This window comes from Mustelus asterias, chromosome 14 (genome assembly GCF_964213995.1).
Source record: "Mustelus asterias chromosome 14, sMusAst1.hap1.1, whole genome shotgun sequence".
NCBI classification, from domain to species: Eukaryota; Metazoa; Chordata; class Chondrichthyes; order Carcharhiniformes; family Triakidae; genus Mustelus; species Mustelus asterias.
The window spans coordinates 103,206,003-103,272,071 of NC_135814.1; the positions used below are offsets into that span (position 1 = coordinate 103,206,003).

The 66,069-nt window shown below is 51.1% G+C and overlaps 1 protein-coding gene across 1 annotated transcript; it reads left to right on the top strand.

Moving 5' to 3' along the window:
- The first annotated feature begins 5,917 nt into the window (after nucleotides 1–5,917).
- Nucleotides 5,918–60,248, top strand: LOC144503431 (uncharacterized). Its single transcript, XM_078227739.1, has 18 exons — nucleotides 5,918–6,004; nucleotides 8,614–8,880; nucleotides 9,794–9,953; nucleotides 14,648–14,833; nucleotides 19,211–19,434; nucleotides 20,728–20,896; nucleotides 22,374–22,522; nucleotides 24,963–25,146; nucleotides 28,121–28,351; nucleotides 29,418–29,636; nucleotides 34,576–34,797; nucleotides 36,015–36,188; nucleotides 39,014–39,142; nucleotides 41,340–41,408; nucleotides 44,507–44,575; nucleotides 53,013–53,240; nucleotides 58,197–58,344; nucleotides 60,137–60,248. Exons 1-18 carry the CDS (start codon nucleotides 5,918–5,920, stop codon nucleotides 60,246–60,248), a joined length of 3,027 nt encoding a protein of 1,008 aa, XP_078083865.1.
- Nucleotides 60,249–66,069: the final 5,821 nt, after the last annotated feature.

Here is a 66,069-nt window from a genome sequence, read left to right on the forward strand (position 1 = left end):
GTAGACAGAGTCAATGGATGGGAGGCTGGTTTGCGTGATGGATTGGGCTACATTCACGATCTTGCGGTCTTGGGCAGAGCAGGAGCCGTACCAAGCTGTGATACACCCAGAAAGAATGCTTTCTATGGTGCATCTGTAAATGTTGGTGAGAGTCGTAGCTGACATGCCAAATTTCCTTAGTCTTCTGAGAAAGTAGAGGCGTTGGTGGGCTTTCTTAACTATAGTGTCGGCATGGGGGGACCAGAACAGGTTGTTGGTGATCTGGACACCTAAAAACCTGAAGCTGTCGACCCTTTCTACTTTGTCCCCATTGATGTAGACAGGGGCATGTTCTCCTTTACGCTTCCTGAAATCAATGACAATCTCCTTCGTTTTGTTGACATTGATTATTGTTGCCGCACCAGTGTAATGTCTTGGAACTGAGCACCGTAAAGTATTGTAAATGAGTTTTTTTGCACTGTTTGTAATGATTGGAAATGGTGTTTCTGCAATGGTTTATTTCAGAGTATTTATGAATAAAGTATATTTTTGAAATAAAAAAATATTACAGCTAATGCGCTAAACATGGTCAGTTAGTAACGGTGGATCAAACAGTCCAGAATTCCAAGTATCCTGGACACCAATACCAGGATTCATCAGTAGAGAGGTAAGGAAAGAATTTCAATACAGAGAGGTTAGGTTATTTAAACACCTATCTATAACCTAGGGAAACCAGCTCCTAGTTTAATTTTAAAACAGCCAACACCAAAACCACAAGAAATATATTGTGCTAGAAACTTGGAAGGCCAAGGGGAAAATTAGGCATGAGTGAATGTGACCACATGGTAGATCGAACCACCCGGCTGTGCCTGAGTCCACCCAGTAATGACCAATCTTGCAATATTTCTTATTGCTTCAGAGGAGACAACACTTATCCAACTCTCAATGGAACATACTGGATTTGTGGGGATAGGGCATATCCTTGGCTCTCTGTCAGATGGAAGGGATCGTGTTACCTTGGCTATGTAATCCCATACATACATCACAATCCTCAACTCCCTCCCCTGCCAAGACATTGACAAGCTATTACAGAAACAGAACGGTTCTTTGGTATATCACTTCCCCAATATGGAGTATCTAAAGCGATGCATGAAATTCTGGTTCTACGCTCCATTTTGGAACAAGTCGCCAATGATACAGCAACTGTCCTTGCTAAGGTTAATGATGAGATGGTAGCCATGCTCACTATGGTACTTCCACACAGACTGGCATTGGATTATGCCTTGGCGGCAAGGGGTGGGACCTGTTTAGTGATTGGATCAGGGTGTTGCACGGACATACCAGATAGTTCAGAAAACATAACTAATCTGGTTAATCATAGCAGGAAAGAGGTGGAGAAACTCAAAGACCCTGAACCATTTACCTTAAGTGGTTGGCTCTCAGGCTGGTTGGGCTCCTTGGGAACATCAATCCTCCAAGGGATTGCAATATTCTTCAAGGTGATCTTGGCATTAATGGTGCTTGTCAATGTAGTTAAGTGTGTCTGTGCAAGGTTGTCCAAGTCCAACCAGTGATGGCAGTGAAGTTGAGCAAGCAAGAATACGAAGGGACCAGTCACTCTTCAGGACACAGGAATAAGTATTGGGACGCTTCTATTTAGTGGCCTTATCTTGGGCTATAGCCAAGGGCCAAAAGCAGGGACTGATGGGGGATAGTATAGAATTCTAATATGAGGCCCTACATTTTAGTTTTACCATAATAAGTAGACTAGGTTAAGGTAATTATAAAGTGCCATTTATATATAGTGAGAATTCACAATGTGCCTGGAACAATATATGCAAAGGTATTATAAATTGCAAAGATATTATAAACTGTATATCCACAAATTAACCAAGTATTATCAGCTTACATTGTATTTTCAATGTCTATGCATTGTGCGCCTTGGCCAACTTCGCTCTGAATGCAGCATGATGGGAAACAGTGGGAGACAGACCAAATTCTGTTAACACATTGGGGTGCAGAAAGGCAGCTTCTCTTCTCTGTTTTTGGATATGTGAAAGGCGAAGGTTTAATCACAGGCCTGGTGTGTAAGGGAGTGGGTTCGTTGATGGGTAGCGAGGCTGGAGCAGTCTCTCAAGCTGATAAAGGAGGCCCAGGTTCCAGCGAAAGAGTGACTCCTTTCACCAATTAAAAATCACAGATGTTAATAATGGCCTTGGTTATTGGTAATGACGTGGGTTCGGTTTCCTAGGTAAAGGGGAAGGAACCTACATGGGCAAGAAGCTAATAATCTCCGATTCCTGTTGACAGGTGGAATGTTATTGGCTAAGGTGTGATGTTGTGATTGGGCCCTCCAGTCTGATTGACGAGACTAGGCGGGACATTGAAATGTTCAGAATAATATAATTTTACCTGGCAATATCAGCGCAGAGGACAGTCAACCCCCATTGGCTGCGTCTCTCTCCTGATGCATGTATTAGTAAATAAATTCCTTTTCATTCTTTAACTATATACTATATATGTATTGGTTGAGTGAGGTCAACAAATGCAGGGCACCCCAGGGGATACCTCAGAAAATTCCTCTTACAGAGCTGAACATTATGCAATCATCGGCAAACAGCCCCACTTCTGACATTATGATGGAGGGAAGTTCATTGATGAAGATTGTTGGGCCTTGGACACTGACCCTGAGGAATTCCTGTCCTGGATCTGAGATCATTGATCTCCAACCACAACAGCCATTTTCCTTTGTGGGAGGTATGACTCCAACCAACGTAGAATTTCCCCTGATTCCCATTGACTCCAGTTTTTGCTACGGCTCCCTGACGCCACACTTGGTCAAATGCTGCCTTGATGTCACTCTGACCTCACTTCTGGCCTTCGTGTTTGACCGAATCAGAGGTCAGGGCTGAGTGACGTCACTCAGATTTACTCGAGTTTACTCACCAAGATACCAAAATATTTCAGTCTGGATTCCACAAGGGTCTCCCTGGGCACTCCGAGTGCATTCAGAAGTCTAGAGAGAGAGAAAGAGAAAATTAATCAAAGTTTCCTCCACAGACTCTACTCAACTTATAGAGAGCAGTGTGATTATGGAGTGATGTGAGGCCCATTGGTTGGACAATAAATGGGTAGAATCTCAGCATCACCCACCGGAGACTGGCCAACCCAACACATCCTTTGCAAGAGCAACAATTAATCCCACCATCCTGCTCTCACCTCAAAACCTCAAATTAATCCCCCTTATCCAATTGCTTTCGGGAAGTTATCACTGTAGTGTTAGGGTCTGGCACAGGATTGGGACTGGTACGGTATCGTCCACAGTGCGATGTAAAAGATCACACCCACATCCTGGGGGTTACCATTGACCAGAAACTGAACTGGACCCAGCCATATAAACACTGCGGCTATCAGAGCAGGTCAGAGGCTCCTGACTCCCCAGAGTCTGTCCACCACCGACAAGGCACAAGTCAGGAGTGTGCCTGGATGGGTGGAGCTCCAACAACACTCAAGAAGCTTCACACCATCCAGGACAAAGCAGCCCCGCTTGATTGGCACAGTGGGGTGGCACAGTGGGGTGGCACAGTGGCACAGGGGTGGCACGGTGGCACAGTGGGGTGGCACGGTGGCACAGGGGTGGCACGGTGGCACAGTGGGGTGGCACAGTGGGGTGGCACAGTGGGGCGGCACGGTGGCACAGTGGGGTGGCACAGGGGCGGCACGGTGGCACAGTGGGGTGGCACAGTGGGGCGGTGCGGTGGCACAATGGTTAGCACTGCTGCTTCACAGCGCTAGGGATCCGGGTTCGATTCCGGCCTCTGGTCACTGTCTGTGTGGCGTTTGCACGTTCTCCCCGTGTCTGCGTGGGTTTCCTCCGGATGCTCCAGTTTCCTCCCACAGTCCGAAAGACGTGCTGGTTAGGGTGCATTGACCTGAAGGGGTGCCGGACTGTGGCAACTAGGGGAATTTCACAGTAACTTCATTGCAGTGTTAATGTAAGCCTTACTTGTGACACTAATAAATAAACTTTTAGACACCTCAGACATTTGAACATACCTGTACCTTTCAAACACCTGTACACACTGGACTGGGACTTTGGCTGAATGGAATTAGGGCAGCACGGTGGCACAGCGGGTTCGCACTTTGCTTCACAGCGCCAGGGACCCGGGTTCAATTCTGCGCTCGGGTCACTGTCTGTGCGGAGTCTGCACGCTCGCCCCGTGTCTGCGTGGGTTTCCTCCGGGTGCTCCGATTTCCTCCCACACTCCAAAGATGTGCGGGTTAGGAGGATTGGCCACGCTAAATTGCCCCTTAGTGGCAGGGGGATTGGCAGGGTAAATATGTGGGGTTATGAGGATAGGACCTGGGCGCAGACTCGCTGGCCCAAAAGGCCTCCTTCTGCACTCTAGGGATTTGATTTGATTTATTGTCACATGTATTAGTATACAGTGAAAAGCATTGTTTCTTGTGCACTATACAGACAAAGCATACCGTTCATAGAGAAGGAAAGGAGAGAGTGCAGAATGTAGTGTTACAGTGAATTTTTTCCAATGTGTTTACAGCTTTCTGTAGATAAGGAGACCAATGCTGTGCACAATACTCCAGAGTGCCCCGTCCAGTAAACACGTCATCCGATTCACGGATGTAGCAGGTCCAGACACAGCGGACTGTATCCAGTTACAGTAACTCTCGCTCTGAAAGGTGAGTAATGAAGGGGTTTGGGAATCAGTTGTTGTTCTGTGTGGTTGGCAGGGAGGGTGTGTAAAGGCAGCTCGTTACTGTGTCTCTGAGAGCTTTGTTCTCTACACAGTTACGTCTTGTTGCTCCTATGGCAACCGTGCTAACACTGCACCCAGACAGAGCGAGATCTCTGTCAGCAGAGCTCGCTCAGACCTCCGGACTCTCAGCTCCCTCCTTCCACAGGAATCCCACTGGCACCCAGCTTCCAGAACCCTCCGCGATTTGGGATCTACAGGGATTCGGGATCCACTGGACTTCTGTTGCCCCCCGACTTTGAGCCACCCAGGATTGTGTTCCACTGGGACCAGGAATCCACTACCGTGCTGTTCCATTAGGATCTTGGATCCACTCAGAGGCAGTTGTACCTGGATCAGGGATCAATCGCGATTCAGTTCCACTAGGGTCGGGGATCCATTGGAATGTCGATCCATGTGTAATAGGGATCTGTTGGGATTCTGTACCACTAGGATTTGGGATCCGTTCGAATGTCGATCCACTCAGAATAGGGATCAGTTGGGATTCTGTTCCACTGGGATTTGGGATCCATTGGAATCCTGGATCAGGGATCTGCTGGGATTCTGTTCCTCCAAGGGTTGGGGATCCATTGAGATGCTGTTCTGTCTGAATTGAAAATCCACTGGATTCATGTTCCATTAGGATCAGGAACCCACTGCAATGGTGGTCCATAGGAATTAGGGATCTGCTGGGGCCATGTTCTGCCAGGAGTGGGGATCCATGTGTGCCGGATAAGTGGATCCATTAAGATCCTGTTCCACTGGTGTTAGGGATCCACTGGGATGCTGTCCCACCTGGATTAGGGATCCACTAGGTTACTGATCCATCCTGATTAGGGATCCACTGGGTTTGTGTTCCACTGGGATTCGTGATCAACTGATATAGTGTTCCGTAGGAATTGCGGATCAATCCAGATCCTATTTTCTATCAGGATTAGGGATCCACAGGTGTCTTAATGTTGGAATTCAGAATCCACTGGGATTCAGTTCCACCAGGGTTGGGAATCCACTGAGACGCTGCTCTGATTGAAGTAGGGATCCATTGGGATTTTGTTCCACTGGAACTTGGGGTCCATTGAGATGCGGATCCATTGGGATTTTACACACACAGCTCTTTCCACCGGAAGGGATTTCTGGAGGGTTATGTAGAGGGACGTGGAGTGGAGGGTCTGGGAGCTGGCCAGATGTGGAACTTGTCCTGGCTGAGTCGCGGCAGTGGGCAGCTGGTGAACGGGGAACGCAAACGATTGGATGTTTACCTTGAGGCACAGGTGAGGCCGCGATTGGGATCCTCCAACCAATCAGCGGGGGAATCCGGGGAAAGCCAGCGATCCACAGGCCTATCCCACAGGCCTGCTGTCAACCGGGAGGGGAGGCCGGGAGTCGGTCGGAACCCAGCCTTCTCCTCAGGCCAGGGGAGGAGTCGGCCTAGCAGGGATGACATGGTGGCACAGTGGTTAGCGCTGCTGCCTCACAGTGCCAGGGACCCGGGTTCAATTCCCGGCTTGGGTCACTGTCTGTGTGGAGTTTGCACATTCTCCCCGTATCTGCGTGGGTTTCCTCCGGGTGCTCCGGTTTCCTCCCGCAGTCCAAAGATGTGCTGGTTAGATTGATTGGCCATGATAAATTGCCCCTTAGTTTCAGGCGAATTGGCAGGGTAAATATGTGGGGTTATGGGAATAGGGCCTGGGTGGGATTGTGATCGGTGCAGACTCGATGGGCCGAATGCTAAATTCTCCATCAGTGTACCCGAGCGCCGGAGTGTGGCGACCAGGGGATTTTCACAGTAACTTCATTGCAGTGTTAATGTAAGCCTTACTTGTGCCAATAATAAATAAAAATGTCTGACCAAAGTTGGCAACTGGAGTGCTCTCACCCTGGGTGGGATTGTTGTCAGTACAGACTCGATGGGCTGAATGGCCTCCTTCTGCACTGCAGGGATTCTATGAATCTATGAGAGGCAGAGGGACCAAGGCCTGGGCGGCAATCCGGAATGCCCAAACCTACAGAGGGCCCCAACTTGCACCCTCACCCGCAACCCGGCTACTGAAGGCATACGGCATGCTTGTATTCATTGGCCGGGGCATTGAGTTTAAAAATTGGCAAGTCATGTTGCAACTTTATAGAACCTTAGTTAGGCCACACTCGGAATACAGTGTTCAATTCTGGTCGCCACACTACCAGAAGGATGTGGAGGCTTTGGAGAGGGTACAGAAAAGATTTACCAGGGTGTTGCCTGGTATGGACGGCATTGGCTATGAGGAGAGGTTGGAGAAACTTGGTTTGTTCTCACTGGAACGACGGAGGTTGAGGGGCGACCTGATAGAAGTCTACAAATTATGAGAGGCATGGACAGAGTGGATAGTCAGAAGCTTTATCCCAGGATGGAAGAGTTAATTACTAGGGGGCACAGGTTTAAGGTGCGAGGGGCAAGGTTTAAAGGAGATGTACGAGGCAAGATTTTTACACAGAGGGTGGTGGGTGCCTGGAACTCGTTGCCGGGGGAGGTATTGGAAGCAGATACGATAGTGACTTTTAAGGGGCGTCTTGACAAATACATGAATAGGATGGGAATAGAGGGATATGGTCCCTGGAAGGGTAGGGGGTTTTAGTTCAGACGGGCAGCATGGTCGGTGCAGGCTTGGAGGGCCGAAGGGCCTGTTCCTGTGCTGTAATTTTCTTTGTTCTTTGTTCACTGAGCCTGGGAGTTGTGGCCTCCTATTTCAGGTCATTAACATAATTGGAAGGCAGGTGACTCAATGGCAACTTCCAAAAGGGGATTGAATACAGGAGTTGGGACAGCTTGTTGAAGTTGTACAAGACATTGGTGAGGCCACACTTGGAATACTGTGTGCAATTCTGGTCACCCTATTATAGAAAGGATATTATTAAACTAGAAAGAGTGCAGAAAAGATTTACCAGGATGCTACCGGACTTGTTGAAGTTGCACAAGACATTGGTAAAGCCACACTTGGAATACTGTGTACAGTTCTGGTCACCCTATTATAGAAAGGATATTATTCAACTAGAAAGAGTGCAGAAAAGGATGCTCCCGGGACTTGATCGTTTGAGTTATAAGGAGAGGCTGGATAGACTAGTACTTTTTTCCTGGAGTGTAGGAGGCTTAGGGGTGAATTTATAGAGGTCTATAAAATAATGAGGGGCACAGATCAGCTAGATAGTCAATATCTTTTCCCAAAGGTAGGGGAGTCTAAAACTAGAGGGCATAGGTTTAAAGTGAGAAGGGGGAGATACAAAAGGGTCCAGAGGGGACAATTGTTTCACACGGAGTGTGATGAGTGTCTGGAACGAGCTGTCAGAAGTAGACTGTCCACTCTGTCCATGCCCCTCATAATCTTCTATCAGTCTATCGCTCCTCAACCTCTGTCATTCCAATAAGAGCAAACCAAGTCTCTCCTCATAACTAATGCCCTCCATACCAGGCACATCCTGGTAAATCTTTTCTGTACCTTCTCCAAAGCCTCCACATCCTTCTGGTAGTCTTTTAAAAAGTATTTGGACAGTTATATGGGTAAGATGGGTAGAGAGGGATATGGGCCAAACACGGGCAATTGGGATTAACTTAGTGGTTTAAAAAAGGGGCGGCATGGACAAGTTGGGCCGAAGGGCCTGTTTCCATGCTGTAAACCTCTATGACTCTATGAAGGGACAATTAGCAGGGCTGTGGGGGTGGGGCTGATTTGATAGCTCACTAAACAGACCTTGGGCTGAATGGCCTCTGTCTGTGCTGGTTTCCAAAGTGATTGGGTCAATCGGCTGGGTTAAAGTACCCTCCCGGGTGAATCCTTCCCCCTTCTCCGGACTGACCCTCTGTTATCCCGGGATTATAGCCCTCTGCTCTCTCTCCTGCCTTCCACAGGATTATTTTAACTGGAGATCGTCGAGGAATTCCGTCAGTGTCTCCCTGGAGCTGAGCAATCCCGAGGGATTCCTACACCATCGCTGCAACCCAGCGCCCCCCAAAACCTTCACTACCCGCCGCGGTGCCCTGGTACTCTACTCCGAGGACCTGGCCCTGCAACCATGGCAGCGCCAACGCATCATCAAGTGGCGACACAGGGCAAGACTCCAGCTCTGCACCCTGCAGGACCTGGTCAGGGCAGTCCTTGCCTATGGGCAGAGAGAGGTGAGTGACAGAGTCAACAGAGTTAAGGATCATCCTCTTCTGCACTGGGTTGGCACAGATTTCACCCTGACTATAGAGTTTGGACAGTCAATCAGCCTTGTCTAGACAATTTGACCAGTCAACTAGCCTTGTCTAGATGGTTTGGGAAGAGAATCAGCCCTGTCTTGACAGTTTGACCAGTCAATCAGCCTTGTCTAGGCAGTTTGACCAGTAAATTAGCCGTGTCTAGACAGTTTGGACAGTGAACCAGCCTTGTCTAGACAGTCTGACCAGTAAATCAGCCTTGTCTAGACAGTTTGACCAGTGTATCAGCCTTGTCTAGACAGTTTGGTCAGTCAATCAGCCTTGTGCAGGCAGTTTGGGCAGAGAATCAGCCTTGCCTAGACAGTTTGATCAGTCAATCAGCCTTGTCCAGACAGTTTGGACAGAGAATCAACCTTGTCTAGACAGTTTGGTCAGTCAATCAGCCTTGTCTAGACATTTTGGACAGAGAATCAGCCTTGTCTAGACAGTTTGGTCAGTCAATCAGCCTTGTCTAGGCAGTTTGGTCAGTCAATCGGCCACGTCTAGACAATTAGGCAGCCTCTCCATGTGAGGAACTTGCCCCGGGTGGATCTGATGGTGGACCAGACACTAGACGGACATTTCTGTAATCTGTCTCCTTGACCAATGCTATTCCGCCACCCCTTAACCTTCAACCTTTCACCCTTCACCCAGAGTGCACTGTGGGGGGTACGGTGAGAATGTGGGTGCGTGGGATTGGTCTATCAGGAAAGGCCGGCTCAGTTTGTGTTTACTGAGCTTTCCATCTTGTTAAAAATGCGAAGTGTTTGTCTGTGTGTTGACTGTAGCTTGGTCAGCTCTCTCTCTGTGGAACAGTTTCCTGAAAGGAAGATTGTTGCTTTGTTTCCAGGGTGGATCCGGCCTCAAGCGAGTGGAGCCCAACCTGCATTTCCTCATCGGACACAGCGACCAGCCGGGGGACCGTAAAATCCGCCCTGGCTATTCGGCCAAGCGATACCTCGCCTGCCTAGCCGAGACCTGCGACGCCCCACATCGGCTGCGAGGCTCGGGTGAGTCTGATCATTCCGTTTCTATCCAGGGGAGGCAGGCAACACACCAACAACAACAACTTATAATTATATAGCACCTTTAATGGAATGAAACTTCCCCCCCCCGTGCTACACCGGAGCATTATCAAACAAAGGGGCGGCACGGTAGCACAGTGGTTAGCACTGCTGCCTCACAGCACCAGGGACCTGGATTCAATTCCTGTCTCGGGTCACTGTCTGTGTGGAGTCTGCACATTCTCCCCGTGTCTGCGTGGGTTTCCTCCGGGTGCTCCGGTTTCTTCCCACAGTCCGAAAAATGTGCGGGTTAGGTGGATTGGCCGTGCTAAATTAACCCTTAGTGTACCGGGATGCAATAGGTTAGAGGGATTAGCGGGGTAACTAAGTGGGGATAGGGCCTGGGTGGGATTGTGGTCGGTGCAGGCTCGATGGGCTGAATGGCCTCCTCCTGCACTGTACGGATTCTATGTAAGAAGTACACACAGATACATAAGGTCAACAGAACAAAGGTTCGGTCAAAGAACTCGATTTTAAGGAGCGTCTTAAAGTGAGGGAGAGATGTGGAGATGTTTAGAGAGGGAATTCCAGAGCTTGCGCCCCAGACAAGTGAAGGCACGGCTGCCAATCATGGAGCAATAATAACTGGCGAAGGGTCAGAGGGCAGGATAACAGAGGGCAGGATAACAGAGGGCAGGATAACAGAGGGCAGGATAACAGAGGGCAGGATAACAGAGGGCAGGATAACAGAGGGCAGGATAACAGAGGGCAGGATAACAGAGGGCAGGATAACAGAGGCCAGGATAACAGAGGGCAGGATAACAGAGGGCAGGATAACAGAGGCCAGGATAACAGAGGGCAGGATAACAGAGGGCAGGATAACAGAGGGCAGGATAACAGAGGGCAGAGAGTCAGAGGGTTGTGGGGCTGGAGGAGATTACAGAGATAGAGAGTGGAAAGGAAATGGGGATCATTTCAAAGGAAGGATTTTGATGAGGGTGGGGAGTTGGATGGGGTACAGTGTGTGTGTGAGGGTGGGGAGTTGGATGGGGTACAGTGTGTGTGTGAGGGTGGGGTGTTGGATGGGGTACAGTGTGTGTGTGAGGGTGGGGTGTTGGATGGGGTACAGTGTGTGTGTGAGGGTGGGGAGTTGGTTGGGGTACAGTGTGTGTGTGTGTGAGGGTGGGGAGTTGGATGGGGTACAGTGTGTGTGTGAGGGTGGGGAGTTGGATGGGGTACAGTGTGTGTGTGTGTGAGGGTGGGGAGTTGGATGGGGTACAGTGTGTGTGTGAGGGTGGGGTGTTGGATGGGGTACAGTGTGTGTGTGAGGGTGGGGTGTTGGATGGGGTACAGTGTGTGTGTGAGGGTGGGGAGTTGGATGGGGTACAGTGTGTGTGTGAGGGTGGGGAGTTGGATGGGGTACAGTGTGTGTGTGAGGGTGGGGAGTTGGATGGGGTACAGTGTGTGTGTGAGGGTGGGGTGTTGGATGGGGTACAGTGTGTGTGTGAGGGTGGGGTGTTGGATGGGGTACAGTGTGTGTGTGAGGGTGGGGAGTTGGATGGGGTACAGTGTGTGTGTGAGGGTGGGGAGTTGGATGGGGTACAGTGTGTGTGTGTGAGGGTGGGGTGTTGGATGGGGTACAGTGTGTGTGTGAGGGTGGGGGGTTGGATGGGGTACAGTGTGTGTGAGAGGGTGGGGAGTTGGATGGGGTACAGTGTATGTGTGTGAGGGTGGGGAGTTGGATGGGGTACAGTGTGTGTGTGAGGGTGGGGAGTTGGTTGGGGTACAGTGTGTGTGTGTGAGGGTGGGGAGTTTGATGGGGTACAGTGTGTGTGTGAGGGTGGGGAGTTGGATGGGGTACAGTGTGTGTGTGTGAGAGTGGGGAGTTGGATGGGGTACAGTGTGTGTGTGAGGGTGGGGAGTTGGATGGGGTACAGTGTGTGTGTGTGAGGGTGGGGGGTTGGATGGGATACAGTGTATGTGAGAGGGTGGGGAGTTGGATGGGATACAGTGTGTGTGTGAGGGTGGGGAGTTGGATGGGGTACAGTGTGTGTGTGTGAGGGTGGGGGGTTGGATGGGGTACAGTGTATGTGAGAGGGTGGGGAGTTGGATGGGATACAGTGTGTGTGTGAGGGTGGGGAGTTGGATGGGGTACAATGTGTGTGTGAGGGTGGGGAGTTGGATGGGGTACAGTGTGTGTGTGAGGGTGGGGTGTTGGATGGGGTACAGTGTGTGTGAGAGGGTGGGGAGTTGGATGGGATACAGTGTGTGTGAGGGTGGGGAGTTGGATGGGATACAGTGTGTGTGTGAGGGTGGGGAGTTGGATGGGATACAGTGTGTGTGTGAGGGTGGGGAGTTGGATGGGGTACAGTGTGTGTGTGTGAGGGTGGGGTGTTGGATGGGGTATAGTGTGTGTGTGTGATGGTGTGTGTGTGAGGGTGGGGGGTTGGATGGGGTACAGTGTGTGTGTGAGGGTGGGGGGTTGGATGGGGTACAGTGTGTGTGTGAGGGTGGGGAGTTGGATGAGGTACAGTGTGTGTGTGTGAGGGTGGGGAGTTGGATGGGGTACAGTGTGTGTGTGAGGGTGGGGAGTTGGTTGGGGTACAGTGTGTGTGTGTGAGGGTGGGGAGTTTGATGGGGTACAGTGTGTGTGTGTGAGGGTGGGGAGTTGGATGGGGTACAGTGTGTGTGTGAGGGTGGGGAGTTGGTTGGGGTACAGTGTGTGTGTGTGAGGGTGGGGAGTTTGATGGGGTACAGTGTGTGTGTGTGAGGGTGGGGAGTTGGATGGGGTACAGTGTGTGTGTGTGAGAGTGGGGAGTTGGATGGGGTACAGTGTGTGTGTGAGGGTGGGGAGTTGGATGGGGTACAGTGTGTGTGTGTGAGGGTGGGGGGTTGGATGGGATACAGTGTATGTGAGAGGGTGGGGAGTTGGATGGGGTACAGTGTGTGTGTGTGAGGGTGGGGAGTTTGATGGGGTACAGTGTGTGTGTGAGGGTGGGGAGTTGGATGGGGTACAGTGTGTGTGTGAGGGTGGGGAGTTGGATGGGGTACAGTGTGTGTGTGTGAGGGTGGGGGGTTGGATGGGATACAGTGTATGTGAGAGGGTGGGGAGTTGGATGGGGTACAGTGTGTGTGTGTGAGGGTGGGGAGTTGGATGGGGTACAGTGTGTGTGTGAGGGTGGGGAATTGGATGGGGTACAGTGTGTGTGTGAGGGTGGGGAGTTGGATGGGGTACAGTGTGTGTGTGAAGGTGGGGAGTTGGATGGGGTACAGTGTGTGTGAGGGTGGTGAGTTGGATGGGGTACAGTGTGTGTGTGTGAGGGTGGGAAGTTGGATGGGGTGCAGTGTGTGTGTGAGGGTGGGGAATTGGATGGGGTACAGTGTGTGTGTGAGGGTGGGGAGTTGGATGGGGTACAGTGTGTGTGTGAGGGTGGGGAGTTGGATGGGATACAGTGTGTGTGAGGGTGGGGAGTTTGATGGGATACAGTGTGTGTGAGGGTGGTGAGTTGGATGGGGTACAGTGTGTGTGTGTGAGGGTGGGAAGTTGGATGGGGTACAGTGTGTGTGTGAGGGTGGGGAATTGGATGGGGTACAGTGTGTGTGTGAGGGTGGGGAGTTGGATGGGATACAGTGTGTGTGTGAGGGTGGGGAGTTGGATGGGGTACAGTGTGTGTGTGAGGGTGGGGAGTTGGATGGGATACAGTGTGTGTGTGAAGGTGGGGGGTTGGATGGGATACAGTGTGTGTGTGAGGGTGGGGAGTTGGATGGGATACAGTGTGTGTGTGAGGTTGGGGGGTTGGATGGGGTACAGTGTGTGTGAGAGGGTGGGGAGTTGGATGAGGTACAGTGTGTGTGAGAGGGTGGGGAGTTGGATGGGGTACAGTGTGTGTGTGTGAGGGTGGGGAGTTGGATGGGGTACAGTGTGTGTGTGTGAGGGTGGGGAGTTTGATGGGGTACAGTGTGTGTGTGAGGGTGGGGAGTTGGATGGGGTACAGTGTGTGTGTGTGAGAGTGGGGAGTTGGATGGGGTACAGTGTGTGTGTGAGGGTGGGGAGTTGGATGGGGTACAGTGTGTGTGTGTGAGGGTGGGGGGTTGGATGGGATACAGTGTATGTGAGAGGGTGGGGAGTTGGATGGGATACAGTGTGTGTGTGAGGGTGGGGGGTTGGATGGGGTACAGTGTGTGTGTGAGGGTGGGGAGTTGGATGGGGTACAGTGTGTGTGTGAGGGTGGGGAGTTGGATGGGATACAGTGTGTGTGTGTGAGGGTGGGGAGTTGGATGGGATACAGTGTGTGTGTGAGGGTGGGGGGTTGGATGGGGTACAGTGTGTGTGAGAGGGTGGGGAGTTGGATGGGATACAGTGTGTGTGTGAGGGTGGGGAGTTGGATGGGATACAGTGTGTGTGTGAGGGTGGGGAGTTGGATGGGATACAGTGTATGTGAGAGGGTGGGGGGTTGGATAGGATACAGTGTGTGTGTGAGGGTGGGGGGTTGGATGGGATACAGTGTATGTGAGAGGGTGGGGAGTTGGATGGGGTACAGTGTGTGTGTGAGGGTGGGGAGTTGGATGGGATACAGTGTGTGTGTGAGGGTGGGGAGTTGGATGGGATACAGGGCCAATCTTTACTGTACGATCTCCAAGCCTCTTGCCTGTCTGCTGTTTTGAACTCGATATTAATGGAAGTTCCTTTGTCCCCGCAGAGAGCGGCAGTGACCTGAACCAACCCGCACCCACCTCCCTGATCACATTCTTGAAGCAGCAGACTAAATGCGATCTCTCCAAGGTGCCCAGTCCCTATCGCACCCTCCCCTACCTCCCTGCTGCCCACTGGTACCCGAGCACGCCCTGTCTGGAGGAGGGTGAAGATGAGGCTATCCCTGACGCAGGTACTGAACACCCCGCGAATTAGAGTCAGTCTGGACCTCCGAGCCATTGGCACAATGGGCAAACTCTGGATGTATCACGTCATAGCTCTGGAGCATGGCACTGCCCCTCACCCCCTGCAGTAAGTTACTGTAACAGCAGGAGATGGTGGGAGTGGGCGGTGGCTCCCTGTTGGAGCCTGGAGGCACTCCCAAGAGTGCCGCGAAAAAAAAGATTCAAGATCCATGCAATTAAACTAAAACTAACCTTCATCTTCTGCTCTGTGATCAACATCACGAAGTTCTGACGAATCTCGGGCCTCCCGCGTGCGCTGGTTGGAAACGGGTTGCGCACTTTCAATTTTTAAATCAGTCAGGTCCGTCTGAATGGCCAATGGGATTTGCAGCTGAAGACAAAGGTCCCCATTCGCCTGCACACAAAACAAAAACTCAGAGGGTGCAGAAAACCCGGGAGAAGCGAGAGAGACAGAGAGAGGTTAACAAAAAGGCACATTGTGAAAATCATTATATTGAAACCACACCAGTAACTTGTATCTTGGGTAGCACAGTGCTTAGCACTAAGAGGCAATTTAGCATGGCCAATCCCCCTAACCTGCACATCTTTGGACGCTAAGGGGCAATTTATCATGGCCAATGCACCTAACCTACACATGGAAAGTCTCGGTGGCACAGTGGTTAACACTGCTGACCCAGGTTCGATTCTCGGCTTGGGTCACTGTCTGTGTGGAGTCTGCACATTCTCCCCGTGTCTGCGTGGGTTTTCTCCGGGTGCTCTGGTTTCCTCCCATAGTCTGAAAGATGTGCTGGTTAGCTGCATTTGCCATGCTAAATTTTCCCGAACAGGTGCCAAAGTGTGGCGACTAGGGGATTTTCACAGTAACTTCATTGCAGTGTTAATGTAAGCCGACTTGTGACTAATAAATAAACTTATTATGTGGAAATCAGATTTTTGGCATCCAAATACGCACATTAAAACATGGATAACACAAAGAACATAAGAACTAGGAGCAGGAGTAGGCCATCTGGCCCCTCGAGCCTGCTCCGCCATTCAATAAGATCATGGCTGATCTTTTCGTGGACTCAGCTCCACTTACCCGCCCGCTCCCCATAACCCTTAATTCCTTTACTGTTCAAACATTGATCTATCCTTGCCTTAAAAACATTCAATGAGGTAGCCTCAACTGCTTCACTGGGCAGGGAATTCCACAGATTCACAACTCCTTGGGTGAAGAAGTTCCTCCTCAACTCAGTCCTAAATCTGCTCCCCCTTATTTTGAGGCCTCCTAGTTCTGGTTTCACCTGCCAGTGGGAACAACTTCCCTGCTTCTATCTTATCTATTCCCTTCATAATCTTATATATTTCTAAAAGATCCCCCCCATTCTTCTGAGTTCCAATGAGTATAGCCGCAGTCTACTCAGTCTCTCCTCATAAGCCAACCCTCTCAACTCCGGAATCAACCTGGTGAATCTCCTCTGCACCCCCTCCAGTGCCAGTATATCCTTTCTCAAGTAAGGAGACCAAAACTGTACTCACAGGACACCCACGTTTCCCGATTCTCTCTGGATTTTCCACCTGTCTCGCCGTTCTCTCTAACCCAGGCTGAAAATTGCCCCCAAAAAGTCTTCTGCTGGAGGCCAGTTCGGAGAAAATAGGAGGTGTCTTAACATTTCTTTTTAGTATATCGTGTATCGTGACATATAAAAGGTTGGGAACCACTGGTATAGTGGTTGGTGTAGTGGTAATTTCACTGGTCAGTAATCCAGAGGCCCAATGTTGTGGGGCCCTGAGATCGAATCCCATCAGGGGTATCTGGTGGAATTTAAATTCAACCAAGAAAAATCTGGAATATAAAAGCTAGTCAGTAATGGTAACCATGAATGTATCATCAATTGTTGTTTAAAGACCCATCTGGTTCACTAATGTCCTTTAGGGAAGGAAATCTGCCGTCCTTACCTGGTCTGGCCTACATGTGACTCCAGAGCCACAGCAATGTGGTTGACTCTCAACTGCCCTCGGGAATGTCCGAGTGAGACACTCAGTTCAAGGGGCAATTAGGAATGGGTAATAAACGTGGGCCTTGCCAACGACAACATCCCCATGAAAGAATATTAAAAAATACACTCTGCATTTCAAGGATGGATTACTGATTCCATCGCCATTTATTAAAGACTTGCTGTAGGATCATAGAATCCCTACAGTGCAGAAGGAGGCCATTCAGCCCATCGTGTCTGCACCAACCACAATCCCATCCAGGCCCTATCCCCATAACCCCATGTATTTACCCTGCTAGTCCCCCTGACACTAAGGGACAATTCAGCATGGCCAATCCAGCTAACCTGCACATCTTTGGACTGTGGGAGGAAACTGGAGCACCTGGAGGAAACCCATGCAGACACGGGGAGAATGTGCAGACTCCGCACAGACAGTGACCCAAGCCGGGAATCGAAGCCAGGTCCCTGGCGCTGTGAGGCAGCAGCGCTAACCACTGTGCCACCGTGCATTGCAATTGTAAGTGATGTTTTACTGGTGACAACACTCAAGAAGCTCGACACCATCCAGGATAAAGTAGCCCCGCTTGATTGGCACCCCATCCACAAGCATTCAATCCCTCCACCACCGACACTCAGTAGCAGCAGTGTGTACTATTCACATGATGCACTGCGGCAATTCACCAAAGATCCTTAGACAGCACCTTCCAAACCCACGACCACTTCAGTCTAGAAGGACAAGGACAGCAGATACATGGGAACACCCCCACCTGCAAGTTCCCCTCCAAGCCACTCACCATCCTGACTTGGAAATATATCACCGTTCCTTCACAGTCGCTGGATCAAAATCCTGGAATTCCCTCCCTAACGGCATTGTGGGTCAACCCACAGCACGTGGAGTACAGCGATTCAAGAAGGCAGCTCACCACCACCTTCTCAAGGGGTAATTAGGGATGGGCAATAAATGCTGGCCTAGCCAGCGACGCCCATATCCCACGAATGAAGTTTTAAAAAATCAGCTCAACCTCCAGATCTCATCCTGGACTCACATGGTGCTGGTTAGGTGGATTGGCCAGGCTAAATTCCCCCTCAGTGTACCCGGACAGGCACCAGAGTGTGGCGACTAGGGGATTTTCACAGTAACTTCATTGCAGTGTTAATGTAAGCCTACTTGTGACAATAATAAATAGACATGTAGGCCAGACCAGGTAAGGACAGCATATTTCCTTCTCTTATGGGACATTCATGAACCTGATGGGTTTTTCCAACAATCCATAGAACCATAGAATCCTACAGTGCAGAAAGAGGCCATTCGGCCCATCGAGTCTGCACCGACCACAATCCCACCCAGGTCCTATCCCCATATCCTTACATATTTTACCCGCTAATCCCTCTAACTACTCAGGATACTAAGGGGCAATTTTAGCATGGCCAATCGACCTAACCCGCACATCTTTGGACAATGGTTTTACAGCCTGCGAGGCCTGGATAGAGTGGACGTGGAGAGGATGTTTCCACTAGTAGGAAAAACTAGAACCAGAGGCCACAACCTCAGGCTAAAGGGACGATCCTTTAAAACAGAGATGAGGAGGAATTTCTTCAGCCAGAGAGTGGTGAATCTGTGGAACTCTTTGCCGCAGAAGGCTGTGGAGGCCGGGTCATTGAGTGTCTTTAAGACAGAGAAAGGCAGGAGAATAGGGATGAGAAAAACGTCAGCCATGATTGAATGGCGGAGGAGACTCGATGGGCCGAGTGGCCTAATTCTGCTCCTATGTCTTATGGTCTTATCAGTAGATTCTTAATTCCAGATTTTTTTTAATTGAATTCAAATTCCACCATCTGCCGTGGTGGGATTCGAACCCGGGTCCCCAGAACATTAGCTGAGTTTCTGGATTAATAGTCTAGCGATAATACCACTGGGCCATCGCTGCCCCAAATTCCCCACACGTGCTTCAGGAGTCTGCCGGAAACCGGGAAGAGGATCCGAACCCAGTGTTTAGAGTCATAGAGTCACCTGGGTTTGCACCATGGAAACAGGCCCTTCGGCCCAACTTGTCCATGCCGCCCTTTTTTTTTTAAACCCCTAAACTAATCCCAATTGCCCGCATTTGGTCCATATCCCTCTATACCCATCGTACCCATGTAACTGTCTAAACACTTTTTAAAAGACAAAATTGTACCCGCCTCTACTACTGCCTCTGGCAGCTTCTTCCAGACACTCACCACCCTCTGTGTGAAACAATTGCCCCTCTGGACCCTTTTGTATCTCTCCCCTCCCAGATTAAACCTGTGCCCTCTAGTTTTAGACACCCCTACCTAAATAAAGGGGGAGGGGGGGGGTGAGGGAGAGTGCTGTTTAAATAAAATGAGGTGTTTTCTTTCCTTGCGAAGGCGGCTTGTGCTCTGTGACTGACGATGCGGAGACGGGAATGCAGCCTGACTACAGCTACAGGCCTGGGACCAGGGAGAGTCGGGTGGATACGGAGAGCGGGCCCGATTGTGAAGATCCCCGGGAGTCTGCCCTCTATGTCCTGATCGCTCTCGAACCCGGCGAGTTGGAGCAGGTCACGGCGGAGGCTCAAGAGGTGCAGGGCACCCAGCACGTGTTAGACAGGGTGAGCGATGCCTGCCAGCGCTGTACTCAACTGTCCCCCCACTCTCCCCCCCCCCCCCACCCCCCTCAGTTACCCCCTCACACAAACATATAGCTATAGGAACGGACACATTTGGAGCAGGAGCTGGCCATTCAGCCCCTCGAGCCTGCCACCCCATTCAATAAGGTCAAGACTGATCTGATGTAATCTGAGCCCCACATTGACCTCTCGATAGAGTCATGGTGGTTTACAGCATGGGAATAGGCCCTTTGGCCCAACTTGCCCATGCCGCCATAACCTTGGACTCCCTTGTTAGTCAGGAATCTATCCACCCTCTCCTCACAATATTCATCGTCCCGTCTCTCTGGAGTAGAACGTTCCCCAGACTCACAACCTCCCGAGAGAAAACATTCTTCATCTGCCTCCATCTTGAATTGGAGATGTGAAGACGGGAGCTCTAACCGTTCTCTCTGCTCATTCCCCGCTGCTAAACCCTCACACCCCAGGGCCCCCTCTTACTCAGTTCGCACACTCCCCCCTTCGCCCACATCTCCCACGAGGCCCACATTCTCCCCGCTACTCCCCTCATTCACCTCCTCCTCCTTCACAGCCTCCGATTCCCCCTCTGTTGCTCTCCCATTCCTGGTCTTCTTCCCCCCCCCCCCCCCCCCCCCCCCGCACCAAGTGACTGACTCGCTTTGACACAGTAACCATTCCCAGAGGAAGTCTGATTCAGTTGGAGAACTTGGGAAAATCCCGTTCATTCCCATCACAGCCAGGTCTGAGCTCACCGCGGACTCGATCCGGACACTCCCTGAAATCCCGGCCCCCCCCCCCCCCACCAGCCCACCGACCACCCCCCCACACATCCTCACCCCCCTACTCCACCCTCCCCCCCCCCCCCCCGCATTCCCTGCTCCCTCCCCGCTCCCCTCCGCCTCCCCCCGCTCCTCCCCCCCCCCGGTCCTCCCCCTCCCTCGCCCCCACCTGCTCCCCCCTCACTATCCCCTACTCTCCCCTCACTACCTCCTCACTTTCCCCCCTCACCCTCATTCTCCCCTCGCTCCCCCTCAGTTTCCCCTCACTTCCCCCTCACCCACCCCCTGCTCCCCCCACTCCCTCCCCGGTCCCCTCCGCTCCCCCCCTCACCTCGTTCTTCCCTCACTACCCCCTCACTCTCTCCTACTCTCCCCTCACTCTCCCCTCGCTCTCCCCTCACTCCCCAAATTTCCACCCCACTTCTAGAAGCTTCCATTTGACTATTTCTGCTCCAGCAATGCCTTGGCCACATTTTAAACGTTCTCTTTCCCACAGCCGCCCTCCAGCTCCCTAACCGGAGCCTGGCCACTCGGAGAGAATGTTCCGGATCAAAGGTCCAACACCCTGGGACAGCCGACAATCGATTCCTCTCAGCTGTGCAGTCGGAGGTCCCTCGTGACCTACTATGGGGGGCCCCTGGTGGGGACCAGGAGAGGCACAACTGGTGAGTGCGATATGGGACGTCCCAGTGAGCGTCAGAATACAACAGCCCCGAGGAAGAGTACACAGGGGAGAGCAAGACCCAAAGAGACTGAGGCACACGGGGAGAGAGACTGAGGTACACGGGGAGAGAGAGACTGAGGTACACGGGGAGAGAGAGACTGAGGTACATGAGGAGAGAGACTGAGGTACACGGGGAGAGAGAGACTGAGGTACATGAGGAGAGAGACTGAGGTACACGGGGAGAGAGACTGAGGTACACGGGGAGAGAGACTGAGGTACACGGGGAGAGAGACTGAGGTACACAGAGAGAGTGAGGTACACGGAGAGAGAGACTGAGGTACATGAGGAGAGAGACTGAGGTACACAGAGAGAGTGAGGTACACGGAGAGAGAGACTGAGGTACATGAGGAGAGAGACTGAGGTACACGGGGAGAGAGACTGAGGTACACAGAGAGAGTGAGGTACACAGGGAGAGAGACTGAGGTACACGGGGAGAGAGACTGAGGTACACAGAGAGACTGAGGTACACAGGGAGAGAGACTGGGGTACACGGGGAGAGAGACTGAGGTACACGAGGAGAGAGACTGAGGTACACGGGGAGAGAGAGTGAGGTACACGGGGAGAGAGACTGAGGTACACAGGGAGAGAGACTGAGGTACACGGGGAGAGAGAGTGAGGTACACGGGGAGAGAGACTGAGGTACACAGGGAGAGAGACTGAGGTACACGGGGAGAGAGACTGAGGTACACGGGGAGAGAGACTGAGGTACATGAGGAGAGAGACTGAGGCACACGGGGAGAGAGAGGTACAGGGGGAGAGAGAGAGAGTGAGGTACACGGGGAGAGAGAGTGAGGTACACAGGGAGAGAGAGTGAGGTACACGGGGAGAGAGACTGAGGTACACAGGGAGAGAGACTGAGGTACATGAGGAGAGAGACTGAGGCACACAGAGAGACTGAGGTACACAGAGAGAGTGAGGTACAGGGGGAGAGAGAGCGAGCGAGGTACACGGGGAGAGAGAGTGAGGTACACGGGGAGAGAGACTGAGGCACACAGGGAGAGAGAGCAAGGTATACGGGGAGAGCGAGCGAGGTACACGGGGAGAGAGAGCGAGGTATACGGGGAGAGAGAGCGAGGTACACGGGGAGAGAGAGTGAGGTACACGGGGAGAGAGAGCGAGGTACATGGGGAGAGCGAGCGAGGTACACGGGAGGGGGAGTGAGGGGTTGAAGTGGGCTGTCCAATGTAATGTAACTTGACACCCTGTCTGGCAGTGCCGTGGGGGACAGGAGTACCCCCTCCAGGTATTAATGGCAGGGTGATGTGAGAGTGAGGCTGATATATCCATCAAACCCTCTCCCAATCAGGCCTGTGGGTCAGATGGTCATCCCCAGAGTTCAGTCTGAGTTCCTGATGCCTTTTGTGGCTTTGTCTCCATCTGTTGCTGCCTTGTCACCTCTTTACTGTCCTGTTCCCCAGTCTCAGTGAAAACCAGCCCCAGTGACCAGAGCGGTTGCAGACAGCACACCGAGCCACCCGCCTCTCTCAACGGACATCAGCGGCTTCCACCCATTGGTTCAGAGATTGGAACAGGGCTGCAGCCAATGGAGGGTCAGGGCAGTGGTGAGGTAAGGCTTAGGGCCAATGGTGACTCTCTATCTGTATATCCAACCCAAACGTCCCAGACATTTACTAACCCCTGGCCCCACAGAGCAAAGAAAAATACAGCACAGGAACAGGCCCATGGACCCTCCAAGCCTGCACTGATCATGATGCCCAAACTGAACTAAAAAAAACCATCCTGCCCTTACTCAACCCCTATAAATGTGAGGTGATACATTTTGGTAGATCGAATCGGGGCAGGACTTACTCAGTTAATGGTAGGGCGTTGGGGAGAGTTACAGAACAAAGAGATCTAGGAGTACATGTTCATAGCTCCTTGGAAGTGGAGTCACAGGTGGACAGAGTGGTGAAGAAGGCATTCGGCATGCTTGGTTTCATCGGTCAGAACATTGAATACAGGAGTTGGGACGTCTTGTTGGAGTTGTACAAGACATTGGTAAGGCCACACTTGGAATACTGTGTACAGTTCTGGTCACCCTATTATAGAAAGGATATTATTAAACTAGAAAGAGTGCAGAAAAGATTTACTAGGATACTACCGGGACTTGATGGATTGAGTTATAAGGAGAGGCTGAATAGACTGGGACTTTTTCCCTGGAGCGTAGAAGGCTGAGGAGTGATCTTATAGAGGTCTATAAAATAATGAGGGGCATAGATCAGCTAGATAGTCAACATCTTTTCCTAAAGGTAGGGGAGTCTAAAACTAGAGGGCATAGGTTTAAGGTGAGAGGGGAGAGGTACAAAAGGGTCCAGGGGGGCAATTTTTTCACACAGAGGGTGGTGAGTGTCTGGAATGAGCTGCCTGAGGTAGTAGTAGAGGCGGGTTCAATTTTGTCTTTTAAAAAGCATTTAGACAGTTACATGGGTAAGATGGGTACAGAGGGATATGGGCCAAATGCAGGCAATTGGGACTAGCTTAGTGGCAAAAACTGGACGGCATGGACAAGTTGGGCCGAAGGGCCTGTTTCCATGCTGTAAACTTCTATGACTCTATGTATCCCTCTATTCTCTTCCTATTCATGTACCCATCCAAGTGCCTCCTAAATGTTGCTACTGTGCCTGCTTCCACCACCTCCTCTGGCAGTGCGTTCCAGGCACCCACCACTCCCTGTGTGAAAAACTTCCCCCACACATCTCCCTTAAACTTTCCCCCTCTCACCTTGAGCCTGTGCCCCCTTGTAATTGAGACACATAGAGACACAGCACCGCAGAACTTCCAATCCAGACCTGTCCCAAAACAGGCGGCCTTCTCTTAAAAAAAAGGCATCTTCGACTGAGTGGTGGCTTTGCTCAGGGACACCCTGGACTCCTGTAATTGAGGGTTCAAGCCCCACTAGGGCGAGCGAGGATTGTGGCAATACTGCAGGAGTGCCTCAGTACCAGGATGTTACGACACAGAGGTTAATCCCCTTTACCCCACGTGGTAATCTGTGACAATTATTTGGGAAGGTGTTAACTTCTTAATTAACAGTTAGAGGGTCATTAAAATAAAGGCCGGACACTCATTTAAGTGAATAATTAACAGGTATTTTATTTAAATAACCAGGAACTTTAACTAAACAAGTAGCATATTAATTAAGGTACAATTTGACTGAAATGCTGTTCAAATAAATACAAGGAACATTCATTACCAAAACAGTAATAACGGAATTTTAGTCACCCTCAAAGAAATGATACAACCAGGCTTGATAGAATTCGGAAGCTTTTGGAATTCTCCTGTAGTTGTCCGCTGTCTGCAAGGTCTTTCTGACTGGGAATCCTTCTCTTAGATAGCTGGATATTTAAACTGGCAGAGGTGGAGAGCTACTCTAGAGATGAATGCTGTTTTTTTGACTGGCTGCCCTGAACTCTGGAGATGTTCTCTCAAAAAAAGACTGTTGCTTTGTCCTTTTATACCTGTGATGACCTCGCAATTTCCTTGCATCAGGATTGGTTTGATGCTATCGACACAATCAAATTCAAATCTAATAGCTCTTAATAGTCGATCGTCCTTTTAAACTCATAGGCTGGCAGAATGTAAAAGCCTGCTACCAAATCAAGCCTGTTGCTTGATCCTTCCGAAACAAACCTGGAGTGTGTAATCTGCATTTTAGCTCCGAACTCAAACACAGCTTTTAAAGGGGCCACGCACTGTTTTCTTTCCCGCTCGCACTTTTTTTACAATTCTTTTATATCTTTATAAACATTCTTTATATCTTTACCCACTCAACTCCACAATGAAGACACAGCAACTTGACAATGTCCATTTGAAAATTGGTATTCTTGCATTTGTCCTGAGAGAGAGGTGAAAATACTTGTCTCTCTTTCCCGCCGTGTGGGGTACGGTGAGAGTGAGTGAGACTGGTTCCTGGGAGTTATTCTGATGGAGGGGGTTCCGTGTGTCTGTCTCAGCTTCCTTTCTCTTTCTGCTACTTTCACCCATCATGTGTTTCCATTGCGGAACAGCTGGGCGAGTGGAAATTACCCTCCATTCGCAGAACGTCAATGGCAGCAGCGCGGCATGCTGGGAGGCAAAGAGGAGGAGCCAAGCCTGACGCCACACAACTCAAACAGGGATTGGTCCTTCCCCCATTGGCCGACATCAAACGTCGAAAGCAGGGGTGGGAAGATGTCCGTGAGGAGGGAGCAGGTAGGGAACGATAGATCAACTCCAGCCGTGAGGAATAACACATCAACACAACAGGACAACCACTACATCACAGACTGGACAACTGCAGTCCCATTCACCAACCCCCAACCCCCTACTCAAAACCACATCCCAGTCCCAAATCACACCATTGCCCCAAATCCTTTACTCTGTATCTAACCCCGTGCTGTACCTGTCCTGGGAGTGTTTGGTGGGGACAGTGTAGAGGGAGCTTTACTCTGTATCTAACCCCGTGCTGTACCTGTCCTGGGAGTGTTTGACGGGTACAGTGCAGAGGGAGCTTTACTCTGAATCTAACCCCGTGCTGTACCTGTCCTGGGAGTGTTTGATAGGGACGGTGTAGAGGGAGCTTTACTCTGTATCTAACCCCGTGCTGTACCTGCCCTGAGAATGTTTGATAGGGACAGTGTAGAGGGAACTTTACTCTATATCTAACCCCGTGCTGTACCTGTCCTGGGAGTGTTTGATGGGGACAGTGTAGAGGGAGCTTTACTCTGTATCTAACCCCGTGCTGTACCTGTCCTGAGAGTGTTTGATGGGGGACAGTGTAGAGGGAGCTTTACTCTGTATCTAACCCCGTGCTGTACCTGTCCTGAGAGTGTTTGATAGGGACAGTGTAGAGGGAGCTTTACTCTGAATCTAACCCCGTGCTATACCTGTCCTGAGAGTGTTTGATAGGGACAGTGTAGAGGGAGCTTTACTCTGTATCTAACCCTGTGCTGTACCTCCTGGAGTGTTTGATGGGGACAGTGTAGAGGGAGCTTTACTCTGTATCTAACCCCGTGCTGTACCTGTCCTGAGAGTGTTTGATGGGGACAGTGTAGAGAGAGCTTTACCCTGTATCTAACCCCGTGCTGTACCTGTCCTGGGAGTGTTTGATAGGGACAGTGTAAAGGGAGCTTTACTCTGTACCTAACCCCGTTGTGTACCTGTCCTGGGAGTGTTTGATGGGGGACAGTGTAGAGGGAGCTTTACTCTGTATCTAACCCCGTGCTGTACCTGTCCTGGGAGTGTTTGATAGGGACAGTGTAGAGGGAGCTTTACTCTGTATCTAACCCCGTGCTGTACCTGTCCTGGGAGTGTTTGATGGGGGACAGTGTAGAGGGAGCTTTACTCTGTATCTAACCCCGTGCTGTACCTGTCCTGGGAGTGTTTGATGGGGGACAGTGTAGAGGGAGCTTTACTCTGTATCTAACCCCGTGCTGTACCTGTCCTGGGAGTGTTTGATGGGGGACAGTGTAGAGGGAGCTTTACTCTGTATCTAACCCTGTGCTGTACCTCCTGGAGTGTTTGATGGGGACAGTGTAGAGGGAGCTTTACTCTGTATCTAACCCCGTGCTGTACCTGTCCTGAGAGTGTTTGATGGGGACAGTGTAGAGAGAGCTTTACCCTGTATCTAACCCCGTGCTGTACCTGTCCTGGGAGTGTTTGATAGGGACAGTGTAAAGGGAGCTTTACTCTGTACCTAACCCCGTGCTGTACCTGTCCTGGGAGTGTTTGATGGGGACAGTGTAGAGGGAGCTTTACTCTGTATCTAACCCCGTGCTGTACCTGTCCTGGGAGTGTTTGATGGGGACAGTGTAGAGGGAGCTTTACTCTGTATCTAACCCCGTGCTGTACCTGTCCTGGGAGTGTTTGATGGGGGACAGTGTAGAGGGAGCTTTACTCTGTATCTAACCCCGTACTGTACCTGTCCTGGGAGTGTTTGATGGGGACAGTGTAGAGGGAGCTTTACTCTGTATCTAACCCCGTGCTGTACCTGTCCTGGGAGTGTTTGATGGGGACAGTGTAGAGGGAGCTTTACTCTGTATCTAACCCCGTGCTGTACCTGTCCTGGGAGTGTTTGATGGGGACAGTGTAGAGGGAGCTTTACTCTGTATCTAACCCCGTGCTGTACCTGTCCTGGGAGTGTTTGATGGGGGACAGTGTAGAGGGAGCTTTACTCTGTTTCTAACTTCGCAAAGCAGATTTTTCAAATTTTTTGTGGGCAACTATTTCTCATGAGTTCGTGGAGGGTTTGATTGTTACGCTGCCCTTAGAAAAATGGAAAGAAACTCTTGAAAATGGGAGTGAGAATAATCTAATCTCGGTGTCTGCTCCATAACACAGGTAAAATTAGTGAACAGTTTTGTCCTGGACCATTCTGATTCTGTCGGTGAGGGTTTGAGATGTTTAAATCACTGGTGAATATTTCTGAATATTAGATCAAGTCACTGATGTGTTTGTTTGCTTAAGTTTGCTGATGTCAAATTAGGTACCATGTAGGAAAGGGAGAAGACCAACAACGAGGAACTAGGCCCAGGCACAGGCCGAGATCAGGGCCTCACCCCAGTGACAGGCCCAGGAACTAGGCCCAGGCACAGGCCGAGATCAGGGCCTCGCCCCAGTGACAGGCCCAGGAACTGGCCGAGATCAGGGCCTCACCCCAGTGACAGGCCCAGGAACTAGGCCCAGGCACAGGCCGAGATCAGGGCCTCACCCCAGTGACAGGCCCAGGATCTAGGCTCAGGCACAGGCCGAGATCAGGGCCTCACTCAGTGACAGGCCCAGGAACTAGGCCCAGGCACAGGCCAAGATCAGGACCTTGCCGTAGGCACAGGCCCAGGAACTAGGCCCAGGCCCAGGCACAGGGCAAGATCAGGGCCTCGGCACAGGCACAGGATCTAGGCCCAGCCTGAGGTTGAGATCAGGATCTTGCCCTAGTCACAGGCACAGGAGCTAAGCCCAGGCACAAGTCGATATCCAGGCTCCACCCTGGGTCCAGTTAGGCCTACCCCAGCCTTTCAGCTGTCAATAGAGTTTGTGGTTCTTGCTGTTTTCCCAAACGGTCCCTTCACAGAATGGGCCAAGGCCCGAACAGAAACCTGCCTTGGTGTCTAAGTGGAAAACAGCAATGCCTTTGTGGCAAATTCTACTGGAATTCCTCTGATTCTCCCTTTGTTGCTCTGTCCCTTAGAAAACAAAGGAAAGTCAGAAGCTCCGGGTCCTATGGAAACTTCCAGAATGGAAGGACTGGATCAGGCCGCCCAGAAGAATGGGGATCATCCAATCAGCGCAGAGCCGAGGTTGGGACAGATTGAAAGGAATGTTGGAATTTTACCAGCGATATCCAGCCAGACAGAGTCCGAGGGAAGGACGGTCAGATTCATCACCGTAGAGATAGACAGAGATCGGGATCTACTGGAAGGTGAGGATGAATTATATTGTCCATGATTGTTATTTTCCGTCTCCCTGCCCCAGTGCGGAGTTCCATGAGGGGCCTCTCTCACTACCCCAGTGCAGAGCTCCATGAGGGGCCTCCCCCTGCCCTAGTGTAGAGCTCCATGATGGGCCTCTCTCTGCTCCAGTGTGGAGCTCTGTAATAGGTCTCTTCCTTCCCCAGGTGAAGCTCCATGAGGGGCCCTTCTCCCTGCCCTGGTCTGGAACTCTATGAGGGGCCTCTCTCTGCCCTGGTGTGGAGCTCCATGAGGGGCCTCTCTCTGCCCTGGTGTGGAGCTCCGTGATGGCCCTCTCTCTGCCCCAGTGTGGAGCTCCGTGATGGGCCTCTCCCTGCCCTGGTGTGGAGCTCCGTGATGGGCCTCTCTCTGCCCTGGTGTGGAGCTCTGTGAGGGGCCTCTCTCTGCCCTGGTGTGGAGCTCCGTGATGGGCCGCTCTCTGCCCTGGTGTGGAGCTCTGTGAGGGGCCTCTCTCTGCCCTGGTGTGGAGCTCTGTGAGGGGCCTCTCTCTGCCCTGGTGTGGAGCTCCGTGAGGGGCCTCTCTCTGCCCTGGTGTGGAGCTCTGTGAGGGGCCTCTCTCTGCCCTGGTGTGGAGCTCTGTGAGGGGCCTCTCTCTGCCCTGGTGTGGAGCTCCGTGAGGGGCCTCTCTCTGCCTTGGTGTGGAGCTCCGTGATGGGCCGCTCTCTGCCCTGGTGTGGAGCTCTGTGATGGGCCTCTCTCTGCCCTGGTGCGGAGCCCAGTTTGTGCCTGACGGCACTCGATAATATAAAAGAAAATCTGCGTACAAAACCCTCGGAAAATGATTTGCGGGAATGTAGCATTCCCATTCCCAGTGCTCGGTTCAGGTGCAGACACAGAGGGAGTTTGGGAAAATTGATTAGACTTTGGATTGATTAGATCTGGGGACGTGGGGAAGGGATGGGGGAGGGGAGTTGAGTGACTGGGTTCAGATTGGGCTAGGATGGGAGCGATGGGCCAAATGGCCTCTTTCCTGGCTGGAATTCCGCTGATTCCACTGTCTTCACTCTGCCTCTTAAGGAATCAAAGGAGAGTCGGAAATTCTGGAGCCGACGGAATCTTCCAGAATGGACGGGCTGGACCAGGCCGCCCGGATCAATGGGGATCATCCAATCAGCACAGAGCAGGGTGCGAACCGGGATGGAGGGAATGTTGGAATTTTTCCGGAGACGGAGATGGAGCGAAGAGCAATCAGATTCATCACCATCCGGATAGAGGAAAATGGGAATCTGACAGAAGGTGAGGTTGGATTATATTGACTGTAAATATTATTACCCCTCTCTCTGCCCCAGTGTGGAGCTCCATGTGGGGCCTCTCTATTCCTCAGTGTGGAGCTCCATGAGGATCCTCTCTGCCCCTCATTGAGCTCTGCACTGGGGCAAAGAGAGGCCCCTCATGGAGCTCCACAGTGGGGCAGAGATGGCTCACAGGGCTCCACACTGGGGCTCCGTGAGGGGCCTGTCTGCCCCAATGTGGAGCTCCATGAGAGGCCTCTGTGATCCAATGTGGAGCTCTGCGAGGGGCCTCTGTCTGCCCCAGTATGGATTTCCGTGAGGGGCCTCTGTGACCCAGTGTGGAGCTCCGTGAGGGGCTTGTCTGCCCCAAGGTGGAGCTCCATGAGAGGCCTCTGTGACCTAGTGTGGAGCTCTGTGAGAGGCCTCTGTGACCCAGTGTGGAGCTCTGTGAGGGGCCTCGCTCTGCCCCAGTGTGGAGCTCCATGAGGGGCCTCTCTTTTCTCCAGTGTGGCGCTCAGTTTGGACCTTGTCTCTTTCACCTTTTTTGGTCTCTTCTTCCCTCTATTTTCTGGCCGCTTTTGCTCAGGTCCATTTGCTGAATCTAATTCGGGCTGTAATAATGTGTTTGAAGTGGAATGGGGAAAATAATGTGAGAATAGATGCTGCAGGTTCCTCTGCCTGGAACTGGAAGGAGTCGGTGTAGGAATGGAATTACTCACTGCACAGCAAGGAGAGTTGCTCAGGCTCAGGCCCTCAGGCCCAGGCTCAGACCCAGGTTCAGGCCCTCAGGCATTCAGGCTCAGGCTCAGGCTCAGGCCCAGGCTCAGGCCCAGGCCCAGGCCCAGGCTCAGGCCCTCAGGCCCAGTCCCAGGCCCAGTCCCAGGCCCAGGCCCAGTCCCAGGCTCAGGCTCAGGCTCAGGCCTAGGCTCAGGCTCAGGTCCTCAGGTCCTCAGGCCCAGACTCAGACTCAGGCTCAGGCTCAGACTCAGACTCAAACTCAGGCCCAGTCCCAGTCCCAGTCCCAGTCCCAGTCCCAGTCCCAGGCCCAGACCCTCAGTTTCAGACTTAGGCCCAGGCCCAGGCTCAGGCCCTCAGGCCAAGGCTCAGGCTCAGACTCAGGCCTAGTCCCAGTCCCAGGGCCAGGTCCTCAGGCTCAGTCTCAGTCGCAGTCCCAGTCCAGGCCCTCAGGCTGAGGCCTAGGCATACAGGCCAAAGCTTTCAGCTGTCATTGTGACGTGTGGTTTCTGCTCTGTCTTCACCATTAGCCTCCTTCTTGAAAGGGGGCACAGAGTCGAACCTGAAACCTGCCTCTGTGACCAGGTGTACAGATTGTGACACAGGGAATTTCCATTCAGATTCCCACACCCCAGGCACTGAGCGAGTTTGGGGTTGGTTTTGTCCAGAATTGGAGGACTTACGCCAATTTTTCTCCTGAGTAGCATCCATCTCTCAGGTTTAAGAACATGGGAACAAGAGGAGGCCATTCAGCCCCTCAAGCCTGTTCCCACCAGTCAGTGAGATTAGGGCTGAGCACTTACTTAACTCCATAAAGCCATATTCTCCCATCACCCTCAGCATCTTTGGCTAACAAAACTCTATCACTCTCAATATTAAAATTAATAATTGATCTATGTTATAATACAGAGGTTAATCCCCTTTACCTCACTTCGTAATCTGTTACAAGTGTTTGGGAAGGTGTGAACTGTCCTTCAGTAACTTTTAGAGGCTCATTAACAGAAATCCCTGACACTCACTTTAAGTGAATAATTAACAAGTTATTTATTTAACCAACCGGGAACTTTAACTAAACAAGTAACATATCGATTAAAGTAAGGTACTCCTGGAATGCTGTTCAAATAAATACAAGGATCATTCATTACCAAAAAATAATAATATTAACTTAGTCACTCTCAAAAAAATATACAAACAGGTTTGGTGGCTTTGGAAAGAAACCTCTGGAGTCCTTTTGTCGATGTCGCTGGCACGGTGGCACAGTGGTTAGCGCTGCTGCCTCACAGGGACCCGGGTTCGATTCCTGGCTTGAATCACTGTCTGTGTGGAGTCTGCACATTCTCCCCGTGTCTGTGTGGGGTTTCCTCCGGGTGCTCCGGTTTCCTCCCACAGTATGAAAGATGTGCTGGTTAGGGTGCATTGACCTGAACAGGTGCCAGAGTGTGGCGGCTAGGGGAATTTCATAGTAACTTCATTGCAGTGTTAATGTAAGCCTTACTTGTGAGAAATAAATAAACTTTACTTCACTTTAAAGTCTTTCTGATTTGCAACCCTTCTGGTAGATAGATGGAGATTTCTCTTAAGAGACATTTTTAGCTGGCAGGAGCCACTCTTGCCCCCTCTATTGTTGAGAGGTGGCAGCTTTTCAGTTCAACTCAAATGAACTGAACTGAACTGACTGAACTCAACTAACTCACTAACTAACTAACTAACTAACTAACTAACTAACTAACTAACTAACTGAACTGAACTCACTCATTGAACTGAACTGACTCAACTGCCGACAGACAGTTAAGTTCGTATTTTTATATCCCTGATGACCTATCAATTTCCTACACCAGGATTGGTCTAGTGATGTCAACAACAGTAAATTCAAATTTGATAGGGTCCTGATCGCTGAGTGTCTTCTTTAAACTGATAGGCTGTCCAAATTCAAAAACCTGGAAAGCCTGTTACCAAGGCAACCCTGATGCTTGGGCCACGTTACAAATGTTGCAATCTGTGTACTCTGTGTACCTGCATTTTAAACATCCGAGCATGAACACAAAACCAGCTTTTAAAGGGATCTCACTTCACAAACTCAGCTCCACAACGTCGAGCGTGAATTGCATTCATGGAAAAGTGGTCCTAACTTCACTCTGTGGGTGTGAACAACGAGCAAAGAACAGCACAGCACAGGAGCAGGCCCTTCGGCCCTCCAAGCCTGCACCAAACATGATGCCCGACTGAACTAAAACCGTACGCACTTACGGAGTCCGTATCCTTCCATTCCCATCGTGTACATGGATTCATCTAGACGATCCTTGAATGCTGCTATTGTATCTGCTCCCACCACCTCCATGGCAGCGGGTTCCAGGCACCCACCACCCTCTGTGTAAAAAACTTGCCTCGTACATCTCCTTTAAACCTTGCCCCTCGCACCTTAAACCTATGCCCCCTAGTAATTGACTCTTCCACCCTGGGAAAAAGCTTCTGACTATCCACTCTGTCCATGCTCCTCATAATCTTGTAGACTTCTATCAGGTCGCCCCTCAACCTCCGTCGTTCCAGTGAGAACAAACCGAGTTTCTCCAACCTCTTCTCATTGCTAATGCCCTCTATACCAGGCAACATCCTGGTAAATCTTTTCCGTACCCTCTCCAAAACCTCCACATCCTTCTGGGAGTGGAGATGTTTCCTTAATCCCATTCCCGAAAGGTCTGGCTCTCAATCTTAGACTCCCCAAGCAATGGAAATAGTTCCTGTTTCCCTTAATGACACGATGGCACAGTGGTTGGCACTGCTTCCTCACGGCGCCAGGGACCTGGGTTCGGCTTTCAGCTTGGGCCACTGTGTGGGGAGTTTGCACATTCGCCCCGTGTCTGCTTGGGTTTCCTCCCGGTGCTCCGGTTTCCTCCCACAGTCCAAAGATAAGTTTAAGTTTATTTATTAGTGTCACAAGTAGACTTACATTAATGCTGCAATGACGTTACTGTGAAAGTCCCCTGGTCACCACACTCCGGCGCCTGTTCAGATACACTGAGGGAGAATTTAGCACAGTCAATACACCTAACCAGTGCGTCTTTCAGACTGTGGGAGGAAACCGGAGCACCCGGAGGAAACCCACGCAGACACAGAGAGAACATGCAAACTCCACACAGACAGTGACCCGAGCCGGGAATCGAACCCGAGTCCATGGCGCTGTGAGGCAGCAGTGTAAACTACTGTGCCACTGTGCCACCCTATGTAAAGATTACGTGGATTGGCCGTGCTAAATTGCTCCTTAGTGTCCAAAGATGTACAGGTTAGGTGGATTGGCCATGCTAAATTGCCTTTACTGTCCAAAGATGTGTAGGTTAGGGGGATTGGCCATGATAAATTGCCTTTAGTGTCCAAAGATGTACCGGTTAGGGGGATTAGCCATGCTAAATTGCCTTTAGTGTCCAAAGATGTGTAGGTTAGGTGGATTGGCCATGCTAAATTGTCCTTAGTGTCCAAAGATGTGTAGGTTAGGGGGATTGGCCATGCTAAATTGCCCCTCAGTGTCCAAAGATGTGTAGGTTAGGTGGATTGGCCATGCTAAATTGCCTTTAGTGTCCAAAGATGTGTAGGTTAGGGGGATTGGCCATACTAAATTGCCCCTTAGTGTTAGGGAGATTAGCAGGTTAAATGCATGGGGTTATGGGGATAGGGCCTGGGTGGGATTGTTGTCAGTGCAGACTCGATGGGCCAAATGGCCTCCTTTTGCACTGTAGGGATTTAAAATCTTGAAATTGTTATCTAACCATAACTCAACTGTCTCAATTCCCGGGAATAAATCCTAGTTTGTGTAACCACTTCAAATATTTTCACCCAAGGAGGCCCAGGAACATTCTGGTAAGCCCTGGCTGCACTCCCTGTAGGTGTGGTACCCAGCAATGAAGACAGTAACTCCAGGTCCGGTCTAACCAGGGCCTGGTAGCGATGTACATCTCCTGCAATGTCTTGTATTCCAGTCCCATCTATAGGCCAGCATTCGATAGAGCATTGTCCATCGGAATACTGCCTCTTCCGTCTCTGCCTAACAGAACTCCGGGGACATTTGCAAAGATTAGATCGGGATGTGGGGGAGGTTGGGGGCGGGAATTTGAGTGAACGGGTTCACATTGGGCTAGGTTGGGAGCAATGGGCCGAATGGCCTCTTTCCCAGCTGGAATACCTCTGATTCCACTGTCATCGCTCTGCCTCTTAAGGAAAGTCGGCCATTCCGGATACCACAGAAACTTCCAGAATGGAAGGACTGGATCAAGGCGCCCGGATCAGTGAGGACGGTCCAATCAGTGCAGAACATGGTGTGAGCAAGGATGGAGGGAATGTCGGAGTTTTCCCGGAGATATCCGGCCAGCCGGAGCTGGAGGGAAGAACGGTCGGATTCATCGGGATCAGGATAGAGGAAGACGGGGATCTGGTGAAAGGTGAGGATGGATTACTTTGTCTGCGATTCGTATTGTCCCTCCCCCTGTCCCAGTGCGGAGCTCCATGAGGAACATTGCTGCTCCATTGTGGAGCTCCACAAGGGGTCTCTCCCTGCCCCAGTGCGGAGCTCCATGAGGGGCCTCACTGCCCCAGTGCAGAGCTCCATGAGGGGCCTCACTGCCCCAGTGCAGAGCTCCATGAGAGGCCTCTCCCTGCCCCAGTGTGGAGCTCCGCAAGGGGCCTCTCACTGCCCTAGTGCGGAGCTCCGCGAGGGGCCTCCCCCTGCCCCAGTGCGGAGCTCCACTAGGGGCCTCCCCCTGCCCCAGTGCCAGTGAGGTGGGGACGGGGTTCGTGAGGTAGGGGCAGGGGCAGCGAGTTGGGGGCGGGGTCAGTGAGTTGGGGGCGGGGGCAGCGAGTTGGGGCGGAGTCAATGAGAGGGCGGGGTCAGTGAGAGGGTGTGGTCAGAGAGAGGGCGTGGTCAGAGAGGGGGCGGGGTCAGCGAGAGGGCAGGGTCAGCTGGGGGGTTCTAATCGTCCTATTGCATTTGTCAACAAACAAAGAACAAAGAACAAAGAACAATACAGCACAGGAACAGGCCCTTCGGCCCTCCAAGCCCGCGCCGCTCCCCGGTCCAGGATTGAATCCTGAATCCAGGATCCCCGCCCAATTTTCCAGCCTATCTACATACCAATATCCTATCCACCGAGCTGTCCCTCACAGCTACGATGCTTTGTTCATTACAACCTATTAACTTACCCCCACCCCCCCATTCCAGACCATGTGATCTCCAGGGAGAGGCGAAAACCCAGAGTGAAAACCCCAGGGCCAATATGGGGAAAGAAAATCTGGGAAATTCCTCTCCGACCCCCTGAGGCGATCGAAACGAGTCCAGGAGATCACAATGGCCCTGATCGGAAATTGTCGTGCAGTCCCTCGGGCTGCAAGGTGGGGATTCTGGTTGACTTGAGGTGGAGACGTTGGACTGGGGTGGACACAGTGAGAAGCCTCACAACACCAGGTTAAAGTCCAACAGGTTTATTTGGTAGCACGAGCTTTTGGAGCAACTGACCTGATGAAGGGGCAGCGCTCCGAAAGCTCGTGATTCCAAATAAAGCTGTTGGACTTTAATCCCTGGAGTTGTGAGACTTCTCACAGATGTCTGACTGTGAACTCGGGTGTATTTTGGATTAATCCTTCTTGCCTCCCATCAATCCAGGGGATGCGGGTCAGAGGCGAAAGCCCAGGCCTGTGCTCCAGGTGCTGCCTCCAATCCACGGCACGACAGGCCCGGTCAAGCAGAGGAACCAGGCAGGCCTCAGACACAAGATCAGGAGGAACAAGAATTCATCACCAGGCGCTGTGCGAGGCACTGTACCCAAGGAACTGAAGGGTGAGTGTGGACTGCCCGGGGGTGCAGGGGCAGTGGGTGGTTGCAGGAGGGACAGGAACTGGCAGGGGCACAGATAAACAGTGGAACAGAAACAGGAGGAGGCCATTCAGCCCCTCGAACCTGTTCCACCACTCCGTTACCTCATGACCGATTCCTATCTCAACTCCATCCAACCAACTTGGTTCAATAACTCTCACACTCTTGTCAAGCAGAAATCTATTGTCACCTATGTGCTGACGGAGTGACATCCTCGTGACCTCAGGCAGAGCACAAGTGTTTCCTCCAGTGAGCTGGGCTGCTTAAATAAACCATTACCGCAGACCTGGCTACAGTCAGTGTTACTAAACCACTGAAAACTACATCGATCAAATCCCAGTTTGAAATGTGGGTGGCACAGTGGTTAGCACTGCTGCCTCACAGTGCCAGGGACCCGGGTTCAATTCCGGCCTCAGGTGACTGTGCTGAGTTTGCACGTTCTCCCCGTGTCTACATGGGTTTCCACCCACACTCCAAAGATGTACAGGTTAGGTGGATTGGCCATGGGAAATGTGTGGGGTTACGGGGATAGTGCAGAGGAGAGATCCTGGGTGGGATACTCTCTCCCAGCCCGAGGCTGGAATTGAACCCGGGTCCCTGACGCTGTGATGTGGCAGTGCTAACCACTGTGCCGCCGTGCCCACTACGTTTCGGTGATAGTCGTGCTCAGATTGCGAAGTCTCTCTCTGTTTGATCGCGTTCCTGGCTTCTCGCCATTTAGAAAAGCGCGCTGAAGCAACCTTTCTTGGGTCCAAACCCGAGGAGGTGAGTTTTCCCCTTGGCTGTCCTCCATCTGCCACAGTTAACATAGAACATAGAACATAGAACAGTACAGCACAGAACAGGCCCTTCGGCCCACGATGTTGCGCTGAGCTTTATCTGAAACTAAGATCAAGCTATCCCACTCCCTATCATCCTGGTGTGCTCCATGTGCCTATCCAATAACCGCTTAAATGTTCCTAAAGTGTCTGACTCCACTATCACTGCAGGCAGTCCATTCCACACCCCAACCACTCTCTGCGTAAAGAACCTACCTCTGATATCCTTCCTATATCTCCCACTATGAACCCTATAGTTATGCCCCCTTGTAATAGCTCCATCCACCCGAGGAAATAGTCTTTGAACGTTCACTCTATCTATCCCCTTCATCATTTTATAAACCTCTATTAAGTCTCCCCTCAGCCTCCTCCGCTCCAGAGAGAACAGCCCTAGCTCCCTCAACCTTTCCTCATAAGACCTACCCTCCAAACCAGGCAGCATCCTAGTAAATCTCCTCTGCACTCTCTCCAGCGCTTCCACATCCTTCTTATAGTGAGGTGACCAGAACTGCACACAATATTCCAAATGTGGTCTCACCAAGGTCCTGTACAGTTGCAGCATAACCCCACGGCTCTTAATCTCCAACCCCCTGTTAATAAAAGCTAACACACTATAGGCCTTCTTCACAGCTCTATCCACTTGAGTGGCAACCTTTAGAGATCTGTGGATATGGACCCCAAGATCTCTCTGTTCCTCCACATTCTTCAGAACCCTACCTTTGACCCTGTAATCCACATTTAAATTAGTCCTACCAAAATGAATCACCTCACATTTATCAGGGTTAAACTCCATTTGCCATTTTTCAGCCCAGCTTTGCATCCTATCTATGTCTCTTTGCAGCCTACAACAACCCTCCACCTCATCCACTACTCCACCAATCTTGGTGTCATCAGCAAATTTACTGATCCACCCTGCAGCCCCCTCCTCTAAGTCATTAATAAAAATCACAAAGAGCAGAGGACCAAGCCCTGATCCCTGTGGCACTCCGCTAGCAACCTGCCTGCAGTCCGAAAATTTTCCATCCACCACCACCCTCTGTCTTCTATCAGACAGTAAGAAGTCTCACAACACCAGGTTATTTGGTAGCGAATACCATAAGCTTTCGGAGCACAGCTCCTTCGTCAGATGGAGTGGTCTCTGTTCTCAAACAGGGCACAGACACAGAAATCAAATTACAGAATACTGATTAGAATGCAAATCTCTACAGCCAGCCAGGTCTTAAATGTACAGACAATATGGGTGGAGGGAGCATTCAACACAGGTTCAAGAGATGTGTATTGTCTCCAGACAGTACAGCTTGTGAAATTGTGCAAGTCCAGGAGGCAAGCTGTACTGTCTGGAGACAATACACATCTCTTTAACCTGTGTTGAATGCTCCCTCCACCCACATTGTCTGTACATTTAAGACCTGGTTGGCTGTAGAGATTTGCATTCTAATCAGTATTCTGTAATTTGATTTCTGTGTCTGTGCCCTGTTTGAGAACAGAGACCACTCCATCTGACGAAGGAGCTGTGCTCCGAAAGCTTATGATATTTGCTACCAAATAAACCTGTTGGACTTTAACCTGGTGTTGTGAGACTTCTTACTGTGCCCACCCCAGTCCAACGCCGGCATCTCCACATCATTTCTATCAGACAGCCAGTTACCTCTCACTCAATCTGTCAATGCCCCTTTGCGTCTTCCTGCTCCCAGCTGTACTAAATGCTGTACCACATCGTTTAGTGTGAGTCAGCAGGCTCGGAGGAAGGGATGCAAGAAAAGGCACGGTGTGTGAGATTGGCACTGCCCTCCTGTCGGGCACACACTCGTTCAGGATTACTGTTGTGGGCGGGACAATAATGTAGCCGGAGTCTTGCTGTGCCCCTGGTTCCAGGTGTGGCGATGCCCTGAGGGCAGGAGACGGGGTGTATTGGGTCATTCGATGGTGTCTCTCGGATTGTGGACTGTGTTTTATTCTCTCTGCCTCCAGAGCTCCATAAGGACACCGCGGCGGGAAGTCTGCTCATGGCTCCAGACGGACAGGTTGTGCAACTTTCCTGGTTGGGATCTGTCCAAATTCCCAGTGGCAGCTTTCCAACCAACGCCCCTCGTCAACAAGGTGAGCTATTCTTTTTAGATTTGATTTAATTTATTATTGTCACATGTATTAATACACAGTGAAAAGTATTGTTTCTTGTACGCTATACAGAAAAGCATACCGTTCATAGAGAAGGAAAGGAGAGAGTGCAGAACATAGTGTTACAGTCATAGCTAGGGTGTAGAGAAAGATCAACTTAATGCAAGGTCCATTCAAAAGTCTGACAGCAGCAGAGAAGAAGCTGTTCTTGAGTCGGTTGATATGTGACCTTAGACTTTTGTAAGACGCGCACAAGCACGCACGCACGCACGCACTACAGTGCAGAAGGAGGCCATTTGGCCCATTGAGTCTGCACCGACAACAATCCCACCCAGGCCCTATCCCCATAACCCCAAGTATTTATCCTGTTAATCCCCCTGACACTCAGGGGCAATTTCGCATGGCCAATGCACCTTAACCAGCATATCTTTTGGACTGTGGGAGGAAACCGGAGTTCCCGGAGGAAACCCATGCAGACACGGGGAGAACGTGCAAACTCCACACAGACAGTGACCCAAGCCGGGAATCGAACCCAGATCCCTGGCGCTGTGAGGCAGCAGTGCTAACCACTGTGCCACTGTCCCCCTATAGCCCACCTATCCTCTCCCCTATCAGGGACACTGCCCACCCATTTTAAGTTGATAAAGCAAGCATTGGGTATTAGTACTCTCCACTTCCCAACTGATTCAAACATCTCCAAAGATCAGGCACCCAGCCAGAGAGAGAGAGCGAAGGTTAATGTTTCAGGTGCATGAGTTTCTCTGGATCTGCTGAAATGTCATCAGCCTGAAACATTGACCCTATCTGCTCTCCAACTCTACAAACCTTCCTGACCGACTAACAGTTTTCCAACATTTTCTGAGTTTTTTTTTCATTCTTCCATGAGATGTGGGCATAGCTGGAAAGCTCATCCCTATTTGCCCCTTGAGAAGGTGGTGGTGAGCTGCCTTCTTGAATCGTTGCAGTCCCTCAGGTGTAGGTACACCCACAGTGCTGTTAGAGAGGGAGTTCCAGGATCTTGACCCAGCAACAGTGAAGGAACGGACGATATATTTCCAAGTCAGGATGGTGAGTGGTTTGGAGGGGAACTTGCAGGTGGTGGTGTTCCCATGTATCTGCTGTCCTTGTCCTTCTAGATGGAAGTGGGCATGGGTTTGGAAGGTGCTGTCTAAGGATCTTTGGTGAATTGCTGCAGTGCATCTTGTAGATGGTACACACTGCTGCTACTGAGCGTCGGTGGTGGACGGAGTGGATGTTGGTGGAAGGGGTGGCAATCGAGCGGGGCTGCTTTGTCCTGGATGGTGTTGAGCTTCTTGAGTGTTGTTGGAGCCGCACCCATCCAGGCAAGTGGGGAGTATTCCATCACACTCCTGACTTGTGCCTTGTAGATGGTGGACAGGCTTTGGGGAGTCAGGAGGTGAGTTACTCACTGCAGGATTCCCAGCCTCTGACCTGTTTTGGCAGTCACAGTATTTATATGGTTAGTCCATTCAGTTTCTGGTCAATGGTAATGCCCAGGATGTTGATAGTGGGGGATTCAGCAATGGTAATGCCATTGGATGTCAAGGTCTGATGGTTAGATGCTCTCTTGTTGGAGATGGTTATTGCTGGCATTTGTGTGGCATGAATGTTACTTGTCACTTGTCAGCCCAAGCCTGGATATTGTCCAGATCTTGTTGCATTTGAACATGGACTGTTTCAGCATCTGAGGAGTTGTGAATGGTGCTGAACATTGTGCAATCATCGGCGAACTTCTGACCTTATGATGGAGGGAAGGTCATTGATGAGCAGGTGAAGATGGTTGGGCCTGGGACACTCCCCTGAGGGACTCCTGCAGAGATGTCCTGGATCTGAGATGACTGACCCTCCACAATCACAACCATCTCCCTATGTACCAGGAATGACTCCAACCAGCAGAGAGTTTTCCCCCTGATTCCCATTGACTCCAGTTTAGCTCACCTGGAGGTAAACGTAGGCAGGCGGACTAGAGGTTCTTTCACTCGATACCACTGGTCGTGGAGCAGTCAATCCTGGTTCCAGGGATGGAAACCTCCACAGGATCAAACCACCAGAAATGATCTAATGGGGGAGCGAGCGGGGGCTATGCCTGTGGGATGCTGTGGCAATTGGTTTCTCCTAACCGAGGTCTCCATGGTAACTGGGTTCCCTTATTTTACAGAGCACATTCCACCTGAGCGCAATGTCGATCGCAAGAAGGCCGGACGGGCTGTTAAGCAGGGACTGGAAGGTGAGTTAGTGAAACGGGACAGGACTCAGAATCCAAACACCTCAGAGGGATCTTGAGCACTGAAATGTACATCGAGGGACCGAATTCGCCAAGATGCTGGGAGTTCTCCCCTGCTGCTGTTAGTGGGATCTTTCACTTTGACTTGGGCAGGTTTGCAGCTGAAGCTTTGGATTAATGCCTCATTCTAAAGCCAGCACCTCAGACAGTGCCGCATTCTCATGGTACTGTACTGGAGAGTCACACCCTGGTATGTGTGCTCAGCTCACGAGCGTGGAACCTGAACCTCCACACTTCCGAGTCCTGATCACTGTCCAGTGACACCTCATAGAATCCCTACAGTGCAGAAGGAGCCATTCGGCCCATCGAGTCTGCACTGACTCTCTGATAGAGTTTCTTAACAGGCCCTCTCCACCCTCCCTACCTCCATAACCCGACTTATTTACCACGGCCAATCCACCTAACCTACACATCTTGAGACACTAAGGGACAATTTAGCATAGCCAATCCACCTAACCCACACATCTTGAGACACTAAGGGACAATTTAGCATGGCCAATCCCCCTAACCTACACATCTTGAGACACTAAGGGACAATTTAGCATGGCCAATCCACCTAACCCACACATCTTGAGACACTAAGGGACAATTTAGCATGGCCAATCCACCTAATCTACACATCTTTGGACAGTAAGGGGCAATTTAACATGGCCAATCCACCTAACCTACACATCTTGGGACACTAAGGGACAATTTAGCATGGCCAATCCACCCAACCCACACACCTTTGGACTGTGAAAGGAAACCGGAGGAAACCCACGCAGTGACGGGGAGAACGTACAGACTCCACACAGACAGTGACCCGAGGCTGGAATTGAACCCGGGTCCCTGGTGCTGTGAGGCAGCAGTGCTAACCACTGTGCCACCGTGCTGTCCTCCTGGCCGACACCTGAGATTGACTTGAAGTCCATCTGCTTATCTCGAACCCAGGAATGACGGGAATAAAGGGGCACACTCGAATCTCCGAGTCAGGCAGTAAGGATCAGCTTGAAACAAAATGGGAGATTTGGATATGTTATCAAATCTTACTTGGGTCCCTTTACAATCACCCATTCAGTAAACCCTTCAATATCCAGACTTGGAGTTTGTTTTGACACAGGAATTAAATGAGAATAAATCAATGACTCATCCGAGGGTTCATATGTTTCCTGAGGTCCATTTATTTGAACACAAGATTCAAACTGTAACATAATCCCCTGACTCATCTGACGATGGGTCAGCCAGACTCAACACGTTGGCTCTATTCTCTCTCCACAGATGCTGTCAGACCCACTGAGATTTTCCAGCATTTTTCGGTTCTGTTTCAGATTCCAGCATCCGCAGTATTTTTGCTTTTATTTTTTTCCTTACTGCACGATTTAAATACTCGAACATTACAACGTTCAAATATCTTGTAAGTAACTGAGTCATTAATCACTCAGAAGTAGCCAGCTCTGTTTAATGCAGATCTCACGCCAACAATTGGCCAGAAACTGAAATTTAGAACTCGCTGCTTTGTATACAGTTACAGTATACAACTGAGTCACAACACCAGGTTAAAGTCCAACAGGTTTATTTGGTATCACGAGCTTTCGGAGCGCTGCTCCTTCATCGGGTGAGTGGAGAGGTAGGTTTCACAAACACGGGCATATATAGACAAAGACACAATTGCAAGATAATGGTTGGAACCCAGTTCTCCACTCGCCCGATGAAGGAGCAGCGCTCCGAAAGCTTGTGTTTCCAAATAAACCTGTTGGACTTTAACCTGATGTTGAGAGACTTCTTACTGTGCCCACCCCAGTCCAACGCCGGCATCTCCACATCGTTGTATACTGTTAAAAATCCTTCCAGTAATTTTCCATTCTGTCCAAATCAGTAAGCACTCGATCTTTGACTCAGATGGGTTGTGTTGGACATCCTCTAGATAGGGGCCTCTAACGTGTTATTTGGACTTATTTAGAAACATAGAAACATAGAAAAACTACAGCACAAAACAGGCCCTTCGGCCTCACAAGTTGTGCCGAACATATCCCTACCTTCTAGGCCTACCTATAACCCTCCATCCTATTAAGTCCCATGTAGTCTTATCAGAGGAGCTTCAAAAGCCTCCTACACACTCTCCGTACCATCCGATAAAGCTACCCGAAAACATCTCACAGTGCAGCAACTTTATAAAAGAGCACCAACTCATGTTGCTCACAGCTCTGCCTTTTTCTCAAAGCATGCTGGTCAAATGTCAGGCTAAAAATTATGTCAACTTTCTTCTCTTCCTCACAGTTGATAGCAGTGCACATCGAATAATTCTTCGAGAAATCCTTCACAGCCCCTCCGAGCTGTGGTTGCCCCCTGTTCCCCAGTGTTTTATCCTGAATGCTCTCAGAGCCCATGTGCTTTGCCCCTTGACCCCCATGTATTAACCCATAAACTCCTCCAAATTTTGTTTTTAGGTCATGCGTGGTGTGTGGGCGTCACTGGCCAGGCCAGTCTTTATTGCCCATTGCTAATTGCCCCTTGAGAAGGTGGTGGTGAGCTGCCTTCTTGAGCCGCTGCAGTCTGTGTGGGGTAGGTACACCCACAGTGCTGTTAGGGAGGGAGTGCCCGGATTTTGACCCAGCGACAGTGAAGGAACGGCCGATATATTTCCAAGTCAGGATGGTGAGTGGCTTGGAGGAGAACTTGCAGGTGGTGGTGTTCCCATGTATCTGCTGCCCTTGTCCTTCTAGATTGGAGTGGTCATGGGTTTGGAAGATGCTGTCTAAGGATCTTTGGTGAATTGTTCTCAGCATCTTGTATATGGTACACACTGCTGCGACTGCATGTCGGTGGTAGAGGGAGTGAGTGTTTGTGGATGTGGTGCCAATCAAGCGGGGCTGCTTTGTCCTGGATGGTGTCGAGCTTCTCGAGTGTTGTTGGAGCTGCACCCATCCAGGCAAGTGGAGAGTATTCCATCACACTCCTGACTTGTGCCTTGTAGATGGAGAGGGGGGTTTTGATCTGGGATGCTGTAGGAATGGTTTCCTCTATTTCTGTCTCCATGGTAACTGGTTTATTTTATTTTCCAGGGCACATGCCAGTTGATGGTGACCTAACTGACAAGAGGGCAGGAGCAGATACTGAGCAGGAACTGGAAGGTGAGTTAAAGAAGGCACCTCAGGCAGTGCAGCACTCCATCAGTACCGTGCTTGAATGTCAGCTTGGATTAGGTGTGCAAGTGGGTAGAATGGGACTTGGACTCACAACTATCTGACCACTGTCCAGTGACCCCTGGGCTAGAGAGAGAGGGGAAATCAGCCAGGGTTCCCGCTCCTGGCAGGCAGGATTAAGGAGAATCCTAAGGCATTCTATTCATACGTTAGGAACAAAAGAGTTGTCAGGGAGAAAATCGGACCTCTCAGGGACAAAGGAGGGGGATTATGCTGAGAACCCAAGGGAATAGGGGAGATCCTAAATGAATACTTTGCATCGGTATTCACGAAGGAGAGGGGCGTGTTAACCGGGAGTGTCTCGGAGGGAGGTGTTGACCCGTTAGAGAAAATCTCCATTACGAGAGAGGAAGTGTTAGGTTTTTTAGGGAACATTAAAACTGACAAAGCCCCAGGGCCTGATGGCATCTATCCTCGACTGCTCAGGGAGACGAGAGAGGAAATTGCTGGGCCTCTGACGGAAATCTTTGTCGCTTCTTTGGACACGGGTGAGGTCCCTGAGGATTGGAGGATAGCGAATGTGGTCCCGTTGTTTAAGAAGGGTAGCAGGGATAACCCAGGAAATTATAGGCCGGTGAGCTTGACGTCCGTGGTAGGGAAGTTGTTGGAGAGGATTCTTAGAGACAGGATGTATGTGCATTTAGAACGGAACAATCTCATTAGTGACAGACAGCATGGTTTTGTAAGAGGGAGGTCGTGCCTTACAAATTTGGTGGAGTTTTTTTGAGGAAGTGACAAAAACGGTTGATGAAGGAAGGGCCGTGGATGTCGTCTATATGGATTTCAGTAAGGCATTTGACAAAGTCCCACACGGCAGGTTGGTTAAGAAGGTTAAGGCTCATGGGATACAAGGAGAAGTGGCTCGATGGGTGGAGAACTGGCTTGGCCATAGGAGACAGAGGGTAGTGGTCGAAGGGTCTTTTTCCGGCTGGAGGTCTGTGACCAGTGGTGTTCCGCAGGGCTCTGTACTGGGACCTCTGCTATTTGTGATATATATAAATGATTTGGAAGAAGGTGTAACTGGTGTAATCAGCAAGTTTGCGGATGACACAAAGATGGCTGGAATTGCGGATAGCGAAGAGCATTGTCGGGCAATACAGCAGGATATAGATAGGCTGGAAAATTGGGCGGAGAGGTGGCAGATGGAATTTAATCCGGATAAATGCGAAGTGATGCATTTTGGAAGAAATAATGTAGGGAGGAGTTATGCAATAAATGGCAGAGTCATCAGGAGTATAGAAACACAGAGGGACCTAGGTGTGCAAGTCCACAAATCCTTGAAGGTGGCAACACAGGTGGAGAAGGTGGTGAAGAAGGCATATGGTATGCTTGCCTTTATAGGACGGGGTATAGAGTATAAAAGCTGGAGTCTGATGATGCAGCTGTATAGAACGCTGGTTAGGCCGCATTTGGAGTACTGCGTCCAGTTCTGGTCGCCGCACTACCAGAAGGACGTGGAGGCGTTAGAGAGAGTGCAGAGAAGGTTTACCAGGATGTTGCCTGGTATGGAGGGTCTTAGCTATGAGGAGAGATTGGGTAGACTGGGGTTGTTCTCCTTGGAAAGACGGAGAATGAGGGGAGATCTGATAGAGGTATACAAGATTATGAAGGGTATAGATAGGGTGAACAGTGGGAAGCTTTTTCCCAGGTCGGAGGTGACGATCACGAGGGGTCACGGGCTCAAGCTGAGAGGGGCAAAGTATAACTCAGACATCAGAGGGACGTTTTTTACACAGAGGGTGGTGGGGGCCTGGAATGCGCTGCCAAGTAGGGTGGTGGAGGCAGGCACGCTGACATCGTTTAAGACTTACCAGGATAGTCACATGAGCAGCCTGGGAATGGAGGGATACAAACGATTGGTCTAGTTGGACCAAGGAGCGGCACAGGCTTGGAGGGCCGAAGGGCCTGTTTCCTGTGCTGTACTGTTCTTTGTTCTTTGTTCTTTGTTCCTGATCACTGTCCAGTGATCCCTGGGTTAGAGAGAGGGGGGAAATCAGCCAGGGTTCCTGCTCCTGATCACTGTCCAGTGATCCCTGGGTTAGAGAGAGGGGGGAAATCAGCCAGGGTTCCTGCTCCTGATCACTGTCCAGTGACCCCTGGGCTAGAGAGAGAGGGGAAATCAGCCAGGGTTCCTGCTCCTGATCACTGTCCAGTGACCCCTGGGCTAGAGAGAGAGGGGAAATCAGCCAGGGTTCCTGCTCCTGATCACTGTCCAGTGACCCCTGGGCTAGAGAGAGAGGGGAAATCAGCCAGGGTTTCTGATCACTGTCCAGTGATCCCTGGGCTAGAGAGAGAGGGGAAATCAGCCAGGGTTCCTGCTCCTGATCCCTGTCCAGTGATCCCTGGGCTAGAGAGAGAGGGGGAATCAGCCAGGGTTCCCGCTCCTGATCCCTGTCCAGTGATCCCTGATACAACATACACGCAGATACTTGAATCCTTTGTGCTGCCAACCTGAGCCTGAATTCCTGTAGTGTTAGGAATGTGGGAGCGGATCTTGGCTCTATAATCCCAGTTCTGATAAAAATAATCACTTATTACAATCACGGAATGCAATTAGATACACAAATTCCTCCGGGGTGGGTTTATACGTTCAAAAGTTCATAAGATATAGGAGCAGAATGAGGCCATTCGGCCCATCGAGTCCGCTCCGCCATTCGATCATGGCTGATATGCTCCTCATCCTCATTTTCCTGCCTTCTCCCCATAACCCTTCAACCCATTCCCAATTAAAAATCTGTCCAACTCCTCCTTAAATTTACTCACTGTCCCAGCATCCACCGCACTTTGGGGCAGCGAATTCCACAGATTCACAACCCTTTGGGAGAAGTAGTTTCTCCCCAACTCTGTTTTAAATTTACTGCCCCTTATCCTGAGACTGTGACCTCTCGTCCTAGAATGCCCCACAAGAGGAAGCATCCGCTCCACGTCTACTTTATCCAGACCTTTTATCATCTTGTACACCTCAATTTGATCTCCCCTCATTCTTCTCAATTCCAGAGAATATCGGCCTAAACTGCCCAACCTCTCTTGGCAACCCCTGGGATGCCCATTCTGTTCTGAGTGTGTCTGATACTCATCTGAACTGGGCATTCTCCCCAGGGGCGCCACCTAGCTGACAGCAGGAGACTGGCCCACTTGTCCAGCAGGGCAGAGCGCTGGACAATGGAAGTCCAGGAGTAGAGAGAGAATTAAAATGAAACCTTTCTCTCTTTGACTGGAATACCATCGGAGGGGGCAGTGGAGGAATCAGTGTGTTCTGTGAGTTCAATGGTTCAGTAGTTGATTATGTGAGTCTGGTAACTGATCTATGCTCACTGTGCTTGACTGGTTAAGTCTGGGTGTGGGCTCAGAGCAAAGTAAACAGACACCATAGAATCTTCTAGAGGCATTTTGTGATTGCAGAGTAATTTTAAAACTCTTATAAACAAACATGTTGCTCACTTGGAAACAAGAGTAATCTCTGTACTGCTCTGAGATAAATAAAATATAAAACCATTGCGATGTGGAAAGTACGGCCTGAAAGGGCAGTGAACGCAGATCCAATGGGAACTTCCAAAAGAATTGGATAAATGTTTGACAAGGAAACGTTTGCAGGGCAGTAAGGAAAGAGAAGGGGGCTGGGCCTAAGTGGAAAGCCCCTTCAAGGGGATGACACAGTAAATTATTTTTAAAATTCATTCCTGGGACATTGGCATCGCTGGCTGGGACAGCATTTATTGCCCATCCCTAGTTGCCTGAGGGTAGCTGAGAGTCAACCACATTGCTGTGGCTCTGGAGTCACATGTAGGCCAGACCGGGTAAGGACGGCAGATTTCCTTCCCTGAAGAACATTAGTGAACCAGATGGGTTTTTCCGACAATGGTTTCATGGTCATCAGTAGATTCTTAATTCCAGATTTTTTTTATTGAATTCAGATTCCACCATCTGCCGTGGCAGGATTCGAACCCGGGTCCCCAGAACATTAGCTGAGTTTCTGGATTAATAGTCTAGCGATAATACCACTAGGCCATCGCCTCCCCCTAGATAATGGAATGAATGGCCTTCTATGCTGTAAGATTATTTGATCTAATTAAAATTCTACATTGAGTGACATCCTTTCCCCCTGATTCCTTCCTGATGTAGATGCCGATACTGTCTCTGGGAGCGAAGGAGATTCTAATCAGTCCCTGGGGTCAACGCATATCCGCTCGAAGCGAAGGCGAGGGAGGAAGGTCGGTGTAAAGTTCAGCTGCTCCGGGAAACAGTTTTCCAGCATTAGATCCACTCAGTAAAAGCTGAGGAAGAGAGAAAGGCCCTTAGTGAGACTACACCCCCCACTGTCAACCAACAACTCTGCACATCCTCACTGGAAGGACTGAATGACCAGCACTCGCAGTGGGATCTGATTCCATACAAACTTCAATTAGCACATGGGATATTACAGGATGGCCAGTGTCTCAAAATAGATATACATCTCAACTTGACACAGCTGAGGCTTACTATAGAGAGAGCTTTACTCTGTGTCTAACCCCGTGCTGTACCTGTCCTGGGAGTGTTTGATGGGGACAGTGTAGAGGGAGCTTTACTCTGTATCTAACCCCGTGCTGTACCTGTCCTGGGAGTGTTTGATGGGGGACAATGTAGAGGGAGCTTTACTCTGTATCTAACCCCGTGCTGTACCTGTCCTGGGAGTGTTTGATGGGGGACAGTGTAGAGGGAGCTTTACTCTGTATCTAACCCCGTGCTGTACCTGTCCTGGGAGTGTTTGATGGGGGACAGTGTAGAGGGAGCTTTACTCTGTGTCTAAGATGTTGTCAGAATTGGGTTGTACATGTTCCTCTCTCTGAACGTTGCCAGCTGAGTTTGTCCAATAACGTGACCCACTGTTTCCATGATGCCTCATTTATTGATTTTGATTTCGACCAGTCAGATTGGATCTCAGTTTGTGTCCAGGTGAGCTCTGAATGATTCATTGAGATGTGCCAAAGGCTTTGTGTCCCTCCTCTCTGTGCAGGGCCTATATCTCAAGGCCTTGCTGCAACACCGGTCTGTGAGGCTGAGGCAGTCTCTGCGAAGCCTTTGGTTTTTTAGAATCCCTGCAGGACAAACATTCGGCCCATCGAGCCTGAACCGACAACAATCCCACCCCGGCCCCATCCCCGTAATCCCACACAATTACCCTGCTAATCCCAATGACTCCAAGGGGCAATTTTTTAGCATGGCCAATCCACCTAACCCACTCATCTTTTGGATGGTGGGAGGAAACCGGAGCACCCGGAGGAAACCCACGCAGACACGGGGAGAACGTGCAGACTTCGCACAGACAGTGACCCAAGCCAGGAATCGAACCCGGGTCCCTGGTGCTGTGAGGCAGCAGTGAACAAAAGAACAAAGAACAATACAGCACAGGAACAGGCCCTTCGGCCCTCCAAGCCCGTGCCGCTCCCTGGTCCAAACTAGACCATTCTTTTGTATCCCTCCATTCCCACTCCGTTCATATGGCTATCTAGTGCGAACCACTAACAGTGCCACCGTGCCGCCCAGGTTAATCGCTGTTCCAAAGCTCTTCCCTGAATAATCTCACCCACAGGCTGAGGAATCCTTTGTGTCTTATTCAGTTTCTATTCAATTTTTTTCAGGTTTTGAGGAGAGGGGCCCAGAGACAGACTGACCCTGATTGGGATTCCTCAGGTAAGGAACAGACTGGCAGGGTGATGGAGAGGGGGAGGGGGTCTCCACACACCTGGCAGCCATTCAATCTCAGACAACTGGTCACACAGCAGGATGAGTTGGACTTGCAGCACGGAGTTTCTTGGGATTATCATAGAATCGTTACAGTGCAGAGGGAGGCCATTCAGCCCATCGAGTCTACGCTGATCACAGTCCCACCCAGGCCCTATTCCCGTAACCCCGTGCATTTACCCTAGCTAGTCCCCCTGACACTAAGGGGCAATTTAGCATGGCCAATCCGACTAACCTGCACATCTTTGGAGTGTGGGAGGAAATCGGAGCACCCGGGGGGAACCCACGCAGACACGGGGAGAACGTGCAAACTCCACACAGACACTGACTCAAGCCGGGAATTGAACCCGGATCCCTGGCGCTGTGAGGCAGCAGTGCTATCCACTGTGCCACCGTGCCACCCTAGTGGGGTACAATGGGGATTAGCGTGGGTTATGCCGAGATACATTTGGTCCAGTCAGGGGAACTCAGGGAAATGGAAGTGTTTGGGAGACTAAAGACATGGAAACTTCACACTCTGATACCTGTGGCTCCAAACACTCCCTGGATCCATTTCCTTTTGGACATTCTTCTAGAAAGTTCCGCACTTGCTTCTGATGGTTTCACACAAGTGTCTCCCCCCCGACTGCAACCGCCGTTTTCGCCTTTATTGCAAAGGGCTTGGAAATTTATTTTAAAAGTTAGTAAAAAATAGGGAGTTTTTGTTGTAATTGTACAGGGCGTTGGTGAGGCCTCACCTGGAATACTGCGTTTTGGCCCTCTCACCTTCAAAATGATATAGTAACATTGGAGGCAGTCCAAAGCAGATTCACCAGGTTAATTCCTGGGAAGAGAGGGTTGTCCTATCAAGGGAGACTAAATAGCCTGGCTCGGTATTTGTTGGAGTTTAGAAGAGTGAGGGATGACCTTATTCAAACATATAAGATGCTGAGGGGGGTTGACAGGGTAGATGTGTTTTCACTAGTGGGGGAGTCTCGAACAAGAGGACTGTGGTAAACCAGTGTTAGCTTATTGCCTGTGTGTGTGTGTGTCTGTGTGTGTGTGTGTGTGTGTGTGTGTGTGACATGTCTGGACACGGCCCTGCCGGCCCTGCCCGGGATTCCTCCCCCCCCCCGGTCCAGGCGACTGCTCCCCACCCCCTTGCCTCAGTCTGGACCAGTTCATCGGCATGGGTGTGCTCCAAGTCTTTTGCTAATAAAAGCCTATTTGTTCTTGCACACAAACTAGTCTTTGCTCGATTGATGCTGCATCAAGGACAAAGCTACAAGAGAAAGGGCCGGTCATTTAAAACCCGAGGTGTGTAGAAATTTCTCCTCGCAGAGGATGGTGAATCTCTGGAATTCTCTGCCTCAAAGGGTGGTGGAAGCTGGATCATTGGAAGTATTTAAAGTGGATAAATATTTGATAGGCCGAGGAATCGAGGGTGATGGAGAAATGGCACAGAAAAGGAATTGAGGTCGGTATAGATCAGCCATGGTCGTATTAAATGGTGGGACAGACTTGAAGGGCTGAATGGCCAACTCCCACTTTTATTTCTTGTGTTCTTGTGTTGAGCAACAAGGCACTTGTAATTGGCCATCTTGGGAGCCCATGTGTTGTCCCCCTGCAATGTCCCCCTGCACCAATTAGACAACCAGCAATGAAGTCCCTGCAGGCTCCTTGGTGATCTCCTTAACAGGAATGAGAGTGCAAAGCTACATGGGTGGCACAGTGGCACAGTGGTTAGCACTGCTGCCTCACAGTGCCAGGGACCCAGGTTCGATTCCCAGCTTGGGTCACTGTCTGTATGGAGTTTGCACATTCTCCCCGTGTCTGCCTGGGTTTCCTCCCGATGCTCAGGTTTCCTCCCACACTCCAAAAGATTAGGTGCATTGACAATGCTAAATTCTCCCTCGGTGTACCCGAACAGGTGCCAGAGTGTGGTGACTAGGGGATTTTCGCAGTAACTTTATTAGGGCAGCATGGTGCACAGTGGTTAGCACTGCTGCCTCACAGCGCCAGGGACCCGGGTTCGATTCCCGGCTTGGGTCTCTGTCTATGCGGAGTCTGCACGTTCTTCCCTGTGTCGGCATGGATTTTCTCCGGGTGCTCTGGTTTCCTCCCACAAAGATGTGCGGGTTAGGTGCATTGGCCATGTTAAATTGGCCCTAGTGTCAGGGGGATTAGAAATAGTGGGATTACAGGGATAGGGCCTGGGTAGGATTGTTGTCAGTACAGGCTCGATGGGCCAAAGGGCCCCCTTCTCCACTGTAGGGATTCTATGATTCTATAAGACGTAGGAGCAGAAATAGGCCATTCGGCCCATTGAGTCTGCCCTGCCATTGAACGAGATTGTGGTTGGGGTGGCAATGAGGTAACTTGCCTTCGGTGTGCATTGAAAGACCACCTTGTCCAGGAAGATCACGTGGGTGAAGTAGAGTGTGTGCCCCGGGGTGTGGGAGAGTGGAATTCGGAGATGAAGGGGTGGGGGAGGCGGGTGAAAATGGGCCTAAGCTCCTCGCACCCATTTTATATCTACTTTGCACAGATGGGAGCATAACTAAACAGCCCCAAGAAACCTCCAAGTGTCTAGAGAGAGATTTAGGCCAGAGTTTAAACTGGTGCCTTGTGTCTTTATTCCGCTAACATCCAATTTGATTGGCAGGCGAGCCAGACAACGGCACAGCCAGAGGGTCAAAGGACGGCTCCAACAGAAGGGCAAAGGTCAAAGGCCGAGGTCGGGATGCCGCCGGTGATCCGGCAGAGATGGAGTTGGATGAAGATGGGAATCTACGTCAGCCATATTGTGAGTCGCCTCGATCCAATCCCAGCTCAGTCTACGATCCCGAACATGAGGGAGAGGTGGTGCAGAGAATGAAACGCCCATCACACGGTAAGCGGTGGATTTTAAATTCACCCCCAGGGAACATGGGCTCATGGAGTTTCTGACTCAACAGGAGAAAGTTCCAGAAAGCAAAACCTTTCAGCATAACACACAACTCAGCGCAGGACACCAGCCAATCCCAACACCCAGCTTTCCCCAGGCTGGGAATTGACCAAGTGAAACTCGATGTTGCTTGGGGAAAGCTTTTAGCTTTAATTCCTGCTCTGATGATAGCCATAGAGTCACAGAAGTTTACAGCATGGAAACAGGCCGTTCGGCCCAACTTGTCCATGCTGCCCCTATTTTTTAACGATTAAGCTAGTCCCAATTGCCCGCGTTTGGCCCATATCCCTCTATGCCTATGGATTTGCGGATAGCGATGAGGACCATCAGAGGATACAGCAGGATATAGATCGGTTGGAGACTTGGGTGGAGAAATGGCAGATGGAGTTTAATCCGGACAAATGTGAGGTAATGCATTTTAGAAAGTCTAATACAGATAGGAAATATACAGTAAATAGCAGAACCCTTAAGAGTATTGATAGGCAAAGGGATCTGGGTGTACAGGTACACAGGTCACTGAAAGTGGCAATGCAGGTGGAGAAGGTAGTCAAGAAGGCATACGGCATGCTTGCCTTCATCGGCTGGGGCATTGAGTTTAAAAATTGGCAAGTCATGTTGCAACTTTATAGAACCTTAGTTAGGCCGCACTTGGAATATAGTGTTCAATTCTGGTCACCACACTACCAGAAGGATGTGGAGGCTTTGGAGAGGGTACAGAAAAGATTTACCAGGATGTTGCCTGGTATGGAGGGCATTAGCTATGAGGAGAGGTTGGAGAAACTTGGTTTGTTCTCACTGGAATGACTGAGATGGAGGGGCGACCCGATAGAAGTCTACAAGATTATGAGAGGCATGGACAGAGTGGATAGTCAGAAGCTTTTTCCCAGGGTGAAAGAGTCAATTACTAGGGGGCATAGGTTTAAGGTGCGAGGGGCCAGGTTTAAAGGAGATGTACGAAGTAAGTTTTTTACACAGAGGGTGGTGGGTGCCTGGAACTCACTGCCGGGGGAGGTAGTGGAAGCAGATACGATAGTGACTTATAAGGGGCGCCTGGACAAATACGTGAATAGGATGGGAATAGAGGGATATGGTCCCTGGAAGGGTAGGGGGTTTTAGTTCAGTCGGGCAGCATGGTCGGTGCAGGCTTGGAGGGCCGAAGGGCCTGTTCCTGTGCTGTAATTTTCTTTGTTCTTTGTAACTGTCTAAATGTTTTTTAAAAGACAAAATTGTACCCGCTTCTACTACTGCCTCTGGCAGCTTGTTCCAGATACTCACCACCCTCTGTGTGAAAAAATTGCCCCTCTGGACCCTTTTGTATCTCTCCCCTCTCACCTTAAATCTGTGCCCTCTAGTTTTAGACTCCCCTACCTTTGGGAAAAGATGTTGACGATCTAGCTGATCTATCTTTCCAATATCTCAAGGGTCAGCGACAGTCAGAAGGTTCAGGAACCCTGATACTAATCCTCCAACTATCACAGATCAATTCACTTTCATTGGTTCCTCAATAGATTCAGAGGAGAACTAGTTAATCCCCCAGTAGGTAGATCCTAGGGTGACCTAGTGTGGAGAAAATAAATTAGAGGCTTTTCACCAGGGGTGTGGGGGGCAGGGGGTGTACGGGGTTGATGAGGGAGGAGGTTCAGGCTGGGCACTGGACAAGGGCCTATCATTGCCCCCAGCACCATCCTGTGTTTGCCCCTCTGCCCCTCCACACCCCCACTCTGAGTTGGCTTTGGGACTGTCCCTCTGGCTTCAATCCCATTCCGCAGAAACCACCCAGACATCACCCACCACCGCCACCCAACCCTGGCACACCACCACCAGAGCGCCTGATAAGGGACAGGCAACCACTGATACAGCAGAGACTGCAAATGAAATCTGGGACAGATCCTGCCCCGGGAAGGCCGGACACGGGACAGAAAGCAAAATTCCGGAATAGTCCCAGAACTCCACCGAAAAGCAACACTGGAATATCTATCACACTGACAGCACTGTCAGAACTCATAAAGATGGGGCTTTCCTCTGTATCTAACCCCATGCTGTATCTGTCCTGGGAGTGTTTGATGGGGACAGTGTAGAGGGAGCTTTACTCTGTATCTAACCCCGTGCTGTACCTGTCCTGGGAGTGTTTGATGGGGATAGTGTAGAGGGAGCTTTACTCTGTGTCTAACCCCGTGCTGTACCTGTCCTGGGAGTGTTTGATGGGGACAGTGTAGAGGGAGCTTTACTCTGTATCTAACCCCGTGCTGTACCTGTCCTGGGAGTGTTTGATGGGGGGCAGTGTAGAGGGAGCTTTACTCTGTATCTAACCCCGTGCTGTACCTGTCCTGGGAGTGGTTGATGGGGGGCAGTGTAGAGGGAGCTTTACTCTGTATCTAACCCCATGCTGTATCTGTCCTGGGAGTGTTTGATGGGGACAGTGTAGAGGGAGCTTTACTCTGTATCTAACCCCGTGCTGTACCTGTCCTGGGAGTGTTTGATGGGGACAGTGTAGAGGGAGCTTTACTCTGTATCTAACCCCGTGCTGTACCTGTCCTGGGAGTGTTTGATGGGGACAGTGTAGAGAGAGCTTTACTCTGTATCTAACCCCGTGCTGTACCTGTCCTGGGAGTGTTTGATGGGGACAGTGTAGAGGGAGCTTTACTCTCTATCTAACCCCGTGCTGTACCTGTCCTGGGAGTGTTTGATGGGGACAGTGTAGAGAGAGCTTTACTCTCTATCTAACCCCATGCTGTACCTGTCCTGGGAGTGTTTGATGGGGACAGTGTAGAGGGAGCTTTACTCTGTGTCTAACCCCGTGCTGTACCTGTCCTGGGAGTGTTTGATGGGGACAGTGTAGAGAGAGCTTTACTCTCTATCTAACCCCATGCTGTACCTGTCCTGGGAGTGTTTGATGGGGACAGTGTAGAGGGAGCTTTACTCTCTATCTAACCCCATGCTGTACCTGTCCTGAGAGTGTTTGATGGGGGCAGTGCAGAGGGAGCTTTACTCTGTATCTAACCCCGTGCTGTCCCTGTCCTGGGAGTGTTTGATGGGGGACAGTGTAGAGAGAGCTTTACTGTGTATCTAACCCCGTGCTGTACCTGTCCTGGGAGTGTTTGATGGGGACAGTGCAGAGGAAGTTTTACTCTGTATCTATCCCCGTGCTGTACCTGTCCTGGGAGTGTTTGATGGGGACAGTGTAGAGAGAGCTTTACTCTGTATCTAACCCCGTGCTGTACCTGTCCTGGGAGTGTTTGATGGGGACAGTGTAGAGGGAGCTTTACTCTGTATCTAACCCCGTGCTGTACCTGTCCTGGGAGTGTTTGATGGACACAGTGTAGAGGGAGCTTTACTCTGTATCTAACCCCGTGCTGTACCTGTCCTGGGAGTGTTTGATGGACACAGTGTAGAGGGAGCTTTACTCTGTATCTAACCCCGTGCTGTACCTGTCCTGGGAGTGTTTGATGGGGACAGTGTAGAGGGAGCTTTACTCTGTATCTAACCCCGTGCTGTACCTGTCCTGGGAGTGTTTGATGGACACAGTGTAGAGGGAGCTTTACTCTGTATCTAACCCCGTGCTGTACCTGTCCTGGGAGTGTTTGATGGACACAGTGTAGAGAGAGCTTTACTCTGTATCTAACCCCGTGCTGTACCTGTCCTGGGAGTGTTTGATGGGGACAGTGTAGAGGGAGCTTTACTCTGTATCTAACCCCGTGCTGTACCTGTCCTGGGAGTGTTTGATGGGGGCAGTGTAGAGGGAGCTTTACTCTGTATCTAACCCCGTGCTGTACCTGTCCTGGGAGTGTTTGATGGGGACAGTGTAGAGGGAGCTTTACTCTGTATCTAACCCCGTGCTGTACCTGTCCTGCGAGTGTTTGATGGGGACAGTGTAGAGGGAGCTTTACTCTGTATCTAACCCCGTGCTGTACCTGTCCTGGGAGTGTTTGATGGGGACAGTGTAGAGGGAGCTTTACTCTGTAATTACAAAAGCCCGCTTGATGTTGTCTCTGTGATTCCTCCATCCTCAGGTTCCACGAATAGAAAATCGACAATGATCTCATCCCTATCGGGTTGGCCACTGGCCGAACCCAACAGCCTATCAGAAGCTGAGGAGATGGGGGAATCGTGCAGTCTCCATGAAGGGTGAGTGTGATTGGATTAGTGTCGGTCGAGCAATTCCCATTGGCAGGAGGGTCGGTGTCCAGAGGGTACAGATTAAATCTGCAAGATCCGACAGGTCGAGGGGAATTAATTGGTTTTATCATCGAATTGTTACAATATGGAATACTGGGATTGGGAATGTTGATGGAATGAGGCCTGGGATTGGGAATGTTGGTGGAATGAGGCCTGGTATTGGGAATGTTGATGGAATGAGGCCTGGGATTGGGAATGTTGATGGAATAAGGCCTGGGATTGGGAATGTTAAATGGAATGAGGCCCGGGATTGGGAATGCTGATGGAATGAGCTCTGTGTTTTGTCTGAAAGGGCAATGGAAGCAGTTTCAACAGTAACTCTCCAAAGGGAATTGGATCGAGACTTGATAAGAATTATATCATGGGCTGCGGGAAGAGAAGAGGAGGGGGTGACCGAGGTCTATTGAATAACCCTTTCCCAAACTGGCACAAGCACGGATAGGCAGAAAGGCTGCCCTCCGTGCTGCAAGATCCTCAGAATGCAGGTTTCCCATTTTATATTACGCAGGGGGCGCGGGGAGACGGATCACAACCTGAGGATTGCTCACAGCAGACAACCTCTGTTTCAGATAAATTGTTCTTTGTCACCCCCATACTCTTCCCCCTCACTGTCACCATCTTGGGGCTGGGGGTGAGTACAGTGGAGCAGACGACAATCCCCCAGAGTTATCTGTTCAGTATCTACCCCCCGACGTCTAACTCTGGACCCTCCTCTGTCCTGTGCAGCGATGGCAGACACCACCCCAGTCGCAGGAGGAGAGGGCGTCTTCGAGAGGACGGCCATGCGGTCGCAGGGGATTCTGGGACAGATGCTGATGACCAGGAGGCTGGAGTGTGGAACAAAGTCGACGAGGGCAGCACTGGGATCAGAACGGTGAGTTCAACAGAGCAGAAAGCCTCTCCATTTAGGCCGGAAAGGTTAGCTGTCTTGAAGCCTGAAGGGCTGTTGGCAGGGCTCTGGGAATGGGTTTATCTGCCCTGGCCTGGGCCATGGGAGTAGGTTTATCTGCCCTGGCCTGGGGCCTGAAAGTAGGTTTATCTCTCTGGTTTGAGGCCTGGGAGTAGGTTTATCTGCCAGGCTGGGGAGTGGGTTTATCTGGTGGGCTGGGGCCTGGGAGTAGGTTTATCTGATCTGGGGCCTGGGAGTAGGTTTAGCTGCCCTGGCCTGAGGCCTGGGAGTAGGTTTATCTGCCGGGCCTGGGGCCTGGGAGTAGGTTTATCTGGTCTGGGGCCTGGGTGTAGGTATAGCTGCCCTGGCTTGGGCCCTAAGAGTAGGTTTATCTGCCTTGGCCTGAGCCCTGGGAGTAGGTTTATCTGCTGGGCCTGGGGTCTGGGAGTAGGTTTATTTCCCCTGACCTGGGGTTGGGAGTAGGTTTATCTGCTGGGCCTGGGGCCTGAGAGTGGGTTTATTTCCCCTGACCTGGGGCCTGGGAGTAGGTTTATCCGCCTGGCTTGAGGCCTGGGAGTAGGTTTATCTGCCGGGCCTGGGGCCTGGGAGTGGGTTTATCAGCCCTGGCCTCGGGTCTGGGAGTCAGTTTATCGCCTGGACCTGGGCCTGGGAGTAGGTTTACCTGCCCTGGCTGGACCCTGGGAGTAGGTTTATCTACTGGGTCTGGGGTTTGGGAGTAGGTTTATCTGCCCTGGCCTGGGGTTTGGGAGTAGGTTTATCTGCTGGGCCTGGGGCCTGGGACAAGCCTTCAAGGTTGCTTTGCATTCCGGTAATTAAGGATCAATTTTCCAGAGGTTGCTGAAACAACCCAGGATAACTGATGAACTGACATTAAAAACCTGCTGCACTGTTTCCTTCACAGCTTTTTTGAAAATATTGAAGAAAGGAGAATGTTTGTTTTTTTCCTGTGGGGCAGAGGGTGGCGGAGGGGCGATGGCGGGTGGGGGGTGGTCATGTGATGAAACCACAGCACGAGCTGTTCCTGGGAATGAGTGTATTTTCTGGAATGAAGCTTGGGATTGAGAATGTTGACTGGGATAATGGCCTAGGATCAGAAATGTTGAAATGAGGCCTTAGCTGGGAATTTTAACTGGAATGAGGCCTGGATTGGGAATATTGATGAAATGATGCCTGGGATTGGGAATTTTGACTGGAATGAGGCCTAGGATTGGGAATGCTGATTGGGATGAGGCCTGGGATTGGTAATATTGACTGGAATGAGGCCTGGGATTGGTAATATTGCCTGGAATGAGGCCTGGGATTGGGAATATTGATGGAATAAGGCCTGGGATTAGGAATGCAGACTGAAATGAGGCCTGGGATTGGGAATATTGATGAAATGATGCCTGGGATTGGGAATTTTGACTGGAATGAGGCCTAGGATTGGGAATGCTGATTGGGATGAGGCCTGGGATTGGTAATATTGACTGGAATGAGGCCTGAGATTGGTAATATTGCCTGGAATGAGGCCTGGGATTGGGAATATTGATGGAATGAGGCCTGGGATTGGGAATATTGATGGAATAAGGCCTGGGATTGGGAATATTGATGGAATGATGCCTGGGATTGGGAATGTAGCTTAAAATGGGGCCTGGGATTGGGAATGCTGATTGGAATGAGGCCTGGGATTGGGAATATTGACTGGATTGGGAATGGGGAAGTCCAGCTTGAGGGCAGAGGTGGAATGTCTGTTTGTAAATTCGTTTCCTCTCCTCAGAAGAAACAAAGGAACAAAAGGAGGAAAGGAGAGGAAAATCCCGACTGGGATCCGAATGCTCCGGACAGCGACTCTGCGGCTAGCAGCTCTGAAAGGCCGAGAGGCTCATTGAGGTTGGATCGCACTGCAGGCCTGAATAACCCGTCAGGCCCCAGGGGTTCAGTTGGGTCAAACCAGGCGTCAGGACTGAACAAGTGGTCAGAGTCGAGGAACCCTCTGGGTGGAAACCAGGGCTCCGGGTTTAACAAAGCACCAGGCTCGAGGGAGGCACTAGGCCGAAACCAGGCCTCAGGGCCAAGTACTGAGAGGAGCAAGAACAATGGACGCGCTGAGTTTGTTGTAGGTGAGTAATACTGGGAATAATGGGCTGAGTCTTACTGCTCCCCCACCTGCCCTCTCCCGCCCCCCCCCCCCCCCCCTCCATCCTCTCCCACCCTCCCTGCCCTCCCCCCAGGGGCAAGATGGCAGGTTAGTTTTGGGGTTGTAAATTTGCAGTCAGTGGTTCTGTGCAGTCAGCCTGTCCTCCTCCCCCCTCCTACGGGTACTTAACCCGCTGCAGGGCAGTGTTGGGCATGCCACTCCCACCCATAGACCTCTCACGAGTCTTTAATTGGGCAATTAATCCCACTGCCGCTGGCACTTTGCCCCCTGTTGGAGAGGCAGCGTCCAGACCAGCAGGTGGGATTTGGCGGTGTTGTGGCTGGGGTACCTGCTGGTTCAGAACACTACCCACCTGAGGGCCACCGCCTGTGTTCACCTCCCCCCTCCCCCCCTCCCCCAGCACCCTGTCTATTCTGACCCACCCTCCCCCAGCACCCTGTCTATTCTGACCCACCCTCCCCTCCTCCCCCAGCACCCTGTCTATTCTGACGAAACACCCCCCAACACCTTGTCTATTCTAACCCACTCTCCCCACCCTCCCCCCAGCACCCTGTCTATTCTGACCCCCCTCCCCCCAGAATCCTGCCATCCCTGGCCTGCCAGCCTGGCCCCAGTGAAACCCCAGACTAAGCTGAAAATCTGGCCTCCATCACCAGCTCCTGCCAGTGGTCCTGGCATTGGGCGCCACTCCTGGTGGCACTGCAGGGGCAACCAAGCTTCCTGCTATTTGATTGGCTGGCAGTGGCTCTCAGATGGGGGTAACATTAATGGCTACAGGGTAACCGGTCAAACTTAGAGCTCACTGTCCCCTCAACACCCAGAGCCCATGTAAAACGTGTCTGTGTGGGTTTCCTCCGGGTGCTCCGGTTTCCTCCCACAGTCCAAAGATGTGCGGGTTAGGTTGATTGGCCATGCTAAAAATTGCCACTTAGTGTCCTGAGATGCGTAGGTTAGAGGGATTAGTGGGTAAATATGTCAGGATATGGGGGTAGGACCTGGGTGGGATTGTGGTCGGTGCAGACTCGATGGGCCGAATGGCCTCTTTCTGCACTGTAGGGTTTCTATGATTTCTATGATTTCTAAAACGTCTGTCTGATGTTAACACCTTGTGACCCCTCAATGATGTCACTGAGCCACCCTGTGACCTCCCTGACGATGTCACTGGGCCATGATGTGACCTCCCTGATGATGTCACTGGGCCACCATGTGACCTCCCTGATGATGTCACTGGGCCACCATGTGACCTCCCTGATGATGTCACTGGGCCACCATGTGACCGCCCTGATGTCACTGGGCCACCATGTGACCGCCCTGATGTCACTGGGCCACCATGTGACCGCCCTGATGATGTCACTGGGCCACCATGTGACCGCCCTGATGATGTCACTGGGCCACCCTGTGACCGCCCTGATGATGTCACTGGGCCACCCTGTGACCTCCCTCATGATGTCACTGGGCTGTCACATGATTCCCGGTCATGTCATTGGTTGATCCTAGTGGCTGCTGTTGTTGAGACCTCTCATTGGTTACTTTAGCAGAAGACACAGGTTCAAATCCCACCCTGGCAACTAAGAAATTTGAATCCAATTAAAATCTGGAATTTAAAAAGCTAGTCTCAGTAACGGTGACTGTAATTCTAAAACTAGATGGATATTGTAATTCAATATCTGCCTAGTTCACTGAGATCCTATTAATGTCCCACTGATTCACAAAGGGCATTGGATTGCTACCTGAAAAGATGTGTAAGGTTATGGGGATTGGGCAGGGGAGTGGGACTGGGTAGAATGCTCCTTCAGAGAGCTAGTGCAAACTCAATGGGCCGAATGGCCTCCTTCTGCACTGTGTAAAGATTTTGTCCTTTAGGGAAGGAAATCTGCCGTCCTTACCCGGTCTGACCTACATGTGACTCCAGACCCACAGCAATGTGGGTGACTCTTAACTGCCTCTGAAATGTCCGAGTGAGACACTCAGTTCAAGGGGCAATTAGAAATGGGCAACAACTGCTGGCCCAGCCAGCGACACCCACATCCCGTGAAAGAATAAAAAAGTTGCCACAGTTCCAGCATGTGGCAAACACTAACCGACTGTCACTGACTGCCCTGATCCCAGTGACCCCCAGAACTGAACCCCTCTCCCCCCGACCCTGTCGATCACGTGTCGCCTGCTGACCCAGATGGAAGAGAGTGAATGTCAGCCTGTGCCGAACTCACCAATTAAACCCAAACTCTGTGTGTTTAGGGAGACCCAGGGAGAAGAGGTTGCCGCAGCAACGACACGCATCCCAGCTGAAACAGAAGGATTCTTCTAAACCGAGGAAGAAGGGAGCGGGGCGAGGTGGTGATGAGGGGTATGAGGGGGAGACGCAGTACAGCTCTGAGGACGGAGGGTCGCTGCACTCAACAAGGAGAAGGAACGTTACGACCTCAGGGTCAATAGTTACGGCCATCGATGCGGAGGAGAATTCCGACTCCCGCTTCCCGGACTCCACAGCCAGAGGAGCAGCAAGGGAGCAGGCGAGACAGGGAGAAGCTTACGGAGTAAGTGACACTGTGTGGACATCAGTCAGCAGCTGAAAGGGAAAGATAGGACGGCACGGTGGCACAGTGGTTAGCACTGCTGCCTCACAGCACCAGGGATCCGGGTTCAATTCCCGGCTTGGGTCACTGTCTGTGCGGAGTCTCACCATGTCTGCGTGGGTTTCTTCCGGGTGCTCCAGTTTCCTCCTATAGTCCGAAAGACGTGCTGGTTCGGGTGCATTGGCCGTGCTAAATTCTCCCTCAACAGACGCCAGAGTGTGGGGACTAGGGGATTTTCACAGTAACTTCATTGCAGCGTTAATGTAAGCCTACTTGTGACACTAATTAAGAAATAAATTGGCTTACGCACCCAGAAAGGATTAGTCCCAGCCGGTCTCATTAAGTCAGGGGGAACTTTAACCCCCTCCAAGCTCCCCTGCAAAAGACGGGTGGGTTTGGGTCAGTATGGGATGTTACAAAGTCTCAAACCCGAGCCTAACTCGCTGCAAACCCACCCGCCTTGTCTTGCATCAGACTGTCCCTCCATTGTAGATATAAGCCAAGTCAGCTGGCTGAGTTTCCCAGCGCTCGGGAATCTCAGCAGTGGGAAGGAGTTGTCGACTGCTCGATACAGCAAGGTTAAGTCACTTTCCAGCACTGCTCGTGGGCTGAGAGAGGGAGGAGTACTTCCCAACCAGCACCCCCCCCCCCCCCCCCCAGCTTACTCTTAAACCACTCCTACTATCAGCTGAGTGTTCCCCTCATCACAATTGGAACACCCCCAATTGCCCCCATCGAATCCCAAAACTTTTTACCCCCCCCCCAAGTCACAATCTGCCCCGGTCTGTCCCGTCCCTCACTCCCTCCTGTGCAGGGCTGTGGCCTCAGATCTGCCCCTGACATTTCTATTCTCCTCCTGTCAGGCCTCCTGTCACCCCGGCCTCTACCCCCACCCTTCATTCCGCAATCTCACCCCTCCACTACTCAACCCCCCCCCTGCCGTTTCCGAATATATTGCGGGTGACACAGTGGTTAGCACTGCTGCCTCACAGTGCCAGGAACCCGGGTTCGATTCCAGCCTCGGGTCACTGTCTGTGTGGAGTTTGCACATTCTCCCCATGTCTGCGTGGGTTTCCTCTGGGTACACCGATTTCCTCCCACAGTCTGAAAGACATGCTGGTTATGTGGATTGGCCATGCTAAGTTGCCTCTTAGTGTCAGGGGGATTAGCAGGGTAAATATGTGGGGTTATAGGGATAGGGCCTGGGTGGGATTGTGGTCGGTGCAGACTCAGTGGGCCGAATGGCCTCCTTCTGCACTGTAGGATTCTATGATTCTATGGTCCTTGTAGTCTTCCCTCTCCCATCTGGGAGTTTTCTTCAAGCTGGTGCTGCCAAGGTATTGGACTCCAAGATGACATATTCTTGTCATCATTGGCTGCCTGTTTCCACCTTCGTGACATCACCTGACTCCACCCCTTTCTCAGCTCATCGACTGCTGAAACCCTCGCCCAGGTCTCCGTTATCTCCAGACTCGGCCATTCCAGCCTGGCCGCTCTCCCACACTCCACCCTGTAAACCTGAGGTCATCCAAAACTCTGCTGCCCGCGTCTTAGCTTAGGGCGAATCCCATTCCCCTCTCACCAGCCCCCCCACTTGACCTCTGACCTCCCGGCAAGCAACACCCAGACTTTAAAATTCTCACCCTCGATTTCAAATCCCTCCATGGCCTCACCCTCCCTATCCCTGTAATCCCCTCAAGCTCCTCGACCCTGCGAGTGACCCCTGCTCATCTAATTCCGGCCTCTTGAGCATCCCAATTTGCTCCATCGATTGTGGCCGCACTCTCTGCTTCCTGGGGTCCCAATCTCTGGAATTCCTTCCCTACCTTCTCCTTAAAAAGCTCCTTTAGAGATGCTTCATAGAATAGAATCATAGAATCCCTACAGTGCAGAAGGAGGCCATTCAGCCCATCAAGTCTGCACCAACAGCAATCTCACCCAGGCCCTATTTCCATAACCCCATACATTTACCCTGCTAATCCCCCTGACACTGGGGTCAACTCAGCACAGCCAATCAACCTAACCCGCTCATCTTTGGAGCATGGGAGGAAACTGGAGCACCCAGAGGAAACCCATGCAGACACAGGGAGAACGTGCAAACTCCACACAGATAGTGACCCAAGGTCGGAATTGAACCCGGGTCCCTGGCGTTGTGAGGCGATGTAATGACTTTAATCAGGCAATTGAGGTGGGCCTGTTAGAATATGAGCGCCCTGATTAAGGGCCAAATTGATGGGCCGATCAGGGAGCCTCTTGTTTGTATTTAAGCAGGAGTGTCAGTTCCTCTGGAACTCCTAGTGTAGATTGTTAACTGAGAGCTCTCTGTATGCTGTTGTCAGACTTGTAAATAAAGGGATTTGGGTGAAGGGACTTCTGCCTCTGAGGACCAGTTACAGGCGGCAGTGCTAATCACTGTGCTGCCCAAAGCTTCTTCGATCAAGCCTCTGATACAATATCTCGTTCTGTGTCTCAGGTCAAATTTAGTACTCCTGTCAAGAAGGTGCTGTATAAATACAAGCTGGTCTTGAGATACGGGACCGATATTCTTCCTGGTAGACTGGGGAAAGTGTCCGAGGAGTCACCACAGGAGTCAGCCGCTCTTACGGCCCACATCACGTAGGCCCAAGACTCCTTCTCGGGCCTTCCCGTTCAGGCTCCAAATCGGGCCTCGAGCCTTTTCTCCTCAGCGGTTGTGTTCAGACCCAGTGTTAGCCTTTTACAGGGAGGTGGGGAGGGGGAGGGGGTGGGATATACTTTAACCGCCTTTGTGTCCAATCAGGAAGGCTCTGAGCACGCGGCGGGGGCCACGCCGGGAGCCGGGTCGAGATACCTGACGCAGTCAGGGAGCAGGTGGCCGGTGGGCGAGCAGCAGCGTGCCCGGGGCCAGCAGCAAGATGGCGGCGAGCAGAGGAGGCATGAGATGGAGCGGCAGATCCAACAGGAGCTGGATGATGATCGGAGGCAGAGAGAGCAGGA

What these genes read in the sequence shown, in the direction of transcription:
- LOC144503431 (XM_078227739.1), top strand. Translation starts at nt 5,918, where the DNA reads ATGTGGAACTTGTCCTGGCTGAGTCGCGGCAGTGGGCAGCTGGTGAAC. An exon ending in TTGCCTATGGGCAGAGAGAG is followed by an intron (nt 8,881 to 9,793) that starts GTGAGTGACAGA and finishes CTTTGTTTCCAG; the next exon opens with GGTGGATCCGGCCTCAAGCG. An exon ending in TGTACCCAAGGAACTGAAGG is followed by an intron (nt 36,189 to 39,013) that starts GTGAGTGTGGAC and finishes CTCTGCCTCCAG; the next exon opens with AGCTCCATAAGGACACCGCG.